This window comes from Pinus tabuliformis, chromosome 7, assembly GCF_031772625.1.
Source record: "Pinus tabuliformis cultivar Carrire ecotype Pingquan chromosome 7, CPIR1, whole genome shotgun sequence".
NCBI lineage: Eukaryota > Viridiplantae > Streptophyta > Pinopsida > Pinales > Pinaceae > Pinus > Pinus tabuliformis.
In genome coordinates, this window is record NC_142293.1 from 1,529,694,646 (window position 1) to 1,529,766,734 (window position 72,089).

Sequence of the window (72,089 nt, forward strand, 5' to 3'; positions counted from 1 at the left end):
AACCCGATTCCTTACCCAATTTCTGCCATTTATACACGATATTAATTCATGATTTATTTCATAGATTTATTCCTCTACCTGAGTTTTATTTTTATTTTTATGGTAGTTGATTCTTCCTCACATGTGCTTATTACTCACAGATATGCATGAATTTTTTCATTTTTTTATTTTTTAGGAATGCATGATTATTAATTTATAGCTTCGCAGTTTTCATCCAAACCGTTGACTATAAATTGGATATTAATTAGTTCTTCTATACTATCGGGGTAATGTTCACTTATAAAGATATGATAACACATATCTCCCAACTCATATTCGAACTTATAATACCCCTATTTCCTTCTACACAAATATTACTCTAACTTGAGAGCTCATATTTCATGGAGAAGATTTTTTTCCATGAACACAACCAAACATTAAAGTTTAACATTAAATTTTGTTGGACTTTTCTCAAGAACTCATTTTTCTTTCTTGCTAACAGTATTCAATAAAGCTTTCAGAAGCTAATACAGTGATTTGATATGTACATATATTCTCTATCTCTTTTATTTTCAGTCAGCATATATAATTATCTGTAAAAACAATTATACATCAAAATATTTCCATTCACACCTTATAATCAATATTAATACATATATGTTTGTCTGCTTGCTAGAAAATAACCAAAGAAAGACTCGTTCCTCCCAACCAGTGAGGTCGACTTTTACGTCCAGGTCCTCCCCCCAAGCCTCTTAATTACCAGAGTAGTTCAAACAGTGACTATTTTTTAAACTCACGACTCCCAGTCAAGTATAGAATGTCTTATTTGGGTTTCCACTGGTTCTGAACAACTCAAGAAGACCCAAAAACAACCAGTTTGTTTTATTGATAACGTCCTGTCTTACAATTTTTCCCTTTCTTTCTTTCAAGCACTCCTCTCCACCATAACATGCCTTTCTCCCTGAAATATTTTCCTTTAATCTCTTCTGGGAAGGAAAAAAATTGTTTAACTGTCTGGAATCAAGATTTTCTTTTTACCAGTCTTTCTACCCATCTCCTAACTATGCATAATTTTCCTTTTAACGTAATTTTTAATAAAGTAACATATTTAAAAATTACTTGTTAATTAACTTAACTAACAAGTCTTGCATAGTAAAATTAAATGCTAATTATTTACATGGCCAGGGGTGTTATGTGTAGTTTAAATAGGTTATAATTTTTCCTAGAAAATAATAGAAAATTGGGTATGATTTTAACAAACATTTGGTGGAAATTTTTGAAAAACTGGGTTATAGCCGTCAAGCTTTAGATTTTGGGCGTCCATGAGTTTTTGATGGTGCTAAATCCATTTCTACCATCAAAAAAATGATTTAAACATTCCCACAACTGATTTTTTCTAAATTTGACGGGAACAAAAAAATCTTTTTTCTTAATGAAATTGTAGCCATGGTAGACAATGCCGAAATAAATGGTATTTTTCACAATCTAATTGTTCCTTAAATTGTCTCTATTGAAATCCTAATATCTTAGATATAGGACACTTCAATCATATTTCCTAAAAGGGAATCATGATCATGTTTTAATTCTTTCATGACATAGGGGAGAGATTTCTAATGTTGTGTAGGGACCTGTAGCTGCTATAGTACTAGTCCCCCCAAGCCACCAAAAATTGAGAGATGTGCCACCGGTTTTTAAACAAAAATATGTAACATTAAGCGCCATTATCTTTTTTATTTATGTCCAAATTTTCCCAAAATACATACCGGGCCTGCAACGGTCCATAAATAGTATTTAAATACCAAGAGTACAAAACATCTTGTTCAAACTGTTATGAAACCAGCTCACAAAAAGATAGAAAAGAGAGATCCACGCCTTAGAATTCAGCCTCTTCGAGGAGGCAACCTCCTTTACATTACATAAAATGAACAATTCTTGGATGATACAAATGACAAAACCTCCTTTCTATATATAGGAGTCTAAGGAGTCACAATATAATCCAGCCGACCTAACAATAATAATATAAAGCCACAAAAATAACAATAGAGGGATTCTATGGGGCACAGAAATAACAATATGGGGGTAATAGGGGCACAACAATATAAATAAGGGGTATAACTACAATAGTAATGGGGTAATCACTAGTATTATAGGGACCCAACATGCCCCTCTCCTTCAAAAAAGTGTTGTCCTCAACGCTTGAGTAGTTCTGGATACTTCTGCATAAAATTCTCATCCTCCCATGTGGAATCTTCAGCGGATAAGTTCTTCCACTTGATAAGATACTCTGAAATTGATCGATTTCGTAGCTGTCGAGTTCTTGTTTCTGTGACTGCTTCCGGTTCCAATATAATTTTTCCTTCCTCGTCAAGTTCTGGCAATATTGTTTGAATTGGGAGCTTGTTACCTATAACCTTCTTTAAACATGAAACATGGAAAACTGGGTGCAATCGAGAAGCTGCAGGAAGCTCCAATTTGTATGCCATAGTACCAATCTTTTGCAACACCTTGTACGGACCATAATACTTTGGTGATAATTTATTATCCTTCTTAGCTTGCTTTAGGGACATTTGCTTATATGGTTGTAGCCGTAGGAATACCCAATCACCTACATCAAAACTTCTTTCACTGCGATGTTGATCTGCCTGTTGTTTCATTCTATTTTGTGCCAACACGAGGTTATCCTTTAAGAGTTGGAGGACTTGTTGTTGATGTTCGATGTGATGTTCCACTGCCTGAACCTTAGAATTTTCTCTTAAATATGATGTGATGGATGGTGGTTGATACCCATAAAGTGCCATAAATGGGGTCATTTTTGTTGCTGTATGGAAGGAAGTGTTATACCACCATTCAGCCAGAGGCAACCATTTGACCCATTGTGTCTGTTTATCAGATACAAAGCAACGAAGATATCCTTCCAAACATTTGTTTACTATCTCAGTTTGCCCATCAGATTGAGGATGATAAGATGAGCTATGAGCTAACTGAGTACCAAGACAAGAAAATAATTCTGTCCAAAAATTTCCAGTGAAAATGGGATCTCTGTCACTTACAATAATCTTTGGGTTTCCATGTAGCTTTTGAACTGTTTCCATAAATGCAGTAGAAACTGTACTGGCTTTAAATGGATGTGATAATGCACAAAAGTGTGCATACTTGGTAAGTCTGTCAACTACCACCATGATGACACTCTTTCCCTCAGACTTGGGTAAACCTGTGATAAAATCCATTGAAACCTCCTCCCAACGTTGGCTTGGAATGGATAAAGGTTGTAATAGACCCGGTGTCTTAATTGTTTCAACTTTATTTTGTTGGCAAACCAAACATTCCGCCACAAACTTTTGAATATCTGATTTAAGGCCATCCCAAAAAAATTCCTTCTTAACCCTGTGGTAAGTTTTTAAAAATCCTGAGTGCCCTCCTAAGGGAGAAGTGTGCAATTCCATAAGAATCTTTTGTTTTAGCTGGGAATTCTTACAGAGGTATAAGCGATCTTTGTACCATAACGAATCATTTTTCCAGCTAAATGTATCAGAAGTACTGGAATCTTGTTGTAGCTTTCGAATAAGTGCCCACACTTCTTCGTCATTCTTCCATTCCTCCCTTGCTTCGTTTATCCAATCTGGTTGGATAATAGAAATGGCACACAACAATGCTTCCACATCCTCATCCTTTCTTGAGAGTGCATCTGCCACCACATTTTGCTTCCCTTTTTTGTAGATGATTTCAAAGTCATAACCCAACATCTTTGTGACCCACTTTTGTTGCTCTTCAGAGGATAATCTTTGTTCTAAAAAGTATTTAAGGCTATCATGATCCGTTTTTACCTTGAAGTGTCTTCCCATTAGGTAGGGTCGCCATTTCTTAAGTGCATGGAGTATTGCCAACATTTCCTTCTCATAAATAGCTTTGCTTAAAAACTTTCCCTTGATTGGACGACTTTCAAAAGCAATGGGTCTTTCATCTTGCATTAGAACAACACCAATTCCATTTCCTGAAGCATCACATTCCACAATAAAGGTTTTTGTGAAGTCCGGTGTAGCTAAGACCGGTGCTTGGCACATTGCCTCTTTAAGATGTTCAAAGGCCTTTGTTGCTTCCGGAGTCCATGAAAATGAATCTTTCTTCAATAATGTTGTTAGAGGTGCTGCTATTCTCCCATAATTCTTAACAAACTTGCGATAATACCCTGTCAACCCAAGAAATCCTCGCAGATGCTTTATGGATGTGGGGATTTTCCATTCCTTAATGGCTTTAATTTTGCTAGGGTCTACCTTAACTCCTTCATGAGATACAATATGACCCAAATATTCCACCTCCTGGACTCCAAAGAAACATTTGGATCTTTTTGCATATAATTGTTTCTCCTCCAATAGTTGTAGCACCCTGTCAACATGTTCAACATGATCCTTCCAAGACTTGCTGTAGATTAGTATATCATCAAAAAATACTAACACAAATTTTCTAAGGAATGGTTTGAAAATTGAATTCATCAAACCTTGAAATGTTGAAGGTGCATTGGTAAGGCCAAAAGGCATGACCAAAAATTCATAATGACCCTCATGAGTTCTAAATGCCGTTTTCGGAATGTCTTCAATCTTCATTCTGATTTGATGATATCCCGAACGAAGATCCAACTTGGTGAAGTAAATTGATCCATGCAATTCATCCAGTAATTCATCAATGACAGGAATGGGGAACTTATCTTTAATAGTGAGCTTGTTGAGCTCCCTATAATCCGGACACATGCGCCATGATCCATCCTTCTTGTGCACCAATACTACTGGAGCTGAGAAAGAACTTTGACTCGGTTGAATTATACCAGCCTCTAGCATTTCTGCAACCATACGTTCAATTTCACTTTTTTGGACATAGGGATATCTGTACGGCCTGATGTTTGGAGGAACACTTCCTGGAATCAGATGAATAGCATGATCATGATCACGCATAGGTGGGAGACCTTTGGGAGTCTCAAATACCTTGGAATGATTGTCCAGGACTTTTTGGAGATCTGGAGAAATAGATGATTCCAATGTGGAAACATCTAGCGAACATAATTGTGCAATTACACCTCTTTGCTCCTTTTTTAGAAGCTTTGTCATGCCATTAGAGCTGATTATCTTTCCTGGTTTCCCTGCAATACCCCTTAATTCAACTTCCTTTCCTTCCGTAGAAAATTTGATGAAAAGTTCTTGAAAATTAAAAGCTATTGTACCCAAGGATTGTAGCCATTGGACTCCTAGTACAACATCAGCACCTCCCATTGGAATGGAAAGCATTGGGCTAGTCAATACATATTCTCCCATGGATAGCTTGATATTATGGCACTTTCCAGAGCAATTTATTGTTCCTCCATTTGCAATCATCACTTGACACTCTGGTGCTGGATATAGGAAGCAATTCAATTCTTTTGCTACCCTACAATGAATAAAATTGTGGGTGCTTCCTGAATCAATCAACACTATTACCTTTTTCTTCTTGATTTGTCCTTCTATCTTGATGGTTTGAGGAGTGGTAATTCCCGCCAATGCATTACAAGATATGGTCGGATTTATTTGTTCTTCATCTAGGCTTTGTTCCTGGAGTATATCTTCTTCTTTTGACCTTTCTTGCTCCTTTTCTTCTTCCTCTTCACAATCTATGTAGAATAATTTCTTCTCAGCACACTTATGACCTTTAGTGTATTTGCTATCACAACTGTAACAAAGCCCTTTTGCTCTTTTTTCTTCCAATTGTTGTGGTGTCAACCTTATAGGTTGTGGAAGACTAGGGGCAACAACACTTCCGTCTTTATAGTTGTGAGTGGTATGCTTCCTGGTTGCCATAATTTTGCTTTCCATTTTTCTTGCTAACCTGAATGCCTTCTCTAATGAATCAGGTTCCCAAAGGCGAACATCATGTTGGATATTATCCTTTAAAGACCCTATGAACACATCAATCCTATGCTCCTCTGGAATATCTTTTACCCTTATGTTCAATTTTTGGAACTCCTCAATGTGCTCCATTATTGAACCCTTTTGTTTGAGACTTATCAATTGGCTAAAAAAAGTGTTGCTTTTTGTATCTTCATAATGTGCTATCAATTCTTCCGTAAAAATTGCCCAAGTGATAAATTGTTTACGAGAGCAAAGCCATTGATACCATACAAACTGATTTGGTTCCAAATATACAGTTGCCATACGTACCTTTTGTGTGTTTTGCACATTATTGAGATCGAAGAATTGCTCCATCTGTAATATCCATGTGGCGGGATCCTTGCCATCAAACTTCCTCATATCGATTTTTGGAATATGGTGATTCTTCGATCCAACATTAGCGTCTATGGAATCATGATTAACATTTCTTTTGTTCTCATCATGAGTTTCCTTTACTACCTTTTCACCATTAGTGACCCTTTCTTGTAGCAACTTCTTCAATTCTTCCATGTCTGTCTTCAAATCTATCTTCAATTCTGCCATCGAATCCTCCATCTTAGCTTCCATGCCCTTTATCTTAGATTCCATGCCATTTATCTTAGATTCCACGCCACTTATCTTAGCTTCTGTTAGCTTTTGTGAGCGTGACATTTGTTGCACTTGTTCTTGTAATTTTGATATATCATGTAGCATTTCTTCCTCTTCTTCATGAGTCATGCTAGAGCTTTCAGGTTCCTTACTAGGTGTTTGCATTTTCTTTCCTCGGGGCATCAGTTACCGATAATAATGCTTTACTATGCCCTTTGAATTCCGTTAAACCAAGCTTACACAAAAATTTAAAAAAAACTACACACCTTTTTTCACTTTATAGAAGCCTGATATTGAATCTGATGTATCTCTGTAATTTCGGATCATCTAGTTCTGAAATTGCTACCTGTAGTAGCCTTCTGCGTCCTCTTTCCAATGCCACAAGTCTGAGCCAAATTGGATTCTCCAAGGAAGAGTTATGTGAAATCTCCCACAGTGACTTGCTTTTAGACTGGTTCAGTAGAGCGAACTTGTACGACGTGCCACGAGTCACTGTTTCAACCTTTGAATCTGAAACACACACACAAGAAACTACAGTCCGTCCTCTTTCTGTACCTTCTTACGAAATTTCAATCCGATCCCCAGAGAGAAAGTTATGACGATTTTCCCCAGGTCACCTGTTTTGAATGTAATTCAGGAGTCTGCAAAAAGACCAACTTCCTCAGATCATATCTCCGCAAATATTGCGCGAAAAGCTCTGAAATTCGGACCCAAGGTTCAGCGCGATTTCTTCTCAAATGGGTTTTTTTTGCGACTTCTGAAACGTCACAGAAAAAAAATTTATAGCGAAAATGCCACGATGACCTGTTTGGAGCAGCGAAACCCTAGAATCCAAAGCTCTGATACCAAATGTTATGAAACCAGCTCACAAAAAGATAGAAAAGAGAGATCCACGCCTTAGAATTCAGCCTCTTCGAGGGGGAAACCTCCTTTACATTACATAAATGAACAATTCTTGGATGATACAAATGACAAAACCTCCTTTCTATATATAGGAGTCTAAGGAGTCACAATATAATCCAGCCGACCTAACAATAATAATATAAAGCCACAAAAATAACAATAGAGGGATTCTATGGGGCACAGAAATAACAATATGGGGGTAATAGGGGCACAACAATATAAATAAGGGGTATAACTACAATAGTAATGGGGTAATCACTAGTATTATAGGGACCCAACACAAACTATAAAACAAATAAAACTATAAATCCTTCCAAAACGGTATACTCCATAAGTACAAAGTATCCATCACTTCAACCCCAATTAAATGAACTGAAGCTATTTATCCTAAATGTACATTCATACCTCCACACTTAAATAAATGATTTATGTCATCCATAATTGTTGTGTTATTCAACAATTCATCCCATTGTGTTCAATAAATGACACCCAACCCATTAAATTTACCATCAAAACAAATCAGATCAAAGCACATGGATCATCCATAACAAATTCCCATCCATTAGATCACATCCAATTTAATCTAGATCACACGTTCAAAATGCATTGATTGCAATCCATGTCAATCCTTGCTACCAATCAAATTTAAGTGCAAAAAACTATAAAAGAAGTTGCATTTGTAACATTCAAACTATTCACCAACACTAGAGACATACCATTCAGTTTTATCATGCATGTGATTTACAATTCTGGTTTATGATGATTACATGTGATCTATGATTTTGGTTACGATGCTTACATGTGATTTATGATTTTGATGGTTATGTTTCAAGCTAATCGGATGTGATATTTTATACATGTTGATTTGGTCAAATATGCTAGTTTGGCTTATTGTGACAGGAAGCAAACAAGATTGCAAATGTACCTTATTAATGAGCTACCAATGAGGTATGATGTGAATTTATTTTAAATCTAATGGAAGAGGTGTGTGGTATAGGAAGCATGAACATGCCCGGTTGGGTAGTTGAAATCAACTACACGAATTAGCAGAAACAACGAAAGAAATTGGAACATGTAGTAGCATGTTGGTAAAGCACTTCAGGAGAAGGGCCATTGTGGGGAATTGGTACCCAATAGTGTCCATTGATTTCCATGAGCATGCTATGATCGATATGATGTGTTGAGGCAGGTATATGCATTGGTTTTTGTATATTTCGATGTGAGGAAGCCTTTCCAAGGGATGGACTTCCCGAGATGGGGGTGCTAACGGAACTTAGAAAGTGAGCGACTGCACGGAAGGGGTGACGGGATTCCCGAGGGGTTGTGTAGCAGAGAGGGGAAGGTCACAGATGGATTTGTTTTGGTCATTAGCATTGCCGGATAGAATTATATGCACATTGGGAGTGCGCCCTGGAACAATGAGCTGACAACTGTTCACTGAGAGGACAAGTGGCACGGGATTACAACACTGGAAATTGGATGTAGATTTGACTTTACAGTGTATTATAGACTTCCTGGGAAGAAGGTGGATCTTGGTATTACTTTGAGGGTGGAGGTGTGAGCCTTTGGATTCCTTTGTTGCGGATGCAGACATTGTATTCTTTTATTTGCTGGTTGAGAAATTGTGCATATGTGTATATGTGTTTATTGTAAATATCGTAATGAGTTATGTTAGAAAGCTCCAATATGCGGTATGTTGTCATGTTTTCATGATGTTTTGTTTCTTAGCAGGGATTTCATTGTAAATACTACAACGAGTTGTGTTATAAAGCTCCATGGGTAGTATGTTTTGTTTTCAACAGTCATGTTGGTTATAGGTGTCATTGAACACCGAGGACGATGTCCCCCCAAGGGGGAGGGTTATGTAACAACCCTGGTGAAAATTCCATGTACAAATATATAAATACCATGGATGATGGGACACGTATTCCAAGCTGAATGTTGGGCAAGACATCCTAGGGGGTGTTCATTTGGTTGTTTATGGCTAAGGAAATTGGAAAAGGAAATGGCTAAGATTTTGGAAAGGCATGAGGCATTAATTGGCATTTTATTTATGAAAATAAAGGAAATTAGGAGAAAAGGAAGGTAAAAGGCCACAGGCTGCATGTGAGGAGGAAAATAATGGAAAATGAAGAAAATAGAGGCCTCATTAATAAAAATTCTTATGAGGATCAGTTGGCAAGCTTCTTCCTTTCAGTGTGAATTTTTTTTTAGTTCAGTGTTGGAGGTCTCTCTCATTATTCTCTCTCTCTCTCATACTCTTGGATACTTAGAATTTTCTTGGAGAACTCTTGGAGGGTGTGGCATACTTGGATTCTTGAAGTAAGAAGGCAAATGAAGAGCATGAAAGCACAAGAGGGCATCAGGATCAACAACTACACCAGATTTGTTTGCAGGAACCAAGTTGCATATATGATTTATTCACTAGTTTTTGTATGCATGGCATATGCATGTGGATCTTTGGTCATGATATGTTCTTGGCATGGAGGATTGCCTAGATCGATAGTGGATTGACTAGCCTTGCCATTTCCTGGTTAGCCATGGTGATTGTGGGTTTACTTTCATTATATTTTTTTGGCTGGTTCTCATGTCTCCTTAGCTTGGGTTGAGTTACTAGTCCCATAGCCTTGGTTGGACAAACATTTTGGAGCCCTGTATCAGCTTGGGTTGAGTTACTAGTCTCGTAGCCCTGGTTGGACAAACACTCTGTAGCCCTTGGTGAGTTGAGTTAATAGTCTTGAAGCCTTAGTTGGACAAACGCTCTTGATCCCAAGAAAAGCTGAGGGTTGAGTTACTAGTCCTGGAGCCTTAGTTGGACAAATGCTCTGGAGCCCTGGATGGCTAGGATAGAGACCGATCTGATGATGGTTTTGTGATGTCCGACTGTGAGGTGGAATCACTGTTTAATGGGTTGAGGCAGATGGCCTCTGGAAGCCCTGGATGAGTTTTTGATTGACGTGTTCTATGATATCCCACATTCATGCTTGGAATATGGCACGGGGATGAATAGATGAAGAGAGATTTGTCTCAGCCATTCTACGGTCGAGTGGAACGTGGTAGTCCCATCTCCGGTTGGTTCATTGTAGTTATTAATGAGAAATCCATTCCCTTGATTTTCATGTGCAAATGTACTAAGGTATATATGGATTTTGATGGTTGATATATTTATGGTATTTTTGTTCCTATTATGTTGGTTATATGTATATGTTGTGACAACAACTATGTATGGCTCTCAGCATGTTTTTACTTGTTTATGAATGGATAACGTATCTATGTCCTAATAAATGATAAGGCAACGAATGACATGGGGAAACAATGGTTCATGGCGATTCTTAGATAAGTACGATATCCATACACTTAATTTTGTTGTTTACACCTGTAGGTTACATGTTGATGATATGCTTGACGAAATGCCTATCATGGCTAGTAGGGTTCTGGTTATGGTCTTGTTCAACTTATTTCTTTTTCATCCTTGTATCCTTGTATTCTTACCAACTTTAAGTGACCATTCCATTCTGGGAAGTGTCTCGGGCTCTGGGACAAAAAAGGTGGCTCAAATCCCATAATGCTAGCAAAACAAAGCGTTAGCCTAGAGACTAACTCACCTGGGTAGTGTTTGGGGAGCGTTATAACTCATTTGGGCAGTGTTTGGGAAGCGTTATAACTCGCCTTGGAAATGTCTGGGGAGCGTTATTTTGGCCTAAGTTGGTTAAAACAATAGTAGGACCCACGGGCAGGTTGTTTGAGTGGCTGACTTGTCTCCTGAAGGTTTTGTGGATGATGTTGGATGACTCTGTGTGATGTTCTGTCAATTCCACTTCCTTCAGGTCACCTAGGAGGTCGAATATGATCACTGTAGTCTCTCGTCTCATGTTTACCCCGATTGGCATGGTTACTTGGGTGGATGTGGGAGGAGGGTGTTATAGAAAATTTTCCCAGTTGGGAAAGGTTATGGACTGACTGTGTGCAAGAGGAGATCTAGAGAGAAACCAGAGATGGTAGATCGATGAAGATAGAGGAAGATGAGAAATTTTCCCTAGTAGGAAAAGCAAAGGCCAAGGGGAAATATGGTCAAGGAGTAGTCGATTCTAGTCAGAAGGGAAAGAAGAAGCATCTAAGCAAGATCAAGTTCTTCCATTGCCATGATTTGGGAACTATGCCACTAAGTGTCCTAAGTGAAAGAAGGAGTCCAGTAAGGATCATGTAGTTACATCAACAAAGGTAGATGCATTTTCTTCCCAGTTCAAGAAATATTTCTCATTGATTTCTTGCATGACAAGCACAATAGATAACAATATATGGTATATTGATTCCAAAGCATCCTTCCACATGATTGGGAACAAGAAGAATTTCATCCACCTGAAGGAGAAGGACATGCTATTTCAAATAAAGCTAGGAGAAGATGATCAATATGCAGCCAGAGGAGTTGGCAATATTATTTTTCAAAGTAAGCCAAGTAATCCTCTTCATCTTAGAGATGTTCTCTATGTTACATGATAGAGGAAAAATCTTGTTTCGGTAGCTACCCTTGAGGATAAGGGTTATGATGTCATGTTCATTAGAGGTAAGGATTACCACTAACACTTCACTTTTGGATGTAAGAAGTAGATAGGTGTGAGGGTGAATAATCTCTACATGTTGCAGGTAGAGACAGGTGTAGCCTTGAGTAGAAAGGAAGGGAGAGCTCAAAGTAAAGAACTGGTGGTTGAGAGAGAGAAGGATAGAGTTATCAAGATGGAGCCTCAACTAGTATCTCATTTGAGTCTAAGCTAGTTGGCAGTTGGGTTGACTAGCAAGATGATGAGGACCATAACCCAGGGTGAGTGGAGGCAACCACTCAGTCGGTGACTCCCAGTATAGGGAGAGTTCGAGCCAAGTGGGTAGATGATTTATTTAAGGGACATCAAGAGAGAGTTATATCTTCCAGTATCACCTTCAATCGGAAGAAACAACCACACAGGTACACATGGTACATGACATTTATAACTGAAGTGATGAACTCGCAGAGCATGGTGGGAAAGAACAGGTCTCTAGATCAGGTTTTGTGGAAGAAAGCAGGGAAATATTCTAGTTCAAAGGGAGCAGTTGCAACAGTGGAGAACATGGTAGTGTTGGAGACAGATCTAGGTGGATGAGATTCTTCCAGAAGAACCTTCCTCGCTAAGAGGGAGTGTTGAAAAGTAGTGAGTGAAGGTCTTCTTTGACTTGTGCCTTAGTCAAAGAGACCACAAGCAGGCATGTCCTTAACATGCACGAGTTCCTATAAGCTAGGACAAATTCCTATAAGTAAGGACAAGTTCCTATAATTTAGGACAAGTTCCTAAAAATTAGGGAGAGTTCATGAAGCAATTTAACTCATGCAAATAGTTGGAGGCTCAGTTGTTTGTCTCTAGTGTGAGTTAGCTTTGGAAAAGGAAAAGTGACTAGTCTCAAAGGTTATTTGTGGCTAGGATGAGTCGAGTGAGTAAATTAGACTCAGTTAACTAGTCAATCACATGTCTGAGAGTTCCAAAAGTAAACTTGCCAAATTTAGATGGCTCAAAAAGCTTATAAGGAGGATGAAGGCACAAAATTGTTCATTGTTTTGTGAGCATGAGTTGGTGAGACAATAAAATAGAGGGCACATGTTGTGTGTGTGAGAGCCTTGCAGTGAGAGCATACATTTGAAGTAGCCAATACACAAAGCATAGAGAGACTTCTTGAAACCAAATGTGTGCTAGGATTTAGGAGGTTTTTCCAAAATCATAGGAGCCTATTCCAACGCTAGGAAATATGAAGAAACAAGCTGCAAACAAGTATGAGCAAAGGTCAAAGTTGCAGGTAGGGTGTTTCTAGCTACTATAGTTGTGAGAAAAGCGAGTTTTCAATTGAAACAATTGTATCTATTTGATCTAATTACTCATAACTCTATCATTAAAATCTACAACAAGCAGAGGGTTTTCCCAGTTGGGTTTCCTAGAAAAATATTGTGTATTGCTATCGTGTGACCGTGTTTTATTTTTGTTCTATTCCACTGCAAATAAGTAGAGAAGTTCTATGTCTTTATGAATAGAAACTAGTTTTCAAAATTATTCATTAAGCAGTTGCAAAATTTCAAGGAAATTCTACAGTTCTCAAATAACTTGGTCCAATCCATTAACTATAATGTGTTTTGAAGATGAACAATTTATCTCAACATTCAACATGATGAGTTGGAATGAAGGAAGATCTTACAAGTAATAAAATAAGTTTGGACCTACTTTTAAATAGGAATTTGACATACTTCTAACATTTCAAGGGATAATAATAGACAAGTTATGCATTTTTGAAGAAATTCATAATCTTATCACAAGTAACCCAAACACTTGAAAGACCCAAACCCAATTGCATTCATATTAAAGTCTGAACAAATCAAACAAATGATAGCCTTAGTAACCACACATTTGAGATTGCATATCCAACATGAAATAAATCTATATTCTAATCAAACTAATGAATAGATCCATTTTATAAAAGCCTAGATCTATCACCAGTGTACTAACACTAAAGAAACTACATAAAAGCTCTCAAAATCAAAGAGAAAAACACTATTTCACCCACACAAACAAGAAAATCCAATTCTATTATTTTTATTAGACAAACTAAAATACCTTATGTTTGATTACTCTATCCTTATAGGTTGTGAAATTTGAGCTTCAAGCTTCAATGTTTAACATTTAAGTTTAAGTGTGTACTAAATTGCATGATGTGAATGGAGATGAAAACTATTAACAAATATAAAGATCCAATATAAAATAATTTACACTTATCTTGAAATCTCAACACTAATCTCATCTTGACATCTTAACATCATGGGTGTCACATAATGTGATGTTCTAGCTAACAATCTTATATATAAATATCATTAAATTTTTAACTTTCTCACCAAATTGACAATTTTAAAAATTAAGTAAACATCATTTATACTTAAAATTTTAAAATATAATTATTTTAAAATTATACGTAAATACCAATTGAATTTATCTGTTAATTCCATGCGAAACCATCCAAATGAAATCTTTAAAATAGGAGTGTTACAACAAGAAAAGACCGAAGTCTTATCACCGCGGTTTCTTTTGTTGACCGAATAACAGAATTTAAAATCTTTATTTTAAAATGATATTTAAAAAATGTTATTTATTCGTAAATAAAATTATTAAATATTTGTGATTGTATTTTTTTAATCTTTTTAAATTTAAAAAAATAAAAACAGATTCGGAGGTTTTATAAATATCTTTCGATTAGAAATATAATAAAAATATTTTTTTAGATTAAAAGAATCAATGTCCAATTTTTGTCGAGGCTTAGAAATCGCGTAGTCTAACAAGGTGGAGGAGTTGCTCGGAAAGTTATAAAAATTCCTATTATATTTAGAAAAAATTAGGCAAGGATTTTTGTAAATCCAAGTTATAGTTGTTAAACTTCAAAATTTTAGGTGTCCTAGTCATTTTTGATGGTGCTGAATCTATTTCCACCATCAAAAACATGATTCAAACACTGCCTTTACAAGATTTTTTGAAAATTTTTTCTCTAGATTCCCACCACTTTTGACCGTCTAGGCAATTCTTTCGCCTAATTAGAAATTAATAAAAAAAGTTTAAAAAGCATACGTTCATTATATTTACCCAATAAAATTTAATTATATCTACATGAGAATTTAATTTTTTATAAAAGAAAAAGGGTTCATGGCAACGCAGAGGGTTGATGTAAACTGTTTCCCATTGCATATAAATATAACTAACATTTGTATTTACCGGTGTAAAGCAACGTTGAAATGAGAAGCGGGGAAATATGGAAGGCATTGATAATTATTTCTCAAGAAATAAAATAAGAGAATAATTTTTTAAAATAATTTATATATATATATATATATATATATATATATATATATAATCTAAACAAAATATAATTAACAAAAATATATTAAAAAAATCAATAAAATTATTTAATTACTAAAAAATTAATCAATTTATTCAACTATTAAGAAAAATTAATTTAGCTATTCAATTATTTCCATATTAGAAGATAATATTATCATTTCATTGATTATAAAATTACTTTTAAAATTGATTATAAAATTACATTTAAATCACAATTTCCAAAATTATTTTTAAATTATATTTTCCATATTAGAACATAATGTGAACATTTTATTGATTATCTAATCACTTCTATGGTTTATAAAATCAATTTTAAATGTAATTTTTATATAAATTAGAATTTGAAGTAAACTATTAATATATTAATAAATTTGTATTAAATTTACAATTCCGCGACAACAATGTGCTAAAAGCTTAAGTTCATCGACACCGACATCAAGTTGGTCATAACACAATCCTCCAAATCCATATTTTCAAACAGGTTCTTAACTTTGTCCACCCTGAACCCATTGCACATGTTTTCTTCCTTCTTCCCCTATGAAAAAATCAGATACACCATTAGCACCACCACCAAAACCAGAAAAACGACAGAAAGCCATCATCATCAATATTGGTAAACAACCTAGACCCACCTTCAATTCATTTTCCCTTATCAAATCCTAAATCTGGAAGCCAATCAGGGTTGATAAAACTCAAACTCTTGCTCTTTTTCAACCTCCCTTGGCTTAACTCTATCACGTCACCTATATCTCAGTGATGTTCAAAACATGGGAATATATTTATTGGATATGTACTTTTATTAACTAGCAATTGCCCCAAAAGGTGCAAAGAGAGGTCAATAGGATTGTTAAATTGGAATTGTTGAATTGGAAAAGTTGTACTTTGGTTTGAAATAATAATTGTTGTATTATAATTAGGTTGTTTAGTGTGTTTATGTTAAGTTGGTAATACACAATTAAAATAATATTTGAAATAATGAGATGATGAAAGTCCCATAGTTTGTCTATACATATCAAATAGGCGGTGGTGCCATATGCACACTTTCCTTAGAAATGAGAAATGAGATCTTCTTGTCACTTACAATATAAGATGTGACAATTATTCAAAGGATGGTTCTTATATTGCCAACAATGGAAACTTTTACAACTCTACATCATCTAATGGGCCCATAGATGCATGGAGATTTTGTATGAACTCTCTAGTATGGTATTCACCTAATGTTTTACACTGCCGAAAAAATAATGCCACTTCAAAGGTAAGTGGAACATATTTCCACTCATAAGAAAATACACCCTTATTGTTTAAAATTATGGAGAAACATTGATGGGCATCATTTGGAGATCATTTACCTAGGTTTTATCTTTTTATCATTATAAATATAATTTATATTATAATAATAATTTTTACGATTTAATTAGAATCAAATGTAAAGACAGAGTATCTCATTACAAACATTTTTCCTTCCAATTTTTAGGAAATTCAATAAAATATTAAGCGATAGAAAAAAATTATATTATTCCATAAAAACATGTGAGTAAACCAGTGTTGTTCCATCTGAATTGCAAGGTTTCACCAATGTTAGTGCCCCCCATTAAATGAACAACATGAGTACCCTGATGCCTTGGCCCCCCCCCCACACACACACACATTAAAATCCTTATTTCATATATCCTAAAATCCTAAATGAACAACCCTACTACCTTCATGTAGACTTAAATCAAACCCCTTCAAACTTCTCAGTGAAAATATTTTCCCAAGGGAATCATCTATTATCAGATGAAGATTGGGGGATCCAAAATCTTCTATTATCAGATGAAAATTTGGTGATCCAAAAGCTTGGAAATGCCTCGTGCAACTCTCCAAAGTTGTGTGGATGGATGACAACAATGGTGGGATGAGATTGAGATTAGGTGACTCAAACTTCATTGGTGGCTCGACCCCATTTTGCTTCAATTTCAATTTTTTTCCCAAGGAAATTAGTGCATGTTGGAGGAGGAAATGATAATAGGATAACAATAAGTGAAAAAAACTTTAAGCTCTCGCAAACAAACAAAACTTAAAAAAATTTTAGTTATTAAAATATTTATTTTCATTTCCTTAAAAAAAAATAGATAAACATGGAATAACTAATTTAACTTTAATCTCTTGATGAATGTATTACTTTCCCCTACCTTAATATCTTCTTAATTATATGACAACAAAAACTTATGGACTAATTGATTGTTGTCAAATCCATTTTCGGTAAAGTCTCATATTCAAGTTTATTTTGCAACTAAATAGAGCCAATTCCAATTTTGCACTCCTCACTCAAAATGGAAAACCTCCATCTATCTTGCCTTTTTTTTAAAGCAAATACTATTGCAAAAGGTGGGGGCATATCCATTTGTCTTTCAATATATATATATATATCTCTTTGTTTATTCGCATCCAAATTTAGTCAAATGAAACAAATACAATGGTATTGTGACTTTAATTATAGACATAGTGCTCCATAATATTTTAAATATGTGAGTATGCCATTTTCGAAAATGGATGGATAATAAAGATGATGTTGTAAATCAAACCTTCTTAATCGATTGATAACATATATACTTATACCAATAAAAATTTATCGATGTTAACATAATGAACATATCAACAATGTATGTAAGTGTGATTCCCTCTCTCATACAGGTATCAAAATATAAGAAATCAAATGATTCAATATACAAAATTGCCAAAGAAACTCTTTTGATATCTTGTAATTTTCATTCGATACCTTAAAATCCTTGGCAGAGAATTCAAAATTGAGATCAATACTTCATTTGATAAAGGAAGTATCGATCATCATTCATTATTTTGTCGAGGTATGGTGATGTTGAATTCATGAGAGATATCAAGACCCAAAAGAAAGTATCCCTGAGATTCACATTGAACTCGGGAATAGAGGATGAGATCAGAGTTGACATTAAAGTTAGTGATGTGAATGTTGTCAACAAGTTTATGGGGATCTTCAGTTGGAAGACCAAGTACAAAATTGCATTGATAATGATGATGATCACAAGGATAATGAAAAGAAAGACCAAGTACAAAATTTCATTGGTAATGGTGATGATCGTGAGGTAATGAAAATAAAGCAAAATGTATAGTACAAGTAGTGAAAATAGGAGCTTCAATGCTTAAGAGGCAATGAGTAGTATCTAGGATGCTCTTGCAAAGACTAATAGGGATTGAGATTTTTGGATGATACTTGGAAAGTTATAATTGGTTGCATATAAGATACAAGTGGCAAGGTTTGAGAGGTCCTCGATAGATGATGAAATTCGGTGGACTCAGTTATTCCTCTCTTTTTTAAGGGCAATATATTTTTGGATATTGTGAGGTCCCCCAATGAGAGACTGCCCTGACTATATGCATCTCAGTATGTAAATTTTAGTTTCTGAAAGTAATACAATTCACCCCACAAAATAATTTATCAAATAAATGGAAATTTAATATATAATTAAGAATAATTAGCATGATTTATTTTAATTTTAATTTTAAATATTAAAAAAATCTAATTCATGTTTAAAATTGTCATTATGAAATTAACCACCTTTTAATTAATTTCTTATTTAGGTATTTTCTAAGATTAAAACTTAAATATAATTTAAATAAAAGAAATAGTGAATGTTTTTAAGAATCAAAGGCACTAATATATTTTTGAAAGTTTAATGCTAATTATATAATTAAAATTGTAGTTCAAAAGTTCCATAATATAATATTTTTTAGATTAGTTTTTTTAAATAATAGAAAAAAATAAATTTTTATTATTATTGAAAATAATAAGGAAAAATTATTATTTTTTAATTTAAAATAAAAATAATAAATAATAAACCATTTTAAATATGAACTTTGGTTTAAAAAATTATAATCTATAAATAATAGTTTCCTTAATGGAAAAAATTAAAAACAATAAACTTTAATTTTAATATTTTTTTTATAAAACAAAAACAATGATCTTTATTCCACTTATTTGAATTTGTATTTAATAAAATATTTTTTTTTAAATAAATTAAAATTACTAAAACACAAAAAAAAATAACCCTAATTTCAATCAACCAAATTATCTTTTCATTTAAGTAAATAATTCCATAACGGCAATCACCGAATTTACTTAACTCCCTTTGCGCTTCAGAGACTTGTACGATTTGCAACCATCACCGCATATCAACAGCATCAGCTTTATTAAAACCGAACTCCGTTTTATTTTTGTACGGGTTCCCAATTAATATTCCATTTTTCTCTTCTTAAGTGATTTTCTACCGATAGAAAATGGTTTTAGCAAAAGAAGGTTCCACGGAAAAAATAGATGAAAATCTGAGATTAATTGATTCGAAACCTATCAATCTAAATATAAAAATTCAAAGATCAAATTCCAACCTCCCCGCCCCTCTTGTAATAATACATTAAAAACTCTATAACAATAATTTAAAAAAAAAATAATGTTATACCATATCCACCTTCTCCACATTTTAAGTACTACATATTCACCATATAATAACAATCCTTACACCTCCATATAATAACAACCCTCCACGTAAACATTACAAAGCCCAGTAAAATTCATGGCTTTTAGTAAGCCATATCCCATGGCATATAATATGTTATACGTGGCCTTTAAAGACTCACGATATTATATGTGGGGTAAGTTAGAAGTTATGGTAAGTATGGCGAAGCGGCGGATAAGGTATGGAGGGGGTCGCCAATCTTGGCGGGCTCCCGCCATTTTTTGTTGTTTAATAATCATCCATATCCCTTAAATATAAGCAACGTGACAGTCTAACCGTAAGATCCAGATTTGTTTTCAACAGGTCATGTGGTTGAATTCTTTGGAGTTCGGTCTATCGACCACACAATTTTCTGAACAATCCATAAAGGCCACGTGTTGCCTTGGCATTGTTTTCTATGAATCAACCAAAAATCTGCCATTTGTCAACATTACATTGATTCTCTTCTTCCAATCATAAATTGCCACTTGTTGCTTTCTCTTGATGCCATGTGACTGCTGAAACCATAACCCTTGACTACCCGGAAGCATGAGTTGACTTTGATTTTGACCTTCTTTGACCATAACTTTGACCTTTAAATTTCTGCATACGGGTCTATTTTTCCTATTCAAGTTGTGTTGGAATCATTTTTTTGAGCTCTACGCGATGAGATGGGTTTCGATCAAATCTAATGAATTTGAATTTTGAGATGGGTTTCGATCAAATCTAATGAATTTGAATTTTTAGATCCCATTTGGATCAGTGAGATGTTCGGTATGAAGCGATTGAGCCATAGGCAAGGGAGCACCAAACCCAGATTCATTAGTCCTCCATCCCACATGACTTCCATTTGTACTCCACTGATTCACTAGTAGGGGGCTATTTAAATGCATAGTTCAAAATCATTTATATCCAAATTGTTTATTTTGTACAAAAAATGTTCTGATTAATTTGAATTTTAATGTTTTATATTGCAATACTAGATTATAGACGCTCACTCTGTGCATCAGAACACAAATAAGAGTTATAGAAGTGATATTTCTAATGTGGATCATAGATAGTTTGTATATTTTTAGACCCATTTCATAGGGGACATTCACATGTGATGTATAGACTTTGTATATTTTCATACATGGACAATTTATGGATGCATGAACATTATTTTAGTTTATGTTTGTTTATTATTTCAGTTTGTGGATGTTCATGTGTATAACGTAATTTGTATATAATTTCATATGAATAGTTTATTATCACACATAACTAAAAAAATAACAATTTTGACTTCTTAGGAAATAAACTAAGAAAATAAATACAATCTTAGTCTATGATGAAAGTAATTTTGATACTTAAAATGAACTAAAATATGCGTTCATGGTTCAATTAAAAAACAAAAATAGGATTGAAATACATTTTAAATTCAATTATAAAAGGTGCCTTCAACTAGTAATGTTCAACTAATAACTTGTTTTATTAAATTTTATTTCTTTTGAGGTCATGTGAGCTTAGTCATAACACATGATATAAGTCATATGTATTGGAATTCAATAAACCAAAAAACGATTAATAATATGTTTTTAGATAATTTTATATAATTTTATGAACTTTCTGAAATTTATTTGGCTACCAAATATTTCAATTAATTCCTTAACTTAAAAAATTAAATTAAGAACATTCAAGAAGTAAAATTTTACAAAATAACAATTTTGAATTCTAGTTTCATAGACCAAGGAAATAAGTAAATCTTAATATGATGCAAGCCACTTTGATACTTAAAACGAACTAAAATATATCATGTCCCTCAATTTAATATTGAATTTGTAGAAAGTGTGTTTTAGTGTAGCCAATGTATGTTAATTTAAACAATTAATGACATGTTTCTATAATTCTAAGAACTTTCCTAAATTGACTTGCCTATTCAAGTATTTCAATCAATTTCTTATCTTAAGACTTTAAATTAAGAACATTCACGAAGTAAAATTTTACAGAATAACAATTTTAGTTGTCATATTGGCTTGTAGAAAGTGTCTTTTAGTGCACAATCAATTTAAATTGCAATGATTTTAATTTAGATGACAAGATGTAAACTACAAAGAAGTTTTATTCGATTTTATTTCTTTTGAGGTTATCTAAAAAAACTTAATAGCCATAACATGATATATGCACACGAGTGCACAGTTCACGTGGCTAGGGCTGTCGGCTTTCTTGCTCCCCACCCGTGATCAAATCCCTTTATGTGGCGCTGCGTCGCAGTTGATATTGTTTCATTGAGAATGTATCTTGGTTATTGTGTTTGATGTGATGGATCTTGTACGCTGCTTTGCAGCTCCGTTCCCAATTCGCTTCACAGCTCCGGCTGTTGTATCTGCTCGCTTCGGCGATTATATATATAAATGTTGCTTCTTTAGGGGGATGCTCTTCCCCCTCCTGAAATATATATATATATATATAATTTGTTGCACCTTTTACATTCCAATATGAAGCGTGTGTGTAACTTTTTCCATGTTTTATATCAAACTGACACATGACATATTTATTAATAACATAAAAATATTTTAATGTTGTTCATCATCTAGAGTCTCGATCAAGCCCTTGAGCCATATTTTTTACCATTGATAACATTCATAAAAGTTGGTAGGGGGGTTGGCATGTTAGGCTTTTTAATGGCTCGATCGAACTTGTGGCTTGATCGAGTTGCTTGTTAACCATATATACAACTCTATCAAGGGTTAATTTAATGCTCAATTGAGCAATTTGAATTTTGAATTTAAGTGCTCGATCGAGCTCCTGAAGTCCTAAAAATTATAGTTTTAGCATCTTTTCTGTAGATTTCTCTGCAACCCCATTTTCGACCCTAACAAATTTAGGGCAAAATTGTTCTTAAGTGGCGGAGTTGATCATGTTGGATTCGAGAAAGAATTCTCTATCCAATGACATATAAATTTAACACTTTTGAATTCATATGATATTTTTCATCTAATTTCTTTTAAACATAATGCTTGAATTTTTTTTTGGAAAGCTTCAAAGAGGATGAATAAAAAATCAATAACCTAAAATATACACAACGAAAAAATTTCAAAAAATACCACTATCTTCGTTTATGAGTCCTCTTCAAAAGGGTACTCTTGTTTTTTCAATTTATTTAAAGCGTTGAAAAAAATCTTACTTGAACACACATGTCTCCAAAATGCAATTGAAATATTACTTCGCTACCTTCGAAAAAAATAACAATTAACATAAAAAAATAGATATTTAATATGAAAAACTTAGTTCTCTATGTGTATATCATGCTCATATATATACTTTTTTAAAATTACACATTTTAGACTATGTCATTCTACGTGAACATACACATACCACTTAAGTTTTGAAAAAATTTGGAAGGACATACATTGCATTTAATGGAATATTGAGAGATTTTATGACACAAAATGTTTTTGCAAAAAAATATCATTAGGACAACAACATAATTCTCCATATTGTTTTTTTACTTCAAATCAAAATTCATAATTCTTATATGAATGTTGAGGACTACAATTCACTAAAAGAGGAAAAACTTGAAATTTCATTGCCACATTTGACCCAAAAGTGTAACCCATGTTCATGCGTTCACCCATTTTATTTATTTTTTAATTGTATTCTATTTCTTTTTTATTCTTATGTAAGTTGAGCAAGTCAAAATATTTATATAACATAACATCACATCTTACAACATCACTTCCATATTGGGCTAGAGAGCGTCTCTCAGCCCAATAAAGCTTTTACCATAGAAAAAAATCATAATAAACATGCTACCATTGCAATTATTGAAAAAGTCTACAATGAAATGAAAAAAAATAAGACCTAAATTATAGTTTTTTTTGGTGGTTTTCAAGAGTTTTCCTTTTCTTTTTCTAGGTTGTTTTTGTAGTTTTCAAGGGTTTTGTTGGTGGTTTTTTGTGGTTTTCGTATGGTGGGTTTTATTTCAAATTAATTTATTTTATTTTGCAAGAAAAAATCAATAAAAGAGATAAAAATGATAAGAAACCTACTTTGCCTTCAACATTTGGGACATTAACGAGGTCACTGGGTAGTTGGATCAAGCTCCTCCATCTCGATCAAGCTTAGAAATCCTTAGTTGATCTCCTTCTTCCTCGTGGTTTTCACAAAATAGCTTGGGAAGATCATGATCAAGTTTTTAATAAGAAGTAATGGCTCGATAGAACTCTTCTACCTCGGGTTACACAGGAGCTCCATCGAGGGTTTGTTTTAACACTTGATCAAGCTATTTCTTACCCCTCAAGAAGCTCAATAGAATGCATAAAAATGACTCAATTGAGCACTTAAAATGACTCGATCGAACTCCATTTTTTCACTTAAATACACACTCCATTTACTAAAAAATGTAACCCAACTCCATACATAAACTCTATACTTCCATCTTTAATTAAAGTTTAAATGGTGATGAACATTTCATAATTTTTTTTTTTTTTAATTTATAAAAACAAAATGTGATTTATATCTATTTTCCATGATGTAATAAAAACTCCCACTAATATTTTCCCTCCCTTACCTTAATTTTCATTTCAGGAAAATAAGATTCATATATATTCTTTATGGTGTTGCAAGACATCAACCCTTTTTCTTTAATTGGTAAAGAGAAATGAAATTCATATGTATTCTCCATAGTGTAATAGAATCTTTTCGCACAAATACATAAATATACATATACATAAGCAAATAAGATTCATACACGTTATTCAAAATCTCATTTCCTGCGCTTGTTTATATCATCTCAAAACATACATGGGTTCATGAACATGCCTTAATTATGATGGAAATAGTTTCCATTTTCAATTTCAAAATTCACAATTTTAAAAACTATGAAATATAAAAAAATATACATAAAAAGCATCAATTCTAGGGAAAATTACAACTACATATCTACCTTATGAAATATAAAAAAATATACATAAAAAGCATCAATTCTAGATAAAACTAGCAATTGTCCCAAAAGGTACAAAGAGAGGCCGATAGGATTATTAAATTGGAATTGTTGAATTTTTCTAGAAGAGTTAATTAGTTTGTGGAAAACCTTGTTTTCTTGGACTGGATCATTGTGCAATTACTTTTCTTTAGATGTTTTGTTTATATCTATATTACAAAGAACACATTGAATGTCTTATTTCATTTTAGAGTAAGTTAATTACCCAAAATCAAGAAACCTCTATAGATGGCCAAGCATATACGAAGAATACATCTCATTCATATGCAATACCAAATCCATCTTTTCTTTTCTCTGAGTAAAATTTCAAAAGCATGAACTATGTGGTGTCTAGTACTGAGGCACATTTTCCATTTGGTTCTAAAAAAATCACGTGCCTAATCTTCCTAACAATATTTTGCACATCTCTATATGCCTTCCCCACCAGCAACACCAGTGTCTACAAGAAGAATACCTACAACAATATCTAAGGCCAATCATCCTTTTAGTGGTTGACGACGCCTTTCTAACATGGCCTATTCACTCAAATTCCAATCCCTATCTACCTATATTTTCACCTCGCCATTATTATAAACCACATGTTCCATTGTGGGTAACACCAATTATGTCTAGTCATACACTAGTTTGGTCATCTTTGGTTATTATAAGTCCTTTCATGGCTCTGAGGCTGTGTCAAGGTAGTTGTCGGGGTGGTGTGACAAGAGCATCCACTTCTTAATGTCGGTGTTTATTTGGCTAGAACTCTGTCACTTACCATTTTGAATCTATTCCACCTAAAGTGAGGAACAATATCCTTCAACAGGGAACAAGGGAATTTGGTGGCAGACCATATTTCTTTGATATTGAAATCATTGGAAACATCTTCAGGTGGACTCCCGAGCCTAGGAAGTTTCGCAAACGAAGACTTCACTTTCTCTATTCAGTGGCTTTGCACCGTCAACTCGAAACCAAGGCAACTCCAATGCTCATTTTCAAGTCATAATATTAGACTAATAGTCTATTATGTCACTTGGTCACTCACTTTTGTATCTGCTATGTTTAGTTCTCTTATGTTCTATGGCGATCCATATGTCTTAGAATTCTATATATGAACATTGTTTGGTTAGAATTCCCACCAAGCATCAATGCAAGTAATTGTCAATGGCTACATAATTAAACAATTTCCATATATTTTTTGATGTCCTTTTTGGCTAAACCTCAATGGAGGAGTAATGGTTGCTAAATCCAACTGTTAAGGGGACCCATGGAGTTTTTTGGGAAAACATTTTCCCTTAACGTCTTTATTTAACTTTTTAACTCATAACAAAATATACTTATTTAAAACACTTCTATTAAATTTTATAAATACAAAACTAAAATTGTAAAATAAATAAATATTCATTTATTTATTTATTTTAATGATGTGAATAACCACCATCATTATTAAAAAAAATAAAAAACAAAAATTATATAAAACTTTAAGCTTATGATAAACGAAAATAGTTATAATGATTCACTGGTAAAATTCAGCGTAATCGATTAAATCATCCTCTACTTAAATAGAAAGGGAACGAAGCACATATTAGAATACCACGAAATTAAATTAAAGTCGTTTTATTGTTTTGAAACCACACATTTTAGATATAAAGACAGGATCAAATAGCGCTCAATTTCAATTTTTTTCCCTTCCGAATTTAAATAACTTCCAATTTATACGAATAATTTTGTATGAATTCAACTAAAACATTTATAAACTCAGCTCAAACATCATGCGTCATACGAGTGATAAACATGTGTGAGAAGGTTCACCATCATGCAGTTATTTACCGATACGGTTCCCCTTCAAACCTTCTAGGAAGCTCTCAATGTTTATATCCGAAGATCCTCCTCTTCGCACCGCAGTCCTCGCATTGTCTCTTAGAGCCTCGACATTTTTCTTTACCTCCGTCCCTTCGTCACTGAACAATTTTCTGATAGTTCTGGATATCTCTTTCTTTAGTATCAGTCCTTTCCCACCACTCAATCTGTATCCAATTTTCCATTCATCGACCATGAGCTTGCTGTTGGTGAATTGATCCGCCCAAAATGGAAGCCCTACCATGGGAACTCCACCAGCTATGCTTTCAAGCATTGAGTTCCATCCGCAATGAGTAACGAATCCCGCAACGGACGGATGGGATAACACTTGCAGCTGATTGCACCATGGAACAACGAGCCCCTGCCCTTTTATCTCATCCAGAAAACCGTGGGGTAAGCTGTCTGAGACTGTTGAAGAGACTATGTCTGGACGAAGAGCCCAGAGGAACAACTGCCCGCTGTCCTTCAAACCCATCGCTATTTCCTCCAGCTGAGCTTTAGTCACATGAACCATACTCCCAAAGGAAACGTATAGAACCGAACGATTAGGCTTTGCATCCAGCCACTCGGAACAGTCACATTCTGTCCAAATGCTCGTTCCAACTCTCATGTCCTTGGAATGTTCACCGTTCAAAAAACCAGAGGGAAGCAACGGACCAACATGCAGTACCGGAGGGTTCAAATTCACTTCCTTTCTTTCGAGATCGTCAAAAGAATTGCCAAGAACAAACTGCGCACAGAACAAACCACAACAGCGAGCAGAACCCATTAGAGAATTTCAGGGTATCCAGCGAAGAGCGAACCCAATTAGAATTATGGGTATCCATACCAGTTTAAGGAAGAAACTATTGGTAAGAATCGATATATTGAGTTGGAATCAACCCGAGAGCCGAACAACCAAAACTTTTGGTGAAATCCTGAGCCTTCTGACTGCCAGAACCTGCGTGTAGGTGAAACAATACCCCTGCAGTCCAAAAACATGAATTCAGTTACCATTTGTAGAAATATATATATATTTAACAACTCTTATCTAGAGAACAAAAACACATATGTTTATGACAATTTGAAGGAAAATAAGCACCTGTCGGGTAATGGCCTGCAGATCGAGCCGAGATTTCTATCGTAGAAGAAGATGGAAGCTGTTGAGGGGCCAGTGTAGAACCCCTCGAACAACAACAAAATTCTGTTAAGTCAGATGGGTCTCGGCGGAATATAGTGAGCTCAACATAAATGCAAAACTGCGCCCAGAACAAACCACACCAGCGAGTGGAACACATTAGAGAAATCAGAGAATGGAAGTCAAATTTCGAAAAGCTCTTTACAGAGCTTCAAACCGCGGTTGTGGGGGTTTGGGGATTAAGTCTAAAGAGTTCGCGGCAGGTAGTTTTAATGGGTGTATGAGGTATATAATTTAATACTAATTAGTGCTTGCCAAAAGTCAGGAAGAAGAATCGTATTTGCCAAAAGTCAGGAAAGAAGAATAGCCACAACAACTGGAAAACCAAAGAAACGGAAAAAGCAGTAAAAATATCTTCAAAACAGAAAAAGCAGTAAAAATATCTTCAAGAGTAACATAAAAGAACGGGAAAAAGCAGTGAAAATATCTTGCCATGCTGGAAAAAGCAGTGACACTTCAAATCAACGGTTGAAAGTGTCTCACCTGATCAAACGGAGCAGGATAAAAGTGTTGACGAAAAAGTTGATGCATAGGAAGGTCTATCGGCCTAATTACAACTACATATCTACCACTCAATAACATTTAGTAATATTAATATATTTGATTTGAGTAATTAGATTCAACTGAGAGGTTTTTATTTTAAAATTATATATATATATATATATGGTTTAAATTTTGAAATTCAACATATATGATAATTATATTTTAGTCTGAGACTTATTATTAGTGTATAAATAATTTATCCACAATATATTAATATTTGTGATAAGATAGGCCAATTTGGATTTGTAAATATAGAATAGTAAATACAAAATATATATTTTAACCTTAAAAATAAATACAAACATAACATTTATAAAAGTTAAAGAATACAAAGTTAATTTTTAAATTAAAATTAAATCGAGTTAGACTGCCAATATGGTAGGGTGGAGTAATTGTGTGATAGAATCTCATGTTTGTGAATAAAACTTTATATTTAACTATTTTTATTCTCACCCAACTCTACTTAGTGCTAGTTGAAAGACGCATTGTCCGAGAAACCCCATTCAATTTTTCTATTAGAGATAGGAAGCAATGCACTGCAATTTAAATATCTTTATTCTCACCCAACTCTGATCTAGTGCCAGTTGAAAGCTGCTTTATCCAAGAAATTCTATTTCATTTTTTCTTGAAATGAATGCCAAAGTTTATTGGAAAGTAGAAAGCAATGCACTACAATTTATTGTAAATTGTAGGTGATATAATTTCATATTTCAGGTTATTCACAAGTCTGGGATCAAAATAAATTATGTTTTATCAAAGAAGAATTTTGTGGACAAAATGTATGTTTGTGCTGGTGTAACTATATTTAAAAAAAACATGATATATGCAATCTAAGTTACTATGATGATTTAGAATTTGTAAATAACTTGCCTAAACCTTCACATTTGTAAATAACTTGCCTAAACCTTCAGTGATGTGAAGATTTTCAACCATTGAAATCTAATTTAGGTCTAGAGCTTTACTTATACAAAATTGAAAATGACAGTAAATTGTGCATTTGAGATTGAAGTTGTTCGGATACACTTTTTTAGTTGAAATTATGAAGGAAATTTTTGGTTGAAATCATGAAGGACTTGTTGTTGATAGCAACCCAAAACTCTAGCAGGTCCATGCATTTTATCTCCATTTCTCAATATAATTAGGCATTTCACTGCAGTAGCAACGATACTAGCACTAGTACAAGTTGTAGTAGCATCATTCAAATCATACATTATAAACATACAATTCTCTACAAGAAGTGTCATTGTAGAATTGTTCTTGGAGTGCAATGAAAAGGTTGGCAACACAATAAAAGACATCTATGCAGTGGGAATATTGTAGCAGAGATCTAGCCCCAAAGCAGCTTCATAGTCAAGAGACCTAGTGTACCAAACTGTGGACTTGATCTTGTTTTAAGAACTTTCTGTGCAGAGATGTAGGAAGCATGGTCTAGGCCATACCAAAATCAACAATCAGGTCACCATTCCTTTCCTTGCAAAATTTAGTCAGTCTATATGGGAGTTTGAACCTCTAGACCTTTGTGTTGATTCCTTCAATACCTAAGTAGTAGAAATAAGGATACTTTCAAATTATTAATCATTGGTGTCACGTGGACCTTACCTTGCTTGCGAATTGTAGACTCCAAATAGAAAACATGGAGATTGTCATAAAATCTATGGCTGACAAAGCAATAGGAAAATCCCTTGTTCCCCGCTTCACCTAATTGGTTGTGAAAGGCCAAGACTCCTCAATCTAATCTTGCAACATATATGGACTATGATAGTGAATGGAATATGCGATTTTTAAGCACTGCCTTTGGCTAAATGCACTGACAACCTGTCTCTCATCAACTCACCCATAAAGATGACACCCCATAGGCACAATAAAATGTTAGGTGGGGGGGCATGTAGGGATGCATGTCAATACTTTCAAATGGGCAGCGTGCCATTGTGCAGAGATATTTGGGGTTATCTGAGTTGTGAATGGCAGAGCATGAATCAGGACTGCAAACTATAGGTTTGTCTGAATTAGACTAAAATGTTGATTTTGCATCTATAGGCCAATCAATTGAACCTATAACAAGTATGAGACTTGTTATTCTATTTGTTGAATTTCAATTTGAGTTCTTGCATATAATGTATCATTGTTTAAATAGTAGGAAATATAATAGGAAATATATTAGAGGGTGTTTTTTATTTTATTTTTTTCTTTTTACCCAAGAGATTTCCTCAATAAACAAATTATGCAAAAAATTGACATGCATAAATTAAGAAACACCTAATAACCAGGTTGTATATTCATATCTAGAACATATTAAACTTGCAAATAACTCAATATTTTCTCCATTAAAGACTGAATAAATGTTTAAAGGCAGGCCATAGCTTTTCAATTCAAACAATTCTCCCAAAACACAATAATGTATGCAAATGTTTTGTTGCAATAGGGGTTCAAAATTAAAACCCCAAAATAATTGCACTCAAAATCCCATACCTCCATGCCTAAGCAACTGAGATATTGGGGAATCCATACACAACTAACATTAAGAAAATTCAATTCAAAAGTAACAAAAATAGAAACTAAATAAATGTAGAGAGCTCTATACAATGTAAATCATTGACATAACTTTGAAATTTCATACTTTCATAAATTAGATTATGAATATTTCACTCTAGGTAAACTAATGGAGTATGAAGATCTAACTGCAAGTAAATGAGTCTCTGCCTGATAAACCCTTCAATTCAGGTTAATCTTCAGCGACAATTCTTGAACACTTGTTAAACACAGAATTGAGACATTTGGTAGATTACCTTTTTTCCTTCTCCATGTACCAAGCTTCAACCTATTTCAGAGTTAGCCAGGAAATTTTGAAAATTCCAGGAATGAGGATTGAACATGGAGCGAATTACTAAAGATATTGAACCTTAATTGATGTAGGTCATGCACCATAAATTCCATCATTTGAAATTTGTTGTCACATCAGTGGAAGAAATGAGTTATCGTCATACCATTTGTTTAAATGGAGTAGTTGGAAGATGCAAATCATCCAGAATCATTGTAAGGTGCTAGTTGGATGAGTTGGCAGTCAGAGGATGTAACGAACAGAATCAGTGTTAAGAACTATTCGGTAAAGGTGCAAATCATTGAGAGTTTAACCTTCGACCCATCGAATATATATCAGTCTAAGTCATATTATTATGAAAACTCCCATTTAGCTTTAACTCCAGCTAAGATCGCATTAAGAAAAACTACAGAACAGGTGATGTACAGTCCACAACTATCATACCACCAGTTTAGTTCTCTTTTCGGTAAATATGGACGACTTTGAAAGATAAGGAGGTATGTCATCCATTTCATCCAATATAGGCATTGCAAAGCACTATATATCCATCTCCCAAAAAATTCCATGCCCACAACTCTTGCTATTGCACTGGATGCTACAATAAAAAGTATTCGCAAAAAATGGTTGCACAAATGATAAGAGTAATTTTCTTATGATTTCTTCCCCTAAAATGGCACATTCTTCTGATTTGCAAACATAATTTCAAATCAGAGCTATCCATTACCAAAGCAATAAAAATTCCCAATAATATCACAACCATCCTAGGTTTAGAGGGTAGCATAGAATGCTTATGATACCATTTATTAGCGCCTCCTTCCAATCCAATAAGCACCATCCAATTGATACTACAAATGCAGGCCACATACAACTGCAAATCGACTAAGTGTACACCTATTTGAAGTGTATCTCTAAAGAATAACACTTGGCATATGTTGGTATTAATTGCATTAGATTTGACGCAACTTCTGGTTAGAAAGTAATGGGCACAAATGTCAGAATTGAGTCTTTCACAAAAACGTTCCAATGCCATCAGCGCTAGAAACCAGCTGGAGAAGTCATCTACTTTAAGCCAAAAATTTAGGTAAAGGATGATTAATGTTATTGCCAAATCTGGCACCATACTTACAGAATCATGTTGGACAATTGGAATTGTTTGGATGGCTAGTGGCTACAAGAGTGTTGACATTGATGTCAACAATTATGTTGGGAGATTCATTAGGCAATTGGCATTATCTGACAGTTGGCAAGAGTGCTAGAATTTATGTCAACCAGACTAGCATGGATGTTTATGGCAGCAGATGCTAGCATTGATATGCTTCATGTGACAATATTAGGGGGAGTCTTATGTTTTTTGCAATCTCTGGTAGAGAATCACCATAGTAGCAGGCCTATTGGAGAAGCCATAAAATGATGACTATGGTGGTTGGGAGTCCCATGCTTTAGAAGATATTATTCCTCAATAGATTAGTTTAGATACTCTTGGAGTTAGCACAGTTGGTTAGTGCTATGAAAGAGCTTTCCAATGGTGTGTGGAAGTTTGCAAATGGCATCCTGGATCAGGAGCTTTTCCCAGTCAAAGTTTGGTGACTTAAGTCCATTATAGTAGAGTTAAAAGGTGATTGGAGGAGTCTTGTCGCATAGAAAAAGTTGGCAGCAATGCCAAACTCAATGGAGATGGTGGTAGAACCTCTACGCAAAGCTCTGAGGAAGCATGAAGTCAGAACCTCAGAACCTCGGAAGGTCGAGACCTTGGAACCTTAGAGGTCTATTCAAAAGAGAACTAAGATGACATGGAAAGGAGCAGGTTGGATTTTGAAACCCAGAATTTCAGAGGGTTAGAGGCTCAGGACCTCGGAAGGACAAATATTAGAACCTCTACATATGGGGACCTTGGAAGGACAAATATCGGAACCTTGACATATGGGGACCTCGGAAGGACAAACATCAGAACCTTGGCACATTAGAACCTTGAAAGGACGAATATCAAAACCTTGGCATATTAGAACCTCGGAGGTCTGGAACTTCGGAACATCAAAATTTCGTAATTTCTTATTAATGAATTATTTTAAGATTTTCAAAACTAGGGAGCTTTCGATGCTTGGTTGTGAGGAACATAGACCTCAAAGGAATTTGTATGTAAAACCAAATAACTAGGAACCCTTTCTCTCTCCTCGTATTTACAACACTTAGGTGTTAAGCCTTTCTCTATGCCCTTGGTTCTTTGGGCTCCCATGACCAAGCACCAATCAACTTAACGTGACTGTACTTAGGACACGTGGAAGTGAGAGTATAAACTATTGGGTGGCCTAATGGGGTAAATCCTGGTGACATGTGTCACCACTAAGGAGATGCCACATGGGGATGATGATGAGAGCGTGACATTATTCGGGAAGTACATATCGGAGGTCGGGATTTTGTAATTCTTGTGTAATTGCATTTGAAAAAAGTTATGATATAAGGGGATTCTGATGTTGATTGGCACTTGTGGGAGCCCAAAGAACCAAGGGCATAGAGAAAGGGTTAGCACCTAAGTGTTGCAAATATGCCACGTGGGAAGTACATTTTGGAGGTAGGAATATCAGAGGTTTGAGTTTTCATAACTCCTCTATAAATGCAATTTGAAAAAGTTCTGATATCAGGAGCTCCGATGTTTTTGCCGCTTGGTCGTGGAACCCCAGATAACTAATGACGAGATAAATAACACGAGAATATATCCCCCCCAGTAGGATTCTGAAGGGCTTCACACCTAAATTCTATGTCGTTGGTCACGACACCCGATCGTATGGTGGAAATGCGATAAGGGGTGAAGAAAAAGGGGCTAAAGGCCAATATCAGAATCTGGAGATTTTATAATATCACCTTAATAAAAGTTACGAAATGTGGGGGTTTGAGATTGCAACACCTAATTTTTATACCACTGGTCACAGGCATCAATCTTATGGCAGAAAAGAGGCTAAGCAAAAGGGGCTCAGTATCTCACGATTTCGTAACATTTGTCTTAATAACGTTATGAGATATGGGACTCCAATATTGCAGCACAGAGATGTATGTAGGATGAATGATTCGACATTGGGCAATGAAGAGTAAATGCGCATAGGTGAGTTGGTTGTTGGAATAAATAGAGACTATCAATATCGTTGAGTCAAGGGCGATGAGGACCACGATGTTCAAGGAAGGGTGTTGGTCTTGTCTCAGAGTTGAAATAAGATACCTTTGATCTCCTGTGCACACCTCATTGAATTAAATGAAGAATAGAGAAGCAATGATGAAGTACTCTTCAAGCTTTGTGAGAAATTAATTAGGATGGGGAGCCTAGTTGTGATGTGAATTTTTGACTGAGAATTAATTCTCACTATGGATAAATGTGTAGTAGCCCATTCCTAGTGTTTAATGTAGGAGCAGTGGCCAATTTTTTGACATAACAACAGAATGGAGAACCATTTTAGGAGTACACTTGGGTAGTCTGAATGGCAGAGTGATGGTTAACACACACATCGCAAGAGTTAAACAAAACCTAGGATTGCAATTGATAAATGTGGGAGAAGGCAACATTGTTGCTAGTGACTTGTGTGGAGAGTTTTGTGGGTGTGTGTGCATTGTTGTGTGAGGCCAAGTGAGCCTGTTCTATAGAGAAGAGGCCGAGAGTATGTATGCAAATGAAAGAGACCTAGAGATATCCTTTGCTTTTGTGTGAATGGTCAAAAGTTCCATAGTAGAAGAACAAGGCCAAGAGTTGAGTGTATGTTGTTGAGAGCAGAGGGCCAAGAGTAGTATGATGTTGTGGTGTGGACAGAGTGCTGAGAGAGTTGTGTGTTAGTGAATGTTGTTGAGCGGAACAATGAGCTAAATTAGAGTGAGCAGAGGAAAAAGCATTGAGTGGGAAAAAAGGGATGAGGAGAATAGAGTTGATATCAGGCACAATAACTACCATCTACAGAGAACATTAGTTCCTCTTAGAATGTGGGTTGGATCCTGCATACAGGAAGTGGTGCTTCCATCTCTAGTCAGTGTCTGAGAAGGCTTGCGGGTTGGTGCCTCCTGCAAGTTGGTGCTTGCATAAATCCAAGCTACTGTAAGTTGGTGCTTACAACAATTCCATGAAGTTGGTGCTTCATATGGTGCTTCTAGTAGGTTGATCATCTGTCTACAAAAGGAGGGAGTTGGTGCTTCCTGTTAATGGGTGCTAGAAAACAATCAAATGGAGTTGGTTCTTCCTGTGAGTGGTGGCTCACAAACATATTGATGTAATACAATAGGTGCTCTTATTTTTACATCAATAACAACAACAAACTTTGATGGTTTTTTCCCAAAAGGGTTTCCACATAAAACCTATGTGTCTCATTTGTTTGTTGCTCATGATGTGTATGCTTGTATTGGTTGATATGGCTAATGTTATGGTTTGTTAATGGTTGCTCTCATGTAATGGATGCCAAGTTTGAATGAGTAAAAATGAATTAACATAAAAGTTTAAATTAACCTTAATATCGATTCACCCCGTCTCAATATTAACATTGTTTCCAATAATTGGTATCAGAGCCTGGTTCCCTTAGGACTAACTTAATCTCTAGAAGGTAGATCATAAGGAAACAATGGCTAATCAATTTTGGCTAACAATAGAAGGAGATCCATTTTTAAATGGATCAGACTATGAGCTTTAGAACATGGAAAATTTTAGGGGTGAATGTTCGCCCTTCGGCGAAATTAAGGGGTTTTAAATTTTTAGTGGGCGAATATTTTGTATCATAGTACATTTTTACAAATCACCTCAAATAACCCACCTTATTTTAAGGGAGAGGGTAAAAAAGGTAAATTTAGCCCTTGAAATTAGGAGTTACAACCTTCCATTCGCCCTAATTTTCAAGAATAGGTTTTATTTAAGTGAATCCTATGGGCCAAATACCATATTTATAAGAGAGGTACGGTAAATTAATAAAAATATAAATAAATGAGAGGTATGGTAAATAAATAAAACATTTTTATATTTACTCCTAAAGTCACCTTATATACATGCAAGGGTGTAAAAAAATAAAAATATAAGTAAAGTGGAGGTATGGTAAATAAATAAAACCTCTTTTTATATTTAGTCCATAACCCTCGCTCTATTTATGAAGGCTCAAAAAAGAGGTTTTATTTAAGTGAATCCTATGGGCCAAATACCATATTTGTAAAAGAGGTATGGTAAATTAATAAAAATATAAATAAACGAGAGGTACGGTAAACAAATAAAACATTTTTTATATTTACTCCATAAGTCACTTTATATTTACGAACACCATATTTGTAAAAGAGGTATGGTAAATTAATAAAAATATAAATAAACGAGAGGTATGCTAAACAAATAAAACATTTTTTATATTTACTCCATAAGTCACCTTCTATTTACAAACACTCAAAAAATGCGTTATATTTACGTGAAACCTATGGGCAAAATACTATGGGACAAATACCATGGGCTAGATTATTATTAATACCATGCAAAAAGACATTATTAACCCTAATATTAGTATTAATAAAAATAAAAATGGCACATGGTATTGACCCATGGCATTCACCAAAATGGAACATGTTATTGACCCATGGTATTCACCTGGAATGTAGCCTATTTAAATGGGGGAATTAAACCAGCATAGATCCATCTTTACTTTGGATCTACTAACCCCCGAGAGGTATCAAATATCGTGATATGCAAACTAGAATAGAGTGAAAAAATATTTGATCCCTCTCGGGGCTTGGTGGATCAAGAGTAAAAATGGATGTTGTAATTTAATGTATGTTAAACATTTTAGCTTGGTTAAAATAAAAAATAAAATAAAAATAAACTATTAATTTTATTAGTTTTTATAAATTACTAATAGTAATTTTTAAGCTCCAGGTTTATGATAACCCATGGTATTGACCCATGGTATTCATGTAAGCATAGACTATTTAAAGGGGAAAAATTCTATCATCTTAGATCCATCTTAATTCTGGGTCTACCAAGTGCTCAGAGGGATAAATAGATTTCATCCCCCTAAGAGTCGTAGATGTGGAGTTAAGATGGATATAGGTTGGTTTTTATGATAATGAAGATATTAAATAGACTTAGGAAATTATATTGTAAAAACATCTTAAGTTGAATGGTTAAAGCATAGACATTGGACGAGTATATTTGTATACTTCTGTTTTAAACTGAAACAAATCCAGGGCTAAAAGGAATGGATTGATTGCACTAGTCATCCTTCTATAACTTTCCAACATAGGCTGGAGTAAACAGATTGTAATTTGGGTAATTTTTCTAACTGCAAACAGGAACATACTTGTGTATTGGCAGGGTGGTTACGAGGTCCCTAGAAGTGATGAATTTGAATTTTTCTTGGTTTTATATATAGTATTAGGTTTTTTTCTCATGATTTCTGTGAATGACATGGGTGAATTTTATCCTACACCCACTAGGTTATTGATATGTAATTTCAGTAATTTTGATTTCAAAAATATTTTAAAGAAATGCAATGATTTTATTTGTGTATTCAATAAACACAATATTCTAATGGAATTCTGCATTTGTGGTTTACCTATATAGATTCCATGGAGAACTATTAGTGGTGTGACATCAATTGTCCTCAAGCAGAGGCTTTAGTTTTATTCTTTTATGGAAGCAAATACTTTCTTCCAACATTTTTGAGTTCCATGAAAAATTTGAAAGTCCTAATAGTATTCAATCATGGGTTCAAGAGAGACATAGTATTCAATTATGAGTTAAATAGATCCACATTGAATGATCTATCGGCCTTATCTTCACTTAGTTTAAGACTATTCACTTGGAGAGGCTGCATGTGCCCCCACTTCAAGAGCATAGTAAAGTCATGTAGAACTTAGAGAATCTATCTTTAAGCTTTTAGTGAAGATTGGAAAAATGTCTGGGTTCAATAACACCCAGTCAAGCATTAAGCTTCCAGTAATGCTAGATTTTAACCTGGAGCACTTTTGTGATTTGGAGGAGATGCCCCCTCGTATTTGTGACACATCTTCAGTTGTGAATTGGACTATTACTAACTGTCATTTCCTTTGAAAGTTACCTGATGACTTGGGGAACCTCAACTCTTTAAGAATGTTAAGGAAGGAAAGAAAGTACATTATGCTAAGTTCTCTTATGCTTTTCAAGTTTTTCTTGGATATCTACAACGTTTCAGGTAGGAAAGTACATTCTGTTAATGAAAATTTGTCTTGATAGAAAGGCCCAATTTCAAATTCTAATGCTTTCAAAAAACATTGTATAACTGTAATGTTTCTAAAAGGAAAGCATATTTTTTCAATTTAAGTATCATGATCCCATATTCCAACTTATTTTTCAGTAACCCATTAGGCTTTGTAGCTTTGAATAAATCCATGTCTTTTGATAAGATCCTCTTCCAAATTAGAATGCAATTTCCTTTTGGCAATAACCACATACAATGTCTTGATTCTGTTATTGAGAAAACAGAGGTTGTGAAACAAGCCTGTGCCATACAAGGACTTGATTCATTGATTATGTATCAATTATGGCTCTTGATGTAACAATGTATTGATTTTGTTGCTTGAAAATAGAGGTTATGCTTTACTATTTCATAGAATTTCTTACAATCTTTCCATAAGTATTGATTTGTAATCTTAGTCACTGAGGGATGACAATAATGACAAAGGTAATATTCCATGGTTTGAAGTTCCCCTCTTACTACATATTTAAATATAGCACCACAATTTAACTGTTAGTTAAAGGAATTGTATTTGATTTGTAAACAATTCATTGCTTGATTTATAGATTTTGATTTTTTCCCTTTTTTATTTTTTTCTCAGATTTGGTATGAGATATCTTCCAAGATTTGGGTTCCCTAGTTTCCCCACCATAGCTACGAGGTTCATATGCTATCATTAAATATTCTCGGAACGTTACAACTTTTCCAGTAAGTGTGCTTTGAAATATTGTTGTTGCTTTTCCATGGTGTTAATGCAAATAAGCACTGCAACTAGTGCCATTATTTAGATTAAGTGCCGAAATTTAGGTGGTCCTGTAATGATGGAGTGATTGTTTTCTAGCTACTAAGGCCATATGCATTTTTATCTCTTATGTTGTCCTGAGATATTCAAATTCAGAATAAGAATTGAGGTCTTGTTTCCGCTGTAGATTGCAATCAGTTTCTTGAACATAATATATAGTAGATTATCTTTTACTAATCAACTGTGGATGTGATCCCTCGCAGGAAAGGAAATTCAAAGTGACTTTGATTTCACATTGATTTGTCAAAACAACCACACAGGAAAGGAGATTCAAAGTGACACTGATTTCACACCGATTTGTCAAAATGGAGGCAAGAGAAAAGGAAACTTTGTATTCAACAATGCTCTTAATTTCATATGTACATGCACAGACATATTAATAGAAAATATTGAAGGGTTGCCTAAGTAATATTTTCCATTCCACTACATTCTTTACAGCTTGTAAATAAATAACTTGGAACAATTCATTACACTACTTGTTATTCTTTATTAATCAGTGGTTAAGATTTTGATATTGAACTGGCTAAGATTTTTCTTCCTTCTGTGAAATTGTGTGTTCTATAATGCTTCTTTTCCATTCACTATGTATAGCATATAAAGTGTGTCTAATGGAGTAGGAAGATTGGAAAGTCTTGTGATCCTTGAACTATGTTACAAGGCAAAAACCCAACGGGGCAGGGTAGGTGCATCCCCACAAAGGGGTCACAAATACCAAAGTTGGTATTGGCTGGTGCCTTGAGCTAGAAAATTTCCTTACCCTTGTATTAACAGTGAATCTGGAGAGGATTCTAATATTATCTTTATAAGATTTATATCAATTAAGATTGATGAATAAAATTCATGAGACATGAGCTAGGATGTCCTTGCAAGGTGGTTGTTGATTATTGGAAGCTATGATGGCCATTATGTTAGGCCAGGTGGTCGCACTCCCTTGATCGTGAGCACGATTATGATCAAGATGGAAGACTTCATAGTCTAGATTGATTATTTAGCAGTGATAGTTAGTGGGCTCATTCACAAAAGCTTCTATTTCACTAATCCTCTTTATAGAGTTGTCAGATTCAATTTCCAAAGGTTTTAATTACACTAGAGTTGAGTTCTGAGAGAGTTGTGATTCACAGTGTTAAGTATAGCAGCTATGACACTTGAATGAAGACAAGTATAGTAGAGGTATTAGACTCTGTTATAAGCTTACCTGCATATTATAAGGGACTTGGTTGGCTTTTTTATAATTTTATAAACAAGTTCCATGTCGTGGAAATGTGAAAAAAACAGTGATATTGCCACCATGTGGCTCTTGTCATATAAGGTTTTATACTTTTTCAAAAAATTCTCTAAGAGTTCACAATGTTAAGATTCACTAGGACTTTACAAAGTTTTATTATTTAGTGAAAGACTCGCCAAGATATTACAAGATTTTATAATTGAGTAAAATATTAGCCATGCCTGGTGAGAGATTCGCCAAAAAATTATATATACATATTATATTATTGATAAAATCGCCTTCCATTTTTCCTATATACCATGGAGATTCGCCCATTTATTATACATATAAATTTAGGGGGGGTTCTTAAAATTTTCCCTGCTTTAGAAGATCAGAATGGAAGCCTACTTGATGATAGTCAATGACGACATTTGGTTGTGTGTGGTATATGGAGAGAGGAATGAGTTTAACATAGAAGCCAAAGAAATCATCATGAAAGGGTTATACAATCCAGATGCTAATAAAGTGAGGCATTATGAGTCAGAAAATGAAATGTTGGACAGATTGCAATGTCTATATGGAGGAGAAAGCTATGCAATTCAAGAGGAGGTCAAAGAACCTTGTTGCTCTAGCAGTGAACCAGAACATGTAGTTGTTAGTGATAAGAAGAAAAGGAAGAAAAATGAGAAGGCATATAAAAGGAAATATTCTCAAAATATTGAAGATATTTATTGCTGTGAGAAAACTATTGATCTTCAATCATGGTGAAGAAGAAGACCTGGAAGAGAGGCCATGTGGCTCAAAAGGTAAGTTATTGCTTTCTGATAAATGTAAATAAATAGGTCACTCATTATCTATATGTTCATGTGAATCACTTGAGGATAGATATAACCATGCATCTAGTAGTAGTAATGAAGATATACCTACTTTAGTAGCAATAGAAAAAGAGGGATCCTCTGAAGAAGAAGAGGGGTCCCAAGCGTGCTCATCCATAGGATAAAATAAGAGTACCCCTAGTAGTGATGAAGAAGGGATATCCTCGAGACCTGTGGAAGACTCCATGGACACAGAGAGGAATTTAGATCTTTGTGGTAACTCTGCTAGCACCTCTGATAGCAAAGACAAGGATATTAATGAAAGGATCTACTTTAGAAATAAGTTGATCTCTGCTCTAAATGAGGTCAAGGATCTATCAAAGGAAAATCTCAATCAAGAAGAGAAATTGGAAATTTACGAGATTGAGAATGAAAAGTTGAGCAAAACAATAGTTACTATAAATGCTCAATAAGAAGAGGCTAACAGATTGAATGGGAGGTTAACCATTCAACTAGGTGAAAGAGAAGTTCACTGTGAGATACTATGAAATGAAGTAGTCTCATTGAGACATGACCTAGAAATGGCTAATAAAGAGTTGTATCAATACCAAAAGCTTTTGGAGACTAGAAAGTCTTTGAGTGAGATGCTTGTTAAGTAGAGATCCCCTCTCATGAAAGCTAGTTTTGGTTTCAAAGAAAAACAAATCTTCGAGATTGTGAAGGCTGAAAAGTCAACTTCCGAGGTAAAGGTAGTTCGAGGTTCCAACAACAACAAATGGAAAGAAATTGTTGGGAAGCATATGCAAGGTAAGAAAGGGCAACAAGATAATGGTAAGAAACAACAACAAGGAGAGAAGCAGAAGAAATCCAAGTAGTAGTAAGAAGGAATGCAAGGACGTAATGAAAACTTCCATGGAAGGCACATAATAACCAACATAAGCCCTTGCCCCCTCAAGGACAAAGCCTTCAAAGAAAAGGTAACATCTGTCATCAAAATCCATTTCATGTTTAATGTCTTTCTTGCAATAATTTTAGACATAAAGCCATGGAATGTAGATGGCATGCAAGAAAACAAGATGTGTTTGGTAGTATCAAACCAAGAATGCATAAAGAGGCTAGGAGAAAGCAAATTTTAATCGATATGAGTTTTAACAGATTTTGTCAATAATAGTAACTCCCTTGCCCCATTCTTAGGCCAGATCAAATGCTACAATTGTGGCAATCTTGGGCACAAGAGAGAAAGCTGCAAATATGAGAAGAAATTGCACGCATCTCAGCATTAGCAAGCAAATGTAACAACTTAGGATTTGAAGACAAGAAGAAATAATGGAGTTGAGGAATATAAGTTTTTCTTCAGTTCTCAGTGTCAAAAGAGCAAGATGAAAATAGGAGGAAGAAATTAGAAGAATGATCCTCCTACTCTTGTAGAAGACCCATCTGTAAGGAAAAAAGGTAGGAAGAAGACTTGGTTGAGGAAGGAGGACTTGAAGGAGAAGTTTCCTCTAGCCATGTGCAGCCAAGAGAAAGCCCAAACATGGGCAAAGAAGAAGCTTAAAGGTAATGATTTCTTGAGGACTCGGTCATTGAAATTTTGGAAAAATAAGGAGGATGATCTTCCTAGGGGGAGTAGATCCTTTATCTCTCTTCAGTAAAGGAAGAAAATGGCCTCAAGGGAGGTTGAATAAGTTAGATGAAGGAAGATAGAAGACAAGAATATAGAGGTGCATCTGACTATTGAAGGCATGGTCAAGTCCCCTTGCTGATTACAATAATGTATTTGTTTATTTCAAATGTATCAGCATTGAAAGAGAGAGGAGGAGTGCATTCAACAAGATTTCAGGGGGAGTACACAACATTTTATGTTGTGAAAAGAAGATGAGCTGCAACAAAAGTGTGGAATGACATGAAGCCCATAGTCAATTCAGGTCCATAGGATCAGTCCCCACGTATATGCGAAGAAGCAACTGCAAGATATCATAGAGCATTGGCTTAGGGGGAGATGCTTTATTTAGAAGTACAAGGTAATAATTGTCATCCTCAAGAAGAAATATTTCTGACTAAATGAAAGGTTTTCACCTTGGGTGGAATACCCTTATTTCATTTAAGTTGTGAATTTGATTATTCCTAGTAGTCTTATGTTCATGAACACACTTGGTATAAGTTGTGTGTATACCTTAACTTTCAATTGCTAGCGCTATGTTAGTTGATAGTTTGGGCTCATATGGAGTAACCTTTTTTGCAAGTGAGCATTTCTTTCTGGAAAAAAAAGGAGCTATAAAAGTTTATCTCGTACATTATCTCATTTGTATCTATTTCTTAGTGCAATTGATATTGTTTAAGCAGTGGTCCATATTTTGAGGTATGATCTCAGGGGGAGAAGTGATTGAGATTCTCAGGATAATTGAGAATAGAGGATGAAGCAACAACAATGATGAAGAGCATGCCGAAATGCATCATTATTGGATTGTAATTGTAGTAGTAGCAATACCATGAGCAATTTTAATTTGTGTCAATTCATTTTAATTGATACAAAATATGTATCAGTGACAAAGAGAGAATTCAACCAACAACCTAAGGCATTCAGAACTAGAGAAATTCAAAGAAGAGGTAATATATGTTCAGGGGGAGCATATCACACACTTCTAATTTATAGAGTAGCAGTAGCTATTAACCCTTGAAGAGAAGTCTACAGAGCAGAATGCACAGTAGCAACCAAACCCTCTATCATTGATAGCTAGTGCTTGCATGAAAAAAAGGGCAGCTTGCAGCTCTTTTCCACTGATGTCAAAGGGGAAGAGAATTATTGGAGAAGCTATGATGGCCCATCTAGAGGAGAGAAAGCCATTGGGGGCTCATGCTAGGAGAAGTGTGGAAGAAACATAAGGATTGGCCATCAAAGTGAAGAAGTGATGAGGTTGAGGTGTTGCCATCAATGCCAAAAGGGGAGATTATTGGATAGTTGGAATTATCTGGATGGCTAGTGGCTGTAAGAGTGTTGGCATTGATGTCAACAATTATGCTGGGAGATGTGTTGGGTAGTTGGCATTGTCTGATAGTTGGCAAGAGTGTTAGAATTGATGTCAACCAGACAAGCATGGATGTTTGTGGAAGCAGATGTTAGCATTGATATGGTTGATGTGATAAGCTTAGGGGGAGTCCTATGGTTGTTACAGTATCTGGTAGAGAATCACTATAGTAGCAGGCCTATTGGAGAAGCCAAAATATGATGGCTATGGTGGTTGGGAGTCCCATGATTTAGAAGATATTCTACCTCAAGAGATAAACTTATATACCCTTAGAGTTATCATAGTTGTTTAGTGCTCAAAAATAGCTTTGCAACGGTATGTGGAAGTCTGAAAATATCCTCTCGGATAGCATGTTACTCCTAGTCAAAGTTTGGTGACTTAAGTCCATTATAGAAGAGTTAAAGGGTGATTGGAGGAGTCTTGGCACATAGAAAAAGTTGGCAGTAATTCCAAAATCAGAGGAGATGGTGGCGGAGCTTATGAACAAAGCTCCATGGGAGTAGGAACTCAGAATCTTATAACCTAGGAAGGTCGAGATATCGGAACCTCGGGTGTCTATTCAAAAGAGAACCGAGATGACATAGAAAGGACAGGCAGAATTTTGGAACCTCAAATTTCGGAGGGTCAGAGGCCTAGGACCTCAGAAGGATGAATATCAGAACCTAAGCATATCAAAACCTCAGAAGGACGAATATTAGGACCTTGGCATATTAGAACCTCGGAAGGACGAATATTAGAACCTCGACATATCGGAACCTCGAAGGTCTGGAACTTGGGAACATTGAAATTTTGTAAGTTCTTATTAATGAAATATTTTAAGAGTTCTGAAACCAAGGAGATTTCTATGCTTGGTTGCAGGGAGCAGAGATTTCAAAGGAATTCGTATGCAAAACCAAAGAACCAAGGACACTTTCTCTCTCCTTAGATAATACACATGGCGGTAGTTGATTGGCCCTCAGGAGTTGACAGTGGAAGATGATGTCAGCATGACGTGGTTGTACGAATGACATGTGGCAGTCAAATTCAGCACTATTAGGTGGCCTAATAGAATAAATCGTGTCACCACTAAGGAGATGCCACATGGAGATGATGACGAGAGCATGGTGTTATTCGGGAAGTATATATTGGAGGTTGGGATTTCTTAAAACTTGTTTAATTGCATTTGAGAAAAGTTTCGATATTAGAGGCTTCCGATATTGATTAGAACTTAGTCATGGGAGCCCAAAGAACCAAGGGCGTAGAGAAAGGCTTAGAACATAAGTGTTGTAAATATGCCATGTGGGAAGTACATTTCGAAGGTCAAAATATCGGAGGTTGGAGTTTTTGTAACTCCTCTGTAAATGCAATTTCAAAAAGTTCTGATATCAGGAGCTCCGATGTTGTTAGATCTTGGTCATGGAAGCCTAGAGAACTAAGGGTGAGAGAAGGAACATGAGAAGATAGGCCCTTGAAAGGATTCTGAAGAGCTTAGCACCTAAATTCTATGTCGTCGGTCGCGACACCCGATCTTATGGTGGAAATGTGATAAGGGGTGAAGCAAAAGGGGCTAAAGGCTAATATCAAAATCTAGCGATTTCGTAATGTCACCTTCATAAAATTTACAAAATGTGTGTGTCCGAGATTGCAACACCGAAGTTTTATACCAACAGTCACAGGTAGTGTTCCTATGGCAGAAAAGAGGCTAAGAAAAATGGGTCAGAATCTCACGATTTCGTAACATTTGTCTTAATAAAGTTATGAGATATGGGGTTATGATATTGTAGCATAGAGGTGTATGTAGGATGAATGAGTCGGAAGAAAGAGCAAATGCACATAGAGGAGCTGGTCACTGGAATAAATAGAGGCTGTCAAGATCATTGAGTCAAGAGAAATGAGGACCATGATGTTCAGGGAAGGGTGTTGGGCCTATCTCGCAGTTGAAATAAGCTACCTATGATCTCCCATCCATGCCTCATTGAATTAAATGAAGAACATAGAAGCCATGTTGAAGTACCTTTCAATCTCTATGAGAAATTAATTAGCATGGAGAGCCTAGTTGTGATGTGCAGTTTTTACTGAGAATTAATTCTCAGTATGGAGAAATGTTCTGTATCCCATTCCCAGTGTTTGATATAGGAGTAGTGGTCAAGTTTTTGACGTAACAATCGAATAGAGAAACATGCTAGGAGCACACTCAGGTAGTTTGAATGGTAGATTGATAGGTGACAGCGACAATGCAGGAGTGAAACAAAACCCAGGATTGCAGCTGAGAAATGTGGGGGCCCGAAAACATTGTTTCTAGTGAGTTGTGTGGAGAGCTATGTGGGTGTGTGTGCATTATTGTGTGAGGCCAAGTGATCATGTTCTACAGAGAAGAGGATGAGAGTTACTATGCAGAGAAAAGAGACCCTGAGATAGCCTGTGTTGTTGTGCAAAATCTTGAAACTGTAAGAGTAGAAGAATAAGGCCAAGAGCAGAGCATATGTTGATGAGAGCAGAAGGTCGAGAATAATATGATGTTTTGGTGTGGAAAAAGCGTTGAGAGAGTTGTGTCTTAGTGAATGTTGTTGAGCAGAAAAATGAGTTGTTGCAGAGTGAGGAAAGGACAGAGTGTTGCGTGGGAAAAAATGGCTGAGGAGGACAAAGCTGATATCAGGCAGAGTAGCTTCCATCTACAAGGAACATTAGTTCCTCTTTGAGTGTGGGTTCGAGCCTGCATACAGGAAGTTGATGGTTCCATCTCTAGTGGGTGTCTGGGAAGGCTTAGGGGTTGGTGCCTCCTTCAAGTTGGTGCTTGCATAAATCCAAGGAGTTGCAAGTTGGTTCTTGCAAACAATCCATGAAGTTGGTGCTTCATATGGTGCTTCTGGTAGGCTGATCAGGTGTCTACAAAAGGAGGGAGTTGGCACTATCAAACAATCAAAGGGAGTTATTGCTTCCTGTGAGTGGCGGCTCACAAACAAATTGATGTAATAGAGTAGGTGCTCTTATTTTTACATCAATAACAACAACAAGATTTGGTGGTTTTTTCCTGAAAGGGTTTCCACGTAAAACCTCTATGTCTCATGTGTTTTCTACTCATGATGTGTATGCTTGTATTGGTTGATATGGTTGTTGTTATGGTTTGTTAATGGTTTCTCTCATATAATGTATGCCAAGTTTGAATGAGTAAAAATGAATTGGCATAAAAGTTTAAATTAGCCTTAATACTGATTCACCCCCCTCTCAGTATTAACATTGTTTCCAACAAAGAAAACTTGTATTGTTAATCTGCATCGCATTATCCATTCCCATTATTTTAATTTTTGAGTGCAACATAAGAATTGGTTCTTCCTTTTCTGGTTACGGATCCTCTGAATTCTTCATCCTTAGGCTTCAAATTTTTCATGAGCTTATTTTTCCACTCATCATCGTTCACTGAACACACTGGAACACAGATGCTAGCACTCACTTTATGGACAGATTCAAGTTGATCAAGTATTTCACAAAAAACAACAGGGGATTCCATCTTGGAGTCACCCTCAATTAATCAACCATTCTCAAGATACAACAACCATTGGTTGCAGCCATGGCAAACATTTCTCAGGAAGCAAAAAGATGGGAGTAGGCTCCGAGAATCATACAATTTTTCTAGTGTTCCAGACATCTGATGAGCAAGAACCATTGTGATGTATTCCAATGTATTGAATACAATGCATCTGCACCTACCCTTTCCATTTTTTGTGTAGGTGTCTTTGCACATCACTATAGCTACCTATACAACAAATTGTAAAGGGAAGCATTGTAGAGAGAGAGACTGAAGATAATAAAGATTGGAGATATGCCTCATGAATTGCTTCATAAAAGTAATGGAAATGGGCTTACGAAATGATAACATTATGACACAATATTCATGTACTTCTCCCTTTCTCATGGTAAGGACTTTCAACTGATTTATGTCCTATTTATTGCATATTAGGCTAGCGTCCATGCCTCTATACATATAATCATACCAATACTTGAATCATAAAATAAATGTAAGGAAAATCACTAAATTTCAAATGCATGTGAGTCTTATATCTGGAAAATTAGTAGAGCCTATTAAAAATTCACCTACTTGTCCAAATGAAATACCACACAGCCACCCCATCCAACAAACTAGTACTACAGTAAACAAATGCATAACATATCGACTTTCCCGAAACAAAACCATTTTGAAATTAAATCCAAATCCATGGATGAAGTAAATTTTCCAAACTTTATAGATGAGAACACTCTTAGTACTCAAATTTTTATTGCAATGCTGCTTCGATGCAGGCCACCAATAGATTCTACTGATCAATATCCACTTGTTGGATGCTGGATGAAAACTAGTGGGAGACTGAGAAGGAAGATCTTTACTTTAGTATTTAAGTCATATACTGGATCAGAATCGGTGAGAGACTCTCTCAGCTGGATACCTGATTTAAATTGGTGGAAACCTTTCGTGAAGGAATATATTTACTTACTCTCTCAGTTAGATCCTGATTGAAATTAATGGAGACCTTCCACCAAAGTTATAATATAATTAATTCGTTGTTAATTAAGGAAGATAGGTCCATGAAATTGCTGATGAACACAAACAATTCCAGTAAGGCCAAGATAACTGTGATAATCAGGTTAGCAAGACCCCTATGCAAGAAAAAAAGAAAACTGTAAGAACCAAGTTAGCGAAAATTAGGGCAAATATTAGAATCTCATTACAGAGGAGTCACTTCAAAAGAGGGAAACTATGTTCTCGATTAGATGAAATTGGACTCTCCAAAACACCCTACTTCAAGCACCTTCCAAGGATGATTATTTTCCTTAAATGATGTCACCTTGATAGTCGATCTCATCATGTTGAATAAAACCATTGCCATTGCGATCCCAAAAACAAAGGGACAAAGTATTTATTTGGTTTAAAGGCCAAATGTGCATAGATTTGCACACCAATTAAAATTTTGCATGTTTAAGCTCCATACTTTAAATTTCATCCCTTCCAAGTAAAATATATCATTTTTTTACATTTCAAACTAAACTTGCACATTGCATAATTTTATCTCATATTTTCATTGTTCTAAATTCTCTTATACATTGATGCACGACTCGAAATCTCCCATCTTTTGGTTTTGATTTAGATTCATTTACTCATTAAAATGAATCACCCGACCACCAATCTCATGGTCTTGAAGTTTAGTGAGAGGCAACTATTGGAATGTATATGTCAGAGGAAAATGATAGGAGAGACAAAAATGGCATTGTGCTCGCAAGTAGAGAATTAGGAAGGGTGACAATTGGAAATTGATGAGAGACGAGTTTTGGCATTTGTTTGTAGAGGAAAAGGACGAGAGGGATGACATTTTGTATTATGTTTTTAGAGGAAATGGATGAGACTTCGAACAAGGGCCATATAACACGGTGATAGTTGTTAATTCTTATACAAATTTAATGTTAGATTATGGGGATAGAATGCACTTCATTATTTAATATGAAAGATCATTTTTAATTCTAAAATATACAATCATATTAGCATAATTATAAAAGAAAAAGTTAAATGTAAGTAAAATCATTGGATGAAGGAAATTTTGCTCGAAGTTTGTTTTTTTGTTTATTTTTTTCTTTTTTAACGAAACATTCCTATATTAATTAGAGAAAGTTTTACATGATCTTAGTTCATGATCATGATAGTATGCTTGTCTGTTGTCCAACAACAAACCTAGAGTGTTGCTTGACAAAATGTAAAGACAAAAAAATCTTCTTATCTCGGAAATAAAACATATAATACCCACAGGGGAAGAACTACAAAAATTAGATAACACAGATGAACTGCTTTGCTAAGAAAAGAGGATAGAGACTGAAATACCATAGAAAGTAGGAAAAAAGTTCCACGCGAAAAAAGATTTGATCTCAAAAGTACCCTGGCCACAAATCGAACCATCAACAACCTGTTCAAAATACATATGTACGGGAAGGAGAGACGGAGAATGTTTGGAGAGGGCATCAGATTATGTGTTTTGTTTTCTATAAACATGTTGAAAAGTGATCTCATAGAATGAGTCCTTTAAATCCCAAATCAACTACATCCAGTTGTAAAGATAGGGGACCTCCAAAGCTTTCCACCCTTGGATCCAGTGGATCATGGAGAGATAATCCCCTACATTTAGGATTTTGTCAATGCTAAGCCACAATGAGCATTGGAGGGCTCCCCATAAAGCTAACATTTCAACTATACAGTTGTCCCCATCCTCCAAACCAATGAAAATGATAGAGTAAGGAGGGGCCAATAAGGAGAGAAACTCCACATCCGCAACTCCCACCATAGGATGCTCCATCAAAATATCATATTGGAAAGATTTCATCCAAGTAAAAAAGTGTAATGGACTAGGAAGTGGCCTTGGGAATTCAGGGGCCAATTTCCTGGAAATGAACAATTATCCGTGGAGAAGAAATCTTAACATCAGGATAAATGCCTTAGAAAATATACACATTTCGAGTGCGCAAAATTCCCCATAGGACATATAGAGGACCGCCTTATAGAAATTTGATGTGGATTTGCAATTGCATATGAAGTTTTAATCAAAATCACAAGACACAAACCTATTCTACTGCTCTACGAAAATCAATTCACAATTTAGAACATCGATCACAAACATGCAATGAGAAATAACATACATGCACACAATATTTTTTCTGGGGAAAGAAATATGCTAAAAACCCTAATGCCTGATTACATTAATTTGATGAATAGAGATGTATTACGATTTCTTTGCTCAACTGAGCACAAGTGCATAACCTCTCTCTCTACTCACTGAGAAGATTTTTTCCATACTTAGTCACTTTATGCATTTGTTTGATCCCCTATTTCCTTAATTCCTTGAGAACTTAGACCCTTGTTATTTAGGAATTTCTCCAAAATGGAATGCATAATTCCTTGGGTTGATCATCTGACTACATGCAACCCCTGTACACTCAAGACTAGTCTACAACTGATGTTACACTACCTTGGAACATCCACCAAGTTTGGGGAACTCGAATTCTCTACATGCAATAGCTTTTCTGGGTTGATTGATCAATTAAATGGATGATCACTGAGTTTGATTGAAGTCCCACTGTTTAACCGGCCCTCCACTAGTTCCTCCAACAGTTAGAACTAGTTGAACTGAAAACAACCTAAGATAACAAATCTTGATTGCTACAAATTGGAAATCACACATGCTCAACTGAACTCTAACTCCTCCAACTCGAATTTAATAAGCTAACTGAGTGATAAGAGCCATGTCACCTCAGTTAACTGCATCCAATGTAACCACCCTTCACCCACATCTACCCAAGTAACCATCCAACCAGGGTAAACATGTGATGAAGAGTTACTATGATATGATTCAACTCCCCATGTGTTAGTTAAGTAAGTGGAACCAATGGAACACACTACACAAACCTTTCGTACATACTACAGAAGCCCCATGAGTCATCCAAACCTTCAAGGTGACTAGCCCCTGAGACAAACTGAAATTTTACTACATTAAACCCTCAGTTGCTCCCATAACATTGTCATGAGTGTGACTAGAGCCCTATAGTTTCTCCCATATCATGGACATGCATGCGACTGGGGACTTTCCCAGGTAGTTCTGTGCCTGTGACTCTAAATTTTGAGTCATTTTTATGGTTCAGGGCTTAGGTCACTGCCCAAAATTCCATGAAACTTCTAGAAATTAAAGATAACATCGAAACAATGATAGATATGCAATTACTTGAACAAGGACTTGACTGGACCCCTACTAGCCATGACAGGCATTTTCTCAAACATGTCACAAATATTCATTCTACAGTTTTAAACAACATATCTAAGCATAGGGGCCTCATACTTATCTAAGAATAACTAAGAAGCATTGATGCCTCATCACAATAACTGAATTGTCATCTATTAGGCCATATATTCATTGTACATTTAGTTATTAACCAAAACATGATGAGAGCCATACATTTTCATTGTCATAAATCTCATTCAATACCAACATATAATGAATAAAAATATCAAGGATATAACAACCATATAAGCCACATATAAACAAGTATATTTAACCATAAAATACGAAGGAGAAAGAGAGCTCTTATTAATGATTGCATAAGTCAACCAGGTATGGGAATTCCATGAACCAACTGACCGTAGACTAGGCTGAACCAAATATTTCTTTCAACCAGTCACCCTCATGCCATATTCCAAGCATGAATATGGGATCTCATAAAACAAATAAATCAAAACCATACTGTGCTTCCATAGGCCACACCACCTAAACCCTCAAACAGTGATTCCACCTCACAGTCAGACATCACTAACCATCACCAGATTGGCCTCTACCCAAGATGTCGAGAGCTCCTGATTATTTGTTCCAATTAGGGATTCCAGTTCTAGTAACTCAACCCACAAATGTTGTCGGGATTCTAGAGTGTTTTTCCAACCAGGGCTTACACGACTAATAACTTAACCCACCAAGGGCTTCTAGAGCGTTTGTCCAACCAAGGATTTCTAGACTAGTAACTCAACCCAAGATGTTATAGGATTTCTAGAGCGTTTTTCCAACCAAGGCTTCTAGGAACTAGTAACTTTTTTGACAGCCAAAGGAACATGAGAACCAACCAGAAAACAAACAAAAGGAACCCACAACACCATGGATATCCAGGAAATGGAAAGGCTAGGAAAATCCAATATCAATCAATGCAATCCTCCATGCTAATGACAGATCATAACCAATAAACCACATTCATATGCCATGCATGCCAAAATTGTTGAGGAAAACATACATGCAACCTGGTACTTGCAAGAATAACCCATTGTAGCTTCTTATCCTGATGTCCTCTTACACTTTCATGCTCTTCCTCTACCTTCTTTCTCCAAAATCCAAGTATGCCACACTCCTCCAAGAGTGCTCCAAGAAAAATTTGAGTGTCCAAGAGTACGAGAGAGAGAGCTCCAAAACTAAACTGAAAAAGGTTAAACTGAAAAAAAGTTACCAACTGATCCTTAGAAGCCTTTCTATTAATGAGGCCTCTATTTTCTTCATTTTCCATTATTTTCCTTCATTTTCCTCCTCACATGCAACATGTGACCTTTCACCTCCCTTTTCTCCTAATTTTCATTATTTTCACCTCATGCCTTTCCAAATCCTTTGCTTTTTCCTTTTCCATAAATTAATCACAAATGATCCCCATAATTATGTTTTTTCCCAACATTCATCTTGGAATACGTGTCCCATGACCAAGGTCTTATTTTACCTTTTTGATTTTTTACATGGATTTTTTACCAGGGATGTTACAAAACCCTCCCTCTTGGGGGGACAACATCCTTGGTATTCAACGACACCTAAAACCACAAGGCTACTGAAAGAAAAAACACGAAGCTTTATAACTTAGCTTGTTGCAGTATTTACAATGATCAACCTGCTAAGAAGCAAACCAATGTGACAACATAGCAACATGACAACCATAATGACATGACACCCATACCACTTATTGGAGCTTTATAACATAGCTCATGGTAGTATTTACATCCATATACATATGTACACATACCAAGACATCATATAAAAACATATACCAAAACATATACCAAATAGATATACCAAAACATTTGCTTAACCAGCGAATTGAGAAGGATACATAGCCTGCATCTGATCCTCCATTTCTCAAGTAGGTGCCTTAGTCCCAAAGCACTTCCACTGCACTTTAACATGCTCAATTGCTCGGTTCCGAAGCATGAGCATCTTTCTCTACAAAATGCACTAAGGTTCCATATGGAATTCTCCTTCTGGCCACACCTGTAATACATACCAATCAATCACATGATCAACATATTTAACATAATTCTTAAGAAATTACACATGGAAAACATCATGTACTTTCACTTTCAGACGCAGTGCAAGTCGATAGGGTACTAGTCCAATCCTCTTAAGAATCCTAAAAGGTCCACAAAGCTGGGTGACAACTTGCCACACAATCCAATCCATAAGGAGCTCTTCTTTGGCTTGATGTGCACATACACCTTCTCCCCAACCTGAAACCCCTTAAACAAACTATTCTGATCTGCATAGCTCTTTTTCTTATCCTGTGTTTCTTTTAGATTCTTCTTGATTACCTGCATTTCCTATTCCATTTCCACCAACATGTCTAGTCCAGTAAACACACTGTTAACTGGATCACTCCAAATAATAGGAGTATTATAAATCCACCCATAGAGTGCCTCAAGCAGACTCATCCTCAAATATTCCTGATACCCATTTTTGTAAGAGAACTCAACCAGTGGAATATATTCTTCCCACTTTCATTGATGATGCATCACATACATCCTCAACATGTCCTCCAATATCCAGTTGACCCTCTCTATCTGTCCATCTGTCCGCGGATGATAAATTGTGCTAAAGGCCATCTTCGTACCTAATCCTGCAAACAAATCATTCCAAAACTTGGAAGCGAACTTTGCATCCCTATCTAACAAAATATTCTATGGAACACCATGCAATCTCACCACTTCTTTGATGAAGAATTGTGCTACATCATTCACTGAGTATGAAAACTTCATTGGAATGAAGTGCACTACCTTCATCAACCTGTCCACCACAACCATGATGGAATCATGTCATCTAGATGTCCTTGTAAAACCTTTGATAAATTCCATGGAAATGACCTCCCATTTCCACTCTAGAATCGAAATCGGCAGAAGTAGTCCACCTGGGTGCTTGCACTCTGCCTTCACCTGTTAACAATCCAAGTACCTAGCCACGAACGCCGCCACGTCTCTCTTCAAATTCAGCCAATAGTAAAACTTATTCACCATCATCGGTGTCTTCTGATATCCTAAGTGACCTGAATACGGTTTCACATGAAACTCCCTCAAGATCACCTTCTTGAGCTCACTATTGTCTGGCACATATATGTTGTCTCTAAACTTGACCAATCCATCTTTCGTGAGACAATAGTCCACATCCTGTGCACATATACCTACACCTGTACCCTTAATTATACTATGTTGTAACCTGTGACTGATCTCCATGTATCTATTATCCTGTTGACATGCCTATAAGATCTCAACCTATAATTTTGTCCCATTAGAACTCATAACTACTATGTGGTTCACCTATATCCACCTGCTAAGAGAATATGCAACCATGTTCTCTTTACCTTTAATATACTTGATCTCAAAGTCAAACTCACTAATCGTGGCCAACCATTTAGCTTGTCTGGCTTTCAGATTCGTTTGGTCAAATAGATACTACAATCCATTGTGATCAATCATCAATACAAATTTTTTACCAAGAATATAATGCCTCCACATCTTCAATGCATGAATGATTGCTGCCAACTCAAGATCATGAGTCAGATAGTTCTACTTGTTCTCATTTAGTTTTCTTGAGTCATAACACACTATTGTTCCTTTTTCCATAAGGACTCCACCAAGCCCTTTCTTGCAAGCATATGTACATACCACAAACTCTTTGTATGGATATGTGATCTTTAACATTGGAGCATGTGTCAACAACTTCTTTAACTGCTCAAAACTTATTGCACATTCCTCTGTCCATTCAAACTTCTTACCTTTTCACTGCAATGCTGTGATGGGATATGCAATCTGTGAGAAGTTCCTGATGAACCTCCTGTAATAACTTGCTAACCCCATAAATGATCTTACCTCATCTACATTTCTAGGAGTTTCCCACTCCATGATAGCCCTTATCTTCTTTGGATCTACTACTATGTCTTCCTTTGAAACCACATGTCCCAAGTAATGTACCTCTATCTAAAAGAACCTGCACTTGTTGAGCTTAGAATACAAATGATGCTCTCTTAACAATCTCAATAATGATGCTAAGTGTTCGACATGCTCTTCTTAATTTTTAGAATATACCAATATATCATCAATGAACACAATAACAAATTTGTCCAAATAAGGATGCAACACACTATTCATTAAGCACATAAAAGTAGGTGGAGCATTAGTCAAACCAAATGAAACTAAAAAAAACCCATAATGTCCATACCTTGTCTGGAAAGAAGTCTTGTAGATTTCCTCATATTTAATGTGTACCTGGTGATATAGGGATCTGATCAATCTTTGAGAACACTGTTGCTCCCTTCAACTGATCAAACAAGTCATCAATCCTTGGACATGGCTACTTATTTTTGATGGTCACTTTGTTCAACTACCTGTAGTCAATGCATAACATGAGAGTACCCTCCTTCTTCTTTACAAACAACATCGTTAAACCCCAAGGTGATACACTTGGCCTAATGTATCCCTTTTCCAATATTTCCTTCAACTGGAGCTTCAACTCTACCAACTCTAATGTATTCATCCTGTAAGGCACCTTAGATGTTGGTGCTTCCCCTAGTACCAACTCAATATAAAATTCTACTCCCCTATGAGGTGGAAACTCTGAAATATCTATGGGAAATACATCCTGAAATTGTTGTAGAACTGTGTACCTGCTCAAAACTTCTGCATCCTCAACTTCCTTACCTTTTTCATTGGAAATATGCATTGCAAATTGCAAACACCCTTTCCTGAAACTACGCTTGGCCCCTATAGATGTCACCATTCTCACTGATGTTGCTTTCTTGTTACCCTACAATACTCTTTCTTCTCCATTATCATCTAGGCACTCAATAGCCTTGTCATAAAATCCACCTTCGTCATATGAAGATATAACTAGTCCATACCCAACAACATATTGTATGATCCCAACGGAAACACATTCAAATGTGTTAACGTAGGAAAACCATTCAATTCAAATGGACAAACTCTTACCCAATGATAAACTCTCTTCTTTGTACCTGTAGCCAACTGCGCTAAACAAGAATTTGCATGTACTTCTTTATTCAACCCACACTTTTCCACTAGGTCAGGATTAACATAACTATAATTAGATCAAGGGTCAATCAAAATAAGAATAAATTGATCAGAAATATTACCGTCCATCTCGATAATAGAAGCCTAGTGATATGCATGATTGTTATCTAGCATTGCATAGATCCTAGGAATACTCTGTCCAACATCTCCCACTGTCTGTGCCTCCTGAACACTGTAGATCTGCGGTCTACTGCCTTGATGTTGTAGACAATCTATCATGTGATGCTCTCCTCCACAAGTCCAACACTACAAAGGCTTCCAACATTCATCCTTATTATGCTCCTCAGATCGAAGTCCCTGTCCTTTGTTAGATGCATTGAACTTCTTGTGCGGTTTTGCATTCTCTTTGTTACCTTTGTATTGAGGCCTTACTCACTTCTTATCCCATTTTCCTTTGTTCTTTGTATTACCTTTCCAGTCCAGCTTAGTCTTAGATCTACGCTTTGATTCTTCATAACAATGCTTTAGCTTCTAGATGGCCTCCTCCAATGATCTAGGATCATCAAACTCAATCCTGTCTTTGAATGCTATCGGTAACCCACTGATGAATCTCTGCATCTTGGTCTTCTCCTCCTTTGAGTAAGGCACATACCTTAACAAATCTAGAAATATTCTAGTGTACCCTTCATCGGTCATAGATCCCATATTTAGCTCATAAAACTCTTTTGGGTTGTCATCATAGTACCTCTTCGATAGATACTTCTTCTTGAATAGTCTCTCGAATTCACTCCAAGTCAAATCCTCCTCATAAATATCTCTGATGTTATTTACATCTTCCCACCAGATATCTACTTTACCTTTAAGGCTGAATGTAGCTATTCTGGCCTTCATGTTATCTGAACAATCTTGCAATCTGAAGAAATTATACATTCCAAGAAACCATGCTTCTACATCCTGTGACTTATTCATCTCTCCATCAAATGTAGGTGCCTTTTTTTTCTTTAACCCATCCAGAAAATATCCCTTTTCACTCCTCTTGTAAGGATGATAATGATGACAATCATAGTTCCTGTCAGAACAAGAACTAGAATAATACCTCATTCCATCGCCTCTCCTATCTGGAGTATCCAAGAACCTACCATCCCTAATTTTGTCATCTCTATCTAACCTATACCCACCATGAGATCTACTTCCATGTGCCCCATTAGTTCTATCCTCCTCCCCATGGCTACTCCAAAGTGGTCATTGTGTCTCCAATTCTGACAAACTATTAAATGATTACTGCATTGACTTATTCTTGTTTCTCTTTTTCCTACATGATTATGTCATTGTTTACTTTACAACTCCTTATTTATGCCTTTAAGATTCTCAGTGTGTCTGCTAAGTCAGAAGAATTCCCAACACTAGGTTTCTCATATGATCCCACTCTGATCCATAAGGAGAATCTCGTGAACTGTAGTCTACCATCTTGCTAGTCATCTTGATCTCTTTCCTACAAGGCATCTTATGTCAGCTAAACCAAATCATAAAAAAGCCAATGTACTTTATCATAATTATGGGATGATATCTCATCTGCATGATCAACCTATTTAGCGCGATACATGTATAAACATAGTCATAAAAACATATAGACATATATCATATAGATATAACAACATATATCATATAGATATAACAACATATAGACTTCATTCTAACCATAGTCTAGTAATCCATTAATGACCATATCAACTACACATCATGACCTCATGTATGACAACAAAAACCATATCAATTTATGCATGATGATATATAAGCATTGATATGCATAACCAATGCATAAATGACATACACTCATGACAACACATTCCACAACAACACCATCAACCTTCACATGGCAACACCACTACAACCATTATCAACACCATGCATATGCAATAAGCGCATAGACCACACGTATGAGTAACACATATGCCTTCTTGAGCCTAAGCCCTCAAATCAAAGTGAGGGCCATGGTTGAGATATTATAGGAAACTTGAAACTTTTGAACTAGAGCAGTTGTTCGATTAGATTCTTTCCATCATTTCCATTTTTCATAGTGTTCCCCATGTTCTAGTCATGATATTATATGTTTGTAGAATTAATGCTTGTGATGTTGGTGAGCTTGTCTAAATCTCACAAATGAATTCATGGTCTAATGAGTGTAGTTATAATGAAGTAGCTTGGTCAGATAGTAGAATGCATGAAGGATAATGTCAGGTTTATTTATTTACTAAGAAGAAATCAAATTGAATATGATATGAAAATGATATAAAAGAATACTACCAAAATCAAAAGAAAATCATAATGATTTATGTATATGGAATGATAGATGATTCCATTACATAAAGTATACCTAAACAATTTGGACATTTAGTGAGAGGAGGTCAACTTCTCCCTCAAGTTTTTGTAGATGATATGTTCCTACGCCAATTTTCTAAGGAATAGTGTAGGGATTAGGCTATAGGGGTTGGAACTTGGTACTTTTACCTTTTTCTTCATGTGGTTTGTCCCAATAGAGCACTAAGTCTCCTACTTCAAAATATTTCTCACCAATGGCTTTGTTATCAAACCAAATTTTAATTGTTTATTGATGAGTGGTGAACTTCTGTCGAGCCTCGGTTCATTCATCTTCAAGTTTAATTAAGGTGTTTATACTTCTCTGAATGACTACGAAAAATTGACCTTGGGAGTCTATGGATATCTTACTCTAAGGTAGGAAAATTTTAGGTGGTAGTATAGCCTTCTTGCCACATACAAAAAAGTAAGTGAAATTTCCTATAAATAACTTGTGTGTGACTCATTTTTCCCATAGGGTATTGTACCAATTTATTTATTGATCAGCTATGGTTTGTTCAAAATATTGATCAAAAATTTGTTGCTAGATTTGTCCAATCCATTTCCTTGCATGTAGTATATGGAAAAATGTCTCATAATAATTCCTTTATCTAGTGCAATTTCATTTAGTTTCAAAGATGGAAAATTCTAAACATGGTTATTATTTGTTGCTCTAAGAATTGGATGACCACTTAATCATTGATGGTGCTAAAGGGTGCAACCTATGTACACCAAGTGAAGTAGTCAGTGGCTATCAATATGTGTTGGTATTTCTTGGATTAATAGTTGTGGTAAATTCTATAGACAAGGAGCCACTGCTCCATAAACCTATTCCCTATTAGGATCACCATAAAGAAAAAAGGATGGCTAAATCAAGGCAACAAAAATCCCCCAATCAAATGGTGAGGCAAGTAGACATTCATGTGGTTCCTATTGCTATAGGTTTTAAACTTATACTTGGACTCCTTGTAGGTTGGTGAAGGGTTTTAGGCTTGATGCAAAATTATCTTTCTCTAATCTGGAGATCCCTCTCTTCCACTATTGATCCAAAACCTATACACAAATACAAATAAAAAGAGAAAACAAGTAGTATTCCACAGAAAATCGTTAGCTCAAAACATCAAGAAACACATGAATATAAATTGCTACAAACATGAATGTAAAATAAGGGAACATGAATCTTCATTAACCATAAATCAAATGTACATCAATACCTTCAGCTTTGGTGTTCCTCTCCTAATTCTAGCAGAGTGTGCCCACTATAATGAATAAGGACTCAAAGAAACATGCACTTCTCATAACTAAACCACTAGCAACAACATATGACTCTCTATACCTCCATCTTTCTCATATAACTCTCATATTATCACTAGTCTAACCCTCTGACATACCCTAGTATAAATCAAAAGCATAAGACTCCAAGGAGGATGAGTGTAGACACCTAGGATGAAGAGAAGGTAAAGAAGCTTCTCAATAATGTGTCATATCTAGCTTGAATAGATGAAATAAGGTGATGATTCGAATTGATCCCCTCGAAACCATATGCATCTAAAATAAGTCTTGCAATTGCATTGACTAAACTGTTGAAATTTTGTCATATCCATAGGGAAGATGGGTTATATGTGTAGTTATAACCTTCCAACCACACTCAAAAGCTTCCTTGCATGCGGTTGTGGCATAAAACTTGGAAAGGAGTGGTCAGAGGCCAAGGAAATAGGTCAACGATGTAGTAACGCAAAGGGACTAACCATAGGGAGAAAAATATGATGATAACATATGTCACCTTAAGAATGACGTAAAAAGAGTAACTAATGGCCGAAATGCATTATAATAAAGTTTAGAGACTAAAATAGGAGGGAGGAGACAAATACAAGAACTTATATTGGAAGATACAAAATTTTGAAGTCTCATTTGTGTTGATAACATCCCCGAGGCAGACATACCCATGCTCAGTCATAAAGAGATACTAAAAATGGCCACCGAAACATACACTGTGGATCCATGACATGCTAAACATGCCCATGAATAATACACAGTGGATCCATGTGACTCATCAAATAGAGAATAGCCACTAGTAAATACAATGTGGATCTATGTCATAATATACATGAGGAGGAATATAGATAATGACAGACAAGAAGTGCCCAGAATATCCCTCAAGGTAAAAAGTGATACATAAATCCAACCCAGCCTAGGAAGTGTGTGATATAAGAGTGAGATATACCTAACCCAGGGTCTTTGACATAACCCTGATGATATGAATCTACAACATTTGAATATACGTGTTGATAAAACCCTTTGATTACGACTGAATGAGGTAAACTAGTAACAAACGCAAGGGAATTCACCAGTAAGGAAGATGGACCCCAAGGTACCTAGGACAATCCACTAAGTGTGAATAGATGAGTTGATGTCGAACACCAATGAAATCGACTGATTAGGTGCTAATTATGTAAACCAATTTTTGATCACGACCAATCTTGTCATTGAGGTCGACAAGATCCAAGGTACTACTAGTTCCTACATCAAGCTCCCAGATAATGAGCTGAAGTAGAGAGGAGAAGATCCATCAAAGGAGGGCCTTAATGTATCCCCCATCAATCGACATAGAATAGATCAGGATGATGTAGTGTATGGATGAAGTCATGAGTTGATGAAATAAAATTGACACAGAGATGGCCAACTCATAAATGTCGACAAACATCTGTAGATGGCCGACACAAGTTAAGGCTTCCCTAAAACACATAGCGACACAACACAAAAGTGACTTGGAAGCATGACTAATGAGATCCACATGATATCATGCAACGATGTAGGAGGCATTGAAGCATGTTCCAAATGACTGGAAGAGTAACCAATAAGAGGATTAAACAAAAACATATGTATAGTACAACTCCTAGGCAAGATACAACCCAAATATGAGATAATAATGTAGACAGGTACCATGTTCAAGGGTGACATGAAGGACCTTGCCATTTTGATGATGAACAAAGATGAATTTTCTATTCCCTTTTCCATTTTTAGTCTCCTTCATGGTTTAATGAGCATGAAAGAGAAGGCAAGTATGCCCAATAGGTTCCTTTTTTGCAAATTTAGTCCTCCAAGCCTGAAAAGGAGATATAACAATACAAGGGAGAACCTTCTAGCCATAATAAACTAGAGTATTCATTTTCCATAACTTGTCTACTCAGTATGGAAAAGCGTTAAACTTATATTGAATAGATGTCCCTTCAATTACTTTAACTAGCGTGAAGGAGACAATTTCACTCGGCAATCTTTTCTAAATTAAGGAGTCTGAAAAGAGATTAAAATAAAATCCTCCTAGAGAAACGAGTGGTATAAGGGGTATCAACTAGTTTCGGTAATGGTGGAACTTCTCAAAATGAAATGGTAAATAAATTAACTAATAATACCACTCATCACAATGGTTCCTCCAAGAAAGGGTAAAACACCAAGTGAAAGTGAATGGCATGCCAAACAGATGATGACGATGGAATGAAGAAACCAAGGCTCATCATTCAAAAATAGGCTGATAAAAATTCACAATCACAATGGATAAAGTGTGGAATGCTCTTAGGGTAAGACCAAAAATATGATAAAGAAGAGGAATGATGCTCAAATTCTAGGTCATGGTGGGTCAAAAGGAGGGATTCTGAAAAGGAGTAAAAATGACTACATGGATGCCAATATGGAAAAAGGTGTTATACTAAGGCATCCATGTATAGGTAATCTCTACTACAAGGAAATTGTGTGCATAGAAAAGAGTTGCCAATTTTGCAACTTGATAGGGTCAGACATAAGGCACAATGATGGCAATGATGGTCAATAATGCATCGGTGACAGTGATATATGACCTACCCCTATACGTTGGGTTCAGGAGAAACACACCTGCATTCTAATGGAGACCACAATAGAAATGACACCCCATCCTATGAAAACCATCCAGAAAGGATATATTCATGGTTAAATAATGAAAGAGACAAACATGGATGAGGTAAAAACGAGACCATATATTTCATTTGATTTTTTCATAATTTTTTTTTATATATTTGGCATAAATAAGGCATGAAAAATAATTGCATCATGCACACTCCTATGTACAATATGTACAAGAACAACTCAGTCTAATAGGTCATGTAAAAGTGTGCCCACTACCTGGCACAGGACAAGTTTTTCCGTACATGAACTCATGGAAGAGTGGAGGTACCATATCATGCACCATGATGGTACCATGCCATAGAAATTTGAAATGCCTAATTTCTAAAGGTTGATGATACCAAGAAACATCAAGAACCATAGCGTTATTAGGAATGACTCGAGGACGTATAAGGTGAGTGGTCTTGGATTTAAGACTTCTGTGGTTTATATCTTGTGAGCTAGTGGAGTTCCTTGATAAGGAATATCAACAAACAGAAGGGGTATGAAGCACTCGTGAAGAGGTGGAGAGGAGTTGGAAAATTCATTGGCAAGTTCAGCATTAGAAACCCTAGAATTTACACAGTCCAAGGGTGGCACATCCAAGGAGGGTCGAGGAGATTCCCCTTGGGTCGATTCGAGATTTCGTTTGTCAATCACTACCCTTTCCATGTCAAGAAGGCTAGAGGCATGAAGAGGCATAATCTCCCTAAGATGATCAATAGGTGAATCCATGACCTCCAATATGACTTATCAAGAAGAATCATCATCAAGGGATTCACGTGGAATAGGCAAAGTGATGGCTTGCGTGGGTAAAGGATCCTAGTCATATTCCATATTAGGATGGAGTTTTTGACTAGTGTCATGACTTATTGATGAGACTGTCGAAGAGGAAATATCTTCCACTAAAGGTGATAGAGGATGATCACAAGCTTGATCATCTTCCATAGATTAGGAGACATCACCAAGAATAAGGAGGTGTATGGGGTCCATAGGTGTCAGAAAAGATCATATGCATAGGATCTTTAGAAGAGGAAGAAGGAATGTTGGGTGGTGGTAATTGAGGAAAGATACTAATAAGTGATGAGATTTTGAATAAGCCCACAACAACACTCTCATATTGTCTAGGGTGATTTCCAACAAGTGGGATCAAAGTCCCCATACTGGTAACTTGACTGAATGTCGCAAAATAGTCCAGTTGGTCAATGGTAACAATACTACCTTCATGAGAAAATAAAATGAGTTAATGGACGATACAACCATGGTCACGGCACAAAACCAACTACCACAAAGGATCGGGTTATAGTCTCAAGAAACGTTGACTACTTCAACATCGATGTAGACATTTATCCCCGTGGATCAATGGAAAACTTGGGAAGCACCCCTTTAGGTACTAAATGGTTCCCATCAAATTCAGAAAGTGTGGTAGTATACCTAGTGAGCGTCGAAGATCCAAGAGCTTTCCAGCATGATGCTGACATAACATAAGTGGAGGAGCCTTCATCCACCAAAGTGTGATGCACGTCCCTTTGAAAGACATACACAGTAATATGAAAATTGTTTCGGTGGGAAATTGAAATTGTAGCCTTATCAACATTAAAGGTGATAATATTTTAGTATGAGGGGTCCATGTCTTTGATCGTAGACAAAAAAGATTTGTGTTGCTGAGGATGAATTTAAAAAACATCCAAAGTAAACATTGCACAAAGAGATTCGGCTAAGTCCTGAATAATATTTTAATGTTGGGCAGCCCCAGTAGAGGGGTTGTGTGTAGTCTTGAAAACGACACCCTTAGGTGGGCGATAAATTGGCTCCATAGGCTTATCTAACGTGAGAGGTCTACTTGAAGTAGTCAGGTTGGGTGAGTCCTTAGAAGAAGAATTCAACTCAGGAGTATCATATGATGTTTTCTTGGAACGTAAGCATGGGCATATGAGGAGTAGGATTAAGGGAGGGCCCCTCACTACAAACTTGCAAAGGTGGAGGGGCATGGGAAACATTTTTTTGTTGCACTTGTGTAGGGAATGAATGATTTAAAACTTTGAGCTATTGTGTAGTAGGTGGTGGTGCGATAAGACTATGAACCTAAACCATATTAAAGCACTTCTGAGTTAAAGGGAACTGCAGTTATTTTAAAATATAGGGTTAATTGATTGGGGCTTATGGATTCTTCAGCACTTGTATATATGTATTGTCACATTGAAAGGAACATAATGAAAAATCAATCTGGTAGTCCCAATTTTGGGATCTAGGGGAAATTGTCTGTGTATATTTCTTTTATGTTTTATGCTCTCGCCATTGTTTATTTCTATTTTTTAGAATTCGTATGCAGGGAATTTCTGTACAGGGTTAAAACCTACAATTGGTATCAAATTTTTTTTGGCTTCAAGGGGATGCCTTTGCTACTGAGGGGTTTTCTTCTTGGGCCTGTGGCAGACCCTGTTCAGTGGGATATCTGTAGGATCAATTCTTGTGGTGAAAGAGTATGGCGACAAGTGGAAAGATAGAGATCGAGAAATTTAATGGTCAGAGTTTTGAGCTGTGGAACTCAAGATGTAGGATTTGTTGGTGGATAAAGATCAATGGATCATGATAGATCTAGGTACTAAACCGACAAAAATGTCAGCTAAAGACTGGGCGAAGTTGTATCAGAAGGAAAAGAGCACAATAAAAATTTTTGTCCCAGATTTAGTATTGCTGGATGTATGAGGGGAAGCTTCAGTGACGGCTTTGTGGGACAGGTTAGGGAATTTGTACCAATCGAAGTCTCTGGTGAATAAACTATTCCTATGGATAAAGATGTACAACCTGAGGATAAAATATGGAGACTCGGTGACAGATTATCTGAACGCATTTAATACTATGGTAAGCCAGTTACTATATGTTGATATTAAAATTTTAGATGAAGATAAGCGCATCAGTTTGTTGTGTTCTCTACCAAAATCGTGGGATAGTCTGGTTGTTACAATAGCTAGCAATGTAACTTCCTTGCAGTTTAATGAAATAGTCTCATCCTTGCTATCAGAGGAGATGAGATGGAAAAATATGGAGGGCCAAAATGGTTATGCCTTGTACATACAAGGATGGTCCCATAATAGAAACAAAAATAAGTCCTCGAGTGGGAGATTTAAATCTAGAGGGAGATCTAAATCTCTAGGAAAAACCTGTAAAGGTATGTTGGAAATGTGGAAAGGAAGGGCACTTCAAAACAGTCTGTAAATCTAAATCTCCTGAGAAAGGAAAGGGATCTAACGATGCTCTTTCGGTAGAGGTGAAAACCACCTCATATGAAGGTGGGGATGTGTACTGGGATGCTTCTTCAAGTACACATGTAGATCATGAGGCATGGTTGATTGATTTAGATGCATCCTTTCACTTCACTCACCATAGAGAGTGGTTCTGCGAGTATGAGAAATATGATGGTGGTGATGGCTTCTTAGGGGATGGTAGGAAGGCTAGAATCATCGGTCGTGGAAACGTCAAGTTGAAGTTGGAAGGTGGGAGGATTAGAACACTTTCAGGTGTTCTGCATATTCCTGCATTGGCCATAAATTTAATTTTTTTAAGCAAGTTGGATGATGGAGGTGTAAAAATAGTGTTCGAGAAAGATACCTACAAGATGGTTTGGGGCACACTGGTATTGATGCAGGGAGTTTAGATTGGAACTTTTTACAAGTTTCAGGGTAGTATTGTTATTGATGGGTGCAACAGTTCTATGGTTCCTGAAAGTGGAGAAGAAAATATAGTGATCTATGGAGAAAAGACCATGCTATGGCATCAAATGCTTGGACATATTGGAGAGAATGACCTTCAAATACTTCATGGTAATGGTATGGTAGAAGGTATGTCTAATTTCTCTCTGTATTTTGATTTCTATGAAAGTTGTGTATATGGGAAGAAAAATCGAGTGAGTTTCCCCTCCGATGGTAAGAGGGAGAAACAGATATTAGAGCTTATGCACAGTGATGTGTTTAGACCTGTGTCGGTTCCATCATTGGAAAAATATGTGTACTATGTATCAATTATAGATGAATTCTCAAGGAATACATGGATGTATTTCCTCAGGAAGAAATCTAAAGTATTTGATGGGTCTAAAGAATTTAAGGCTCTGGTGAAAAACTAGACAGAGAAGAAGCTAAAGGTGTTGGTGAAAGCTAACGGTGGAGAGTTTTGCAAAAAGGAATTTGAAGAGTTTTGTAGGAAGTGTGTTATCGAACGTCAGAAGAATACTCCATACACACTTGAGAAAAATGGATTTGCAGAAAGAATGAACACGATGTTGATGGAAAGGGAAAGAAGCATGCTCAGTGGTGTTCGGTTACAGGAATTCTGGGTAGAGGCGGTGGAGACTGCATGTTACCTGGTCAACAAATCACCTTCATCAACATTGGAAGATAAGACTCCACAAGAGGTATGGACTGGTAAGAAACCTTCTCTTTTACATTTGAGGGTATTTGGATGTGATGCATATGTACATGTTCCAAAGGAGAAAAGAACAAATTTGGATACTAAATCTGAAAAGTGCATCTTTATTGGGTATAAGAATAGGTTAAAATGTTATAAGATTTGGAACCCAGAAACAAAGAAGGTTGTATAAAGCTGAGATGTGGTGTTTAGAGAGGTGAAATATGTTGTTAAACATGAAGTCCTACCAAAGGAACCTGAGAATATAGAGTTTGAGCTGAAGGAGGAAGAATTAGACTCTACAGCAGAAGAGGAATCAAAAGATGAAGAGCCACAAACTCCAGCTATGAGAAGATCAGTTCAAGAAACAAGGAAACCAGAAAGGTATAGTCCATCTACTTTCTATTCAAATTTTTCTTTATCTATTACTAATGATAATACCAGAACTCTGAGGGAAGAAGTAGATTCAGAGGATGGAACAATCTGGAAAGAGGCCATGGTCGATGAAATGGTATCTTTGCACAAAAATGATGCTTGGGATCTAGTGGAGTTGTTGGCTGGAAGGAAACCCATTGGCAGCAAATGGGTGTTTAAGAATAATATGAATGCAGAAGGATAGGTGGTGAAATACAAGTGTGGGTTGGTATCAAAAGGTTATTCCCAGGTGCCGGGAATTTATTTTGGTGATATTTTTTCTCTTGTTGCCAAGGTAGCTTCTATTAGATTAATTTTATCTGTTGTTGTTTCTTTTGATTTTGAGGTAGAAAAGATGGATGTGAAGACAACATTTCTTCATGGGGATATGGAAGAAGAGATCTACATGAAGCAACCTGAAGTCTTTGCAGTGAAGGGTAAGAAATAACTGGTATGCAAGTTAAAAAAGTCTTTGCATGGGTTAAAACAGTCACCAAGGACGTGGTATCAAAAATTTGATACATTTATATCGGGACTTGGCTTCACTAGAAGCAAAGAAGATCATTGTGTGTATTTTAAATTAATTGGTGATCGTGTTATTTATCTCGTCTTGTATGCGGATGATATGTTGTTGGTTGGAAATGACAAATAAATTATCCAAGCTTTGAAGACCCAATTGTCTTCCAAATTCGACATGAAAGATCTTGGTGCTGTAAACTATATTTTAGGCATGGAAATTAAACAAGATCGGGAAAAGAGGAAGCTCTGGTTATACCAGAGGAAGTATGTTGAGACAATACTTTAGAGGTTTAATATGCAAGATAGTAAACCAGTAAAGGTTCCTATTCTTGTAGGTGTAAAGCTATATGTTGGACAATGTCCCAAGGAACAAGAAGAGGAAGAGGACATGTCCCATGTTCCATATGTAAGTGCAGACAATAGCCTAATGTATGCAATGGTTTGTACTAGACCAGACATTGCACATGCAGTGGGAGTATTCAGCAGGTTTATGTCAAAACCAGGGGAGGAGCATTGGACATCAATGAAGAGGGTTTTTAGATATATGCGTGGCACTAGTGATTATGGTTTTTTCTACCAAGGAAGACTAGGATTGGACATAGTTTTGCACATCCATGGCTTTGTTGATGCAAACTGGGTTGGAGATCTAGATAAGAGAAGATTTACAAGTGGGTATGTGTTTAAACTATTTGGAGGTGTAGTCAGTTGGATGAGTAAGAGAAAGTTTGTAGTGGCACTTTGAACTACATAGGCATAATAAAGGGCAGCCACTTATGCAAGCAAGGAAGTAGTTTGGTTGTGGAGATTGTGTTCATGTATGGGGTTAGTATAGTAAGCTATAAGGATAGACTCTGATAGGAAAAGTGTAATTTTCTTGGAAAATAACCCTGCTTATAATTCAAATACAAAGCACATTGATGTTCAGTATCCCTTTGTGAGGGATATGGTTGAGAACAAAAAGGTGAAGTTAGTAAAGGTGGACACTTTGAAGAATACTGCAGAGGCATTGACAAAGTCTATGATCACTAAGTGTAGAGAAACAATGGGGCATTGGAGGGTTGCATCAATGACTAAGCTCTCCTATGGCCCCCTATGGAAAGAAAACAACAAGTGGGAGAATGTTGGGTTGTGTTATATTCTTATTATGACTACCCCACATGCGGGGTGTTGTTAGGGGGTCATGGGGGGGTTGTTACCCCCCCCTGCACGAGGTTTTGGGTGTCGCCCTAGGAAATTTTTTTTGGACCCTATATTAGGTGGGAGGACCTACCTATGGTTTTTTTCATGGATTTCACACATGGTTTTGAGCTTTATGGTTTTTTTTCCATGGTATTTTGTACATCCGGTCAAGGGAAATATGGTTATGTTCTAATCCAGGTTTTATGGATGCTTCGGCATGTATATATATGTATTGTAACATTGAAAGGAATATAATGAAAAAACAATATGGTAGTGTTAGTTTTTGGATCCAGGGGAAATCTCTGTGTATATTTGTTTTATGTTTTATGCTCTCGACATTATTTATTTTCTATTTTTTAGAATTCGTATGCAGGTAAATTTTGTATAGGGTTAAAACCTACACTTGCAAGGGAACTTAATCTTACGATGACATTCAAATGTACCCCCCCTTGATTAGGTGGGTTTGGTTGAGTCCCAAAGAAATTTGGTTCTTTTTTTTTATTCCTTTTATTCATCATCCCACTAGGTTGTTCATTGTTCTTAGTTGTTGTGGACTTCACCGTGAGAACATTGGTGGGCTACTCATAAGAGGGTTTTTTTGCATATATAGGTGCACTTATCTGGACTTGCGATGTCATGATAAATTTACGAAGTTGGGAAACGAGTTGGCTCACATAATAAAAAATGGAACCAACCACACCATTAGCATGTGGTCCTGAGGTTGGTTTAGGTGGGTCAATAGAAGGGCAAGGAGCATTCAAAAGTACTTCATAAATTGTTCCCAACTGATAATAAATCAAATTCAGTAGTTGGGTAGCTAAGATGGATTGTTCCTTGGTAAAAACCCTGAAAATGGATACATCCTTGGCTATTTGAGGACGTAATGATTGAATGAACCATATTTATGTAAAATCTCATTAGGGAGTTTGGTTCAGACTAACCTCTTGCAACATCGCCGCTCATGGATATGATTAGAAATTAGGGTGGTTTCATCTTGTTTAAAATTAGACTAGAGATCAAAATCAATTCCGTTCGTCATCGTTAACTGGAAATGGGTCAAAAAGGTTTGAGACAAAGATGAGAAGTCATTGTAAGATGTTGCGTCCAATTCGATATACCATTTGGCAACATATCCATTTAGGGTACGTAAGAATAGGTGTAATTTGATTGAATCATCCACCAAGGAATTTGACGAACACCACAAATTATAAGTGGTAATATGAGTGGATGGATTTTCTCTAAGCTTCCCTTCAAACTTGGGTATATGAGATGGTAAATTTTTATGCATAGGTGACCACCAAGCATCATGTAAAATGGGTTCATTTGTCAGCTTCGCTAAATTTGGTAAATCAAGAGAGAATAAAAATGGATTATGGAGTTGATTAAATAGGTCATAGGAAGGAGATACTCTTGACCAACCATGAGGTCCCCCCATATATGAATTATGATGGCAAGTTGTTGACTCTAGTAAGGGTTCATCACAACATATAAAGTATGTAGTCTAGCATGAATGGTGAAAGGAGTTTTCCCCCTAGGGTAAGTACCCCCAAAGTGCACAAACCGTCGAGAGCATGGCTTCCACTGGGGTTGTATCACGCAGGAAAGGATGCACCCTCTTGTGTAAACATGAGGGTAACCTGTATAAGTGATGGTGCTAATGCAGGGTTTCCCCCTAGTAAACTAGCCACTCTAGGAAAAGTCCTAGAGGTTGGCATCCCTCCAAACAACAAACTTTACCAAGATTGAGAAACATTCAAATTAAAGTTTCCCCTAGGCTGGCTAGGAGCAACTGATTATCCTTCCCACACATTTCAAGAGGTTACGATGCCCATCTGAGGACCATGAATGGTAGGTTGGCTAAAGCTAGGGGTAAAACTTCCTGATCATATAGGCTGACTAGGATTAACAACCATAGTCAACATGGATGAAGGAGAAGGAATAGAAAAACTAGGGAAACTTATAGGAGCCATAGAAGAGACCAGTGGAATTCCTCAAGAGGATGTGAGAGGTGTTGATGGAGGTGTAGGTCATGCCATTTTCAATGGTGGAAATGATGAAATAGCACCAGAAACTTCAAATGTAGAAGGTAAATAGGAACTGACCTCCTCCATTGGTAAGAAAGGAACATATGTATAAGAGGGTGTAGAACCGTTTGGGTTTAACAGCAATAACTTTCGTCCCATTGTATTTATCAAAGGTCGATTGACAAAAGAGATAGAATCATTTTCCAATCTCTAAATGGATACCCAATGACTACCAGGGGGACAAGAAATAGATTCCAC

The 72,089-nt window shown here is 36.0% G+C and overlaps 1 pseudogene; it reads right to left on the reverse strand.

Annotated features, from left to right (window-relative positions):
* Positions 1-26,508: 26,508 nt before the first annotated feature.
* Positions 26,509-27,374, reverse strand: LOC149253662 (UDP-glycosyltransferase 86A1 pseudogene; annotated as a pseudogene).
* Positions 27,375-72,089: the final 44,715 nt, after the last annotated feature.